At 39.1% G+C, this 64,365-nt stretch overlaps 3 protein-coding genes across 5 annotated transcripts in view; all 3 read right to left on the bottom strand.

Annotated features, from left to right (window-relative positions):
- The window catches only part of LOC146616449 (serine/threonine-protein kinase pim-1-like), a 4,935-nt gene extending 1,787 nt beyond the window's left edge, over positions 1-3,148 (bottom strand). The window contains exons 1-6 of one of the 2 annotated variants that reach the window (XM_085373864.1): positions 3,112-3,148; positions 884-1,126; positions 597-749; positions 381-475; positions 208-255; positions 1-104 (exon numbers count right to left, since the gene is read on the bottom strand). The exon at positions 1-104 is cut by the window's left edge and continues 115 nt beyond it. In XM_085373864.1, the coding sequence (XP_085229990.1) occupies positions 1-104; positions 208-255; positions 381-475; positions 597-749; positions 884-1,126; positions 3,112-3,148 (680 nt within the window). Of the gene's footprint in view, positions 105-207; positions 256-380; positions 476-596; positions 750-883; positions 1,127-1,529; positions 1,591-3,111 lie in introns of those variants that run through there. The other variant, XM_085373862.1, reaches the window with a different exon arrangement.
- A 2,945-nt stretch (positions 3,149-6,093) lies between these two features.
- Positions 6,094-9,470, bottom strand: LOC146616450 (serine/threonine-protein kinase pim-1-like). The gene is made up of 9 exons (XM_085373865.1): positions 9,410-9,470; positions 8,764-9,006; positions 8,477-8,629; positions 8,261-8,355; positions 8,088-8,135; positions 7,766-7,984; positions 6,532-6,712; positions 6,275-6,445; positions 6,094-6,185 (listed from the first exon to the last, which is right to left on the bottom strand). The coding sequence occupies exons 1-9, from the start codon at positions 9,468-9,470 to the stop codon at positions 6,094-6,096; spliced, it is 1,263 nt and encodes a 420-aa protein (XP_085229991.1).
- Positions 9,471-50,029: 40,559 nt separating this feature from the next.
- Positions 50,030-60,592, bottom strand: gmppaa (GDP-mannose pyrophosphorylase Aa). 2 transcript variants are annotated; one of them, XM_085374134.1, is made up of 13 exons: positions 60,466-60,592; positions 58,398-58,495; positions 58,072-58,175; positions 57,595-57,787; positions 57,363-57,422; positions 57,146-57,276; positions 56,985-56,999; positions 53,742-53,876; positions 53,321-53,418; positions 53,182-53,228; positions 52,890-52,982; positions 50,971-51,139; positions 50,030-50,615 (listed from the first exon to the last, which is right to left on the bottom strand). In XM_085374134.1, the coding sequence occupies exons 1-13, from the start codon at positions 60,530-60,532 to the stop codon at positions 50,515-50,517; spliced, it is 1,311 nt and encodes a 436-aa protein (XP_085230260.1). In that variant the 5' UTR covers positions 60,533-60,592; the 3' UTR covers positions 50,030-50,514. The 2 variants fall into 2 exon arrangements, with proteins under 2 accessions (XP_085230260.1, XP_085230261.1); XM_085374135.1 differs by lacking the exon at positions 56,985-56,999.
- Positions 60,593-64,365: the final 3,773 nt, after the last annotated feature.

The following is a 64,365-nucleotide window of genomic DNA, read 5'->3' on the forward strand; positions in this document are numbered from 1 at the left end:
TCCAACAGAGACACTGGGGCTGATGTTTCCACTGATCCATCTGCTTCAGCTGCAAGCTTCAGCATGATGGCAACTTCCACTGACACATTCTTCCCGTTATCATCCTGAAATATTTCAACAAAGTGGATGATGAGGCACAGACGTTCCACAGGTGAACGCTGCATGCAATCCACTAATGTAAAAGCAATTCAAGTCTTGCATATTTACCTTCACTTTGCAGTACACTTTCCCCTTTGGGATGTGTTTGATGGCCACCTAAAAGACACAGGGCATTGATGAGCATTTCCTCAGTATGACATAATTAAAGGTGTAAAACAGCTTACGATATTATCCCTTATCTGCGTTACTGCCTGTCTTACTACCACCATCTGAACACTTACTGGTAAATGATCCTTTATGCGGTAGCCAGCAAACACTGCTCCACACCCTCCTTCTCCAAGCCGGTGCTCCTCCACGTATCTCGCTTGGAAGTCACCTAAACAGACAAACACAAATTGGGTTTTACTACAGCTGTCACACAAATTACTCTCTGCTGTACCCTAAATGTTCATTTTGCTCTTCACCTGAATATAAAAGCCAAGCTGCTTGCTACTTACGTTTCTGTTCAGCCACTGACTTTTTGGCAACAGTTTTGGTTTTGTCCTGGTCCACTTTCTTTTTCTTAGGTGGGTCCCTGGTGTCTCCCGCAGCTTTCCTTTTGCCAGCCTTTTTGTTTTTACTGCAGCTCTCTGAAATCTCTATGCTGCAGTCTGCAGATGTGGAAAACACCAAAAGCACGTCAGCTTATTAGATAATAGACACAAATATCTCCCAAACACTAATATCTTCAAACTAGCAACCAGATGTACACTTAATCTACCCCTCACTCAACTAATTAGCCTACCTTTACCAGTGTCCAACCAGGAAGATGCCTGCCCCTTGTCACCGCTCACATGGTCAAGAAGTTTACGCTTCTTTGCTGTGTTGGCTGTCCCCGCTTCATCTTGTTGGACCTTTCGCTTGACTCCCCTGACCACATGAGCATCTGAGCTGGTGGAAGGACCAGCCTGCTCAGTGACCCTCCTTCTTTTTATGGGGGTCGTTTTTTCAGGACTGGCCTTTCTTTTAGCCATCCTGCTCTTACAATCTATAAACAACAACAACACATTAGTGAAAAAGAGCGCTCGACATCAGGACTAGAAGGATTTTGATGTCACTGAATTTTTAATTAGTATTGCTTACAATATAATAACAAGTTTATCCTTTTGATAAAAAACACACCAACACGAGTCCATCTACTAAGTCTAGATACTGATGACACTTGTTGCTCTGTTTTCACTGCTCAGTCCAAGAATAAACTTGTCACATTATTTTACCAAAAGACAAAGTGCCCCAGTAACCTTTCTTTGATTAGACATGTTGCACTTAGGTTAGTTTCAATCAAAACCAGGATTTAAATCCTCTAAAAATGAATCGTTTTATACACAGAGCCTCAACATTGTTAGAAATGTCGATTCTGTTATTTGGGGGATTTTTTTTTTTTTACTTACTTTGATCTCCTGGATCTTTCTTATCTGCCTCAGTCGTAACTTTTCTTGTTTCCTTTTTCATCTGAATTTTTTGAGAACTTTTAAAATAGAAAATGTCACCTTAATGAGTGAATAGTCCTTCAAATGTCTGGATGCTTGACTTTTCTAACTAAGCTGTATAAGTCAGTTCTGTAAGTGAGCTTTAAAAGTAAACTCCGGAGACTATGGCAACACAACATTAGAACCTTGCCTTTTAGTGACATCACTAAAAGGCAGTGTCCCAAGTAGTTTAAAGAAAAACACTCTGGCAGACAAAGCCATAATATTTCATATAATTCAGTAATTTCACATTAAACTTTCTTTCATTATCCTTTCATTATTTGTTTAACCCTTTAAGACCTACCATAGAACCAAGTTCGCCAGAGCTTACTTTATATTTTTACATGCTGTAGTGCCATTTTTGGGAGCATTTCAAGTTGCTATACATCAATACAACTGTTATAGCCCATATTTTAATAATATGTATGCATTAAGTCCATAGTAACTACATTAATTGCAAAAAAGTGCAACAAACTACAAAAAAAATTGAAAATCGTTTTTGGTTTTTTTTAAATATATTTCTACTTGGAGAAATTTAAGAGGCTTATCCCTCAAAACTTTAAATACAAAAAAGTTGCAAAAAATAGTTTACAACAACAGGAAATTTATTTTGAGTGTCTTCATAGTTTTATTTTTGAGATACACCAATTTTTACATACTGCAGGAATAACGAAAAACAATCCTATGATGCAAATTTGCAAAGAAAACAGCATGTGCATCAAAATAAACTATTTTAAGCAGTGCAATTCGAGTTCTAAGCATCCCAGAAACTATTCAGAAAAGCATAAAGTCAAACATGACTTATAAAAACACCAGTATAGGCTCTTAAGGCCTACAAGTAAAAAACTACATTTTCCGCGAAAATGACGTCACTTCCGGTTTCGGGCAGGAAATGGTGGACATGCGATCGTTCGCGCTGACGTCTGTTTCAATGTGGGAAGTGTTACGAACAGCTGATCGGATCGGCAAAGCGTGTTTCTGGAATATTATGTTTTTGTTCCCGCAAGCGCTTTTATGCAATTTTTGCAAAGCTATATGTGTAAGGAAACCATGACCTAGGACAAGCCGATGGCATAAGATTTAAGTACAACTCTGGTTTCATATGCAAAAAAAATTATTGCGCTAGCTTACGCGGTTCCCGGTTCTACAGGGATTTAAAAATAGTTACGCAAAACAGAGCGTGCCTGCTCCGACCGGCTTTAAAGGGTTAAACATGTAACAATCGAATTGCATCTTTCCATTGCCAGCCATCTCATTTTGTACAAATCCAGCCAACTCTTCCAAGTTTGTGTATTTTTTAAACCCTTACAAGAATTGAAATGTGTCCCAAATATCTGTATCCCATCAGAGGCAAGTTTCCTAAAGGAGAGGTAGTAGCTGCTCCACCATAGGACCAGTAGGACCTCCAGCACACAATGAACACTTAATTAACATTAACACATTTATTAAAACACAATTTTAAGCAATAACCCTTTTCTTTTAGTGTGTTTCAATTTGTTCCTACCGCGCCATTGGAACGGTGTACTATCCAGTAACAGCATCCAGCTGGCAGAAGCATACACCTGCAGCAAGGAGAATCTACCAGGCAGGATAGCGCAGCGGAGTCATCAGATGAAGTGGTTCATCCAGCAGGAACAGGATACCAAAAGGGGAGAGAAAAAACACAGAAAGCATAGTCATGACTAACTCAGTGTCACTAACAGCTCATCTAGCAGTCTTAACATCATAAGGATACAGGCTGGTCCATATAAAAAATATTAACAGAAAAAAGATGTACTTACCTGGATGATTGAGCATGTATCAAGACAATGAGTCATTTACTTTAGTAAAACTGTAATGCAACAAGCACAAAAAATGGGCTGTAAAAAAAAGAAAAAATATCTGAACAATAGCACCGACTTTTAAATAGCAATCAAGCCCAATAAACAGTTTCTTTTGTTAAAAGAGGGGCCTAATGTCCTCCACAGTTATGTGAGATGATAAAGCCATACAGAAAATGATTACTTCAAGATATAGCTGCTAAAAGTCATTCTACTACCGAATTATGTGTATGTATCCTCTCTTGATTTATTTCCAAAGTTTACTCACTTGATTTGGATTACTGAATGGAACCTAATCATTTTATTAATCTATACACACAGAAATAGCCACACAAACTAAATTAGTTGGTCAAATTTTATTCAGACACTTGTTGAAATAATCACACAATGTAGTCCTTCTAATGACAGCAACATACTGTTGTTAGGAGGTGGTGGGATTGTCACATGCAGTGAGCTAGCATGATTTACTTAAAGCTGATGTGATTCCCAGATTGGATGAACTATTTGCATTTTCCTCATCATTATTTTTATTTTTGTTTTCTGATTGCTGATTGGTAGTGGTTGCCAGAATTATGCTTTCGCTTAAAATACAGTGTTAGCTACTAGTGCCTCAATTTCTTGGTTGTCTAAGAAATTCATCCTATCAGAGCCTTCAAAAACAAAAAATAAAAACAAAAAATATACTTTACAAAACATAATTCCAATTAAAATAGTTAGCTGGGTAAAATGCCACATGTTTTATGTCATGGTACAGTTAGTGCGATTCTTGATTCTTATGATAAAATGTAATTATATTTTAATCCCACAAATCTCTTTTTTCTTTTTATGAGAGCTCACACACTTAAAGGATATGCCAAAGTCACACATTTTACAACAGCAACCTCATTTTATAAATGCAATACACTAAAAAACAAGGGGAATAAAAGCAAAACATTAACGGTGTGTTCACACTGAACGCGATAGACGCGAACGAAAACGCCCCAAACGCCCCTAATTTGACGCGTGCACATTCGCACCTCAACGCGTGACCAAGAAAAATCCATCGCGCCTCAAAATTGCATATTTTGACGTGCGTGAACCGGAAATGTGGGAGGAAGTTGTGCCAGACCGGTATCTTTGTCAGCTGTCGAGCTAGCGTTTGAAGAGAGAGTCTCCCTTCTCTATTTACTGTGCAGAGCAGAGCAGCGGCGTTAAGGACGTCCTCGCCGTACCTGGGTCCATCAGGTCCTCCAGACGCGTGAGCAGTTTGGTGAGTTTCAACACTTGCTCCAGGAGCTGCGCCTGGATGACGGCCGATTTCAGCGATATCGCCGTCTTCCCCTCGCCCAGTTTGAGGACCTGCTGTCCCGCGTTGGTCCAAGAATCGCCCGCCTAGACACCGACTACAGGCGCTCAATCCCACCTGCAGAGCGCCTGTCCGTCTGCCTGAGGTTAGTAAAAGTGTTTAATACGGTAGTCCTTTATTGATACCTGTGCTAATATGCTAAACTATCGTTTATAGACCGCTAACATGGATGTGCTATGCCATCAATGAATGCCGTTGGTGTTTACTGATAGCAAACTGTGGTACGGAGACAACTGTTTATAATATTTCTAGTGATACTCGAAATGTCTCATCAAGTCCTGATTTAATTCAATTTATGCTGTTATCAGTGTTTGCAACGATAGCATGGCTGTGGTGCCATATGTATGCTCTCGGTGTTTGCTGATATCAAACTGGTATTAGGACCAATGTAGGTTAATCTTTGTAGTGATACTCACTCCTTTTTATTTAGACCTGGTTTAATTCTGGTATAGTTGAGTATTTGTATATAATCCCTGCAGCTGTCAGACTCTATAACAGGGGTCACCAGCCTTTATAAAAACAGAGTTAGATAAAACTGTGAACAGTTTGGTTCATCTTTAGTTAGATGGTTCTATCTTGATAAGCTATGTCTTCTCACAGATTCATTTTTCAAAAATATTAATGATTTAAGCAAGGAAAGGGCTACATGTCAGCATACAACTCTTTATTTCTATTAATGTCTTACTTCATTCCTACCTGATTGACATGTTTAGGAATTATGAGTGATTGGCTCACTGTAGTTGTAAAAGTTGCTACCAATCAAATTATGATATGTTAAAGTTAAAACAAAACACAACTGTTTAGTGTCATTTTTGTTGTAATTGATGTCTGGTTTGTTCTGTTCCCTAGTGATGGGTAGGGATGGGTACCAGTATCGCACCGGTTCTGACCCTTGAAATAGTAATAACACAGTATCCTCAGCAAAGATGAATTAAACAAGTTTTATTTTAATGGAAGTTTACTTCAAGTCTTCAGATTTTTACTGTCTTTTATTTGATTACTTTAAAGTATATGATTACATTAGAGTAATTAAATAAAGACAGTTTTGATGGAGCTCCTGACCCAGCCCAAGCTCTCTATGAAGACGAGGAAAAACTCCCCTGGGGGGGCCAGATTGACGGGAAGAAACCTCGGGAAAGCCCATTCAAAGAGAGATCCCCTTTCCTGGGATGGCTGGGGGGGTTACAGGAATTCCAAAACACTGAAATTTAAAGTGGGCCAATTAAAAAAATTATTTCCTGAAAAAAAGCAAGGTAATTCATACATCACACATAAATGATAACGTCTGAATTGTGTGTGTTTGTGTGTGTGTGTGATATGCTTATCTCAGCCACGTGTGATGCTGTAGCTCCTCCAGCGTCGGCCGCGTCTCCGGGACTTTGGTTAAACACGCGTCCAAGAAATCCCGGCAGTCTGGAAAGAAAGGAAAGAGAAAAAACATGAAGATGATAGTTCCAGTGGTCCAAGCCATCAGTCAGTCTTGAAGTGTGACGTTTTCTTACTTTTGGACAGATGTCTTTTGAATTTCAGGCGCTTTTTGAGGAAGCTCGTGGTGTTAAAGTCTCCCGCATGAAGCGCTTCGTACAGAACCACTCCCATTTGCCATACCGTGGTGGGTCCACACCTGTAGCAACTGCGCCCGTACCACTCGGGAGGGGAGTAAATTTCTGTACCTAATAAACAGACACAATTGCAATTTCTTCTAAAACAAAAGGCGAAAATTGTGACATCTGTGAAGAGCAAGAGCAGAATATGTTACCATAGAAGACGCGGTACTGCGACTGCTCCTTAACAAAGCAGCTCAGTCCAAAGTCGATGATACGAACACGCGGTACATCTGAGCCGGTCTCAATTAGAATGTTCTCACTCTTGATGTCCCGGTGAAAGATGTGTTTATCCTCCAGGTGCTTCGCAGCATCAACCAGCTGCTTCAGAATGACCTGGAAATAGAGCAGGGCGATATGACCAAAAATATTTATCAAGATATACATTTGAAAAGTTGCGATAACGATATAACTGACGATATAATTGACACTAGACAAAATACTTTACAACTCCACAACTATTAGTGCAAAAAACCCCATCAATGTATTTTCACTTAAACAAGCAGCTGTTTTTTTATGTCCATTAAAGTTATATAAAAATGTAACAGTGCAAATTCCTTGCTGACAGTTTAACCAAAAGGCATTTCCAGTGGAAATTGGCCGACATATCCTCAGCATAACCATGTATAATATCCACAAAACTTAAAAAGAGGTTATACACACACAATACGGTAATATAATGTTGAGGTGCAGTACGTATCACTCCGCGAGGCGCCTGCCTACGATAGCCGTAATGCTCCGACAATCCATCGAGCGGTGCTGCTTTGTAGCTTAGCAAAGTCGCCGTGTACATAAAATCGTTTTGAGGTCAGTAAACACAACCAGAATTCATACATAAGTCACACGGGATTATAAGGGGCACTGTCGAGTTTCAGAAAAATCAAAGGATTGATTTTAAGTGTGCCGTATTTTCCAAACAACACGGTAATAACGACGCCCCGCTAGCATTCGCTCCCAAAAATTGTGCTTTGTTGTGTATCTGACGGACGAAAGCTAAACCAGTTCCACACCACTAAAGTTGCAGCATTTTTACAAACCAGTTCTGGTTCATCCGTTTCATTCAACGATCCACTTTCGCTCTTCTCATTGTGCGTCATCGTTTTGAGGTCAGTAAACACAACCAGAATTCATGCGGCGTCACCGCCATGTGCGTATGTAAACAAAGGCACTGCGCATGCGCGTTTTACCCATATTCTATCGCGATATTTCATTTTCCTATCGTTGCCCAAAATTACCCCGGTATTACCGTGAATGGTATGATATAGCCCAGCCCTACCTGGAAACGATGAAAAAGACAATAATCAATCAATGGGTTAATGTTTCTCTAACACTCTGTGCTTTGATTGAATGATGTACAGTCTAAGACTCTTCTAAAGCAAGTCAACTTGCCTTGGCCTTGTCCTCTGGCAAAAATCCTCCATTTTCTTCTATATATTTATCCAGGTCCACAGCGGGGACAGGTCTCTCCATCACCAGGATCAGCTCTCTGCCAAAGTCAAACCACTCCAACAGAGACACTGGGGCTGATGTTTCCACTGATCCATCTGCTTCAGCTGCAAGCTTCAGCATGATGGCAACTTCCACTGACACATTCTTCCCTTTATCATCCTGAAATATTTCAACAAAGTGGATGATGAGGCACAGACGTTCCACAGGTGAACGCTGCATGCAATCCACTAATGTAAAAGCAATTCAAGTCTTGCATATTTACCTTCACTTTGCAGTACACTTTCCCCTTTGGGATGTGTTTGATGGCCACCTAAAAGACACAGGGCATTGATGAGCATTTCCTCAGTATGACATAATTAAAGGTGTAAAACAGCTTACGATATTATCCCTTATCTGCGTTACTGCCTGTCTTACTACCACCATCTGAACACTTACTGGTAAATGATCCTTTATGCGGTAGCCAGCAAACACTGCTCCACACCCTCCTTCTCCAAGCCGGTGCTCCTCCACGTATCTCGCTTGGAAGTCACCTAAACAGACAAACACAAATTGGGTTTTACTACAGCTGTCACACAAATTACTCTCTGCTGTACCCTAAATGTTCATTTTGCTCTTCACCTGAATATAAAAGCCAAGCTGCTTGCTACTTACGTTTCTGTTCAGCCACTGACTTTTTGGCAACAGTTTTGGTTTTGTCCTGGTCCACTTTCTTTTTCTTAGGTGGGTCCCTGGTGTCTCCCGCAGCTTTCCTTTTGCCAGCCTTTTTGTTTTTACTGCAGCTCTCTGAAATCTCTATGCTGCAGTCTGCAGATGTGGAAAACACCAAAAGCACGTCAGCTTATTAGATAATAGACACAAATATCTCCCAAACACTAATATCTTCAAACTAGCAACCAGATGTACACTTAATCTACCCCTCACTCAACTAATTAGCCTACCTTTACCAGTGTCCAACCAGGAAGATGCCTGCCCCTTGTCACCGCTCACATGGTCAAGAAGTTTACGCTTCTTTGCTGTGTTGGCTGTCCCCGCTTCATCTTGTTGGACCTTTCGCTTGACTCCCCTGACCACATGAGCATCTGAGCTGGTGGAAGGACCAGCCTGCTCAGTGACCCTCCTTCTTTTTATGGGGGTCGTTTTTTCAGGACTGGCCTTTCTTTTAGCCATCCTGCTCTTACAATCTATAAACAACAACAACACATTAGTGAAAAAGAGCGCTCGACATCAGGACTAGAAGGATTTTGATGTCACTGAATTTTTAATTAGTATTGCTTACAATATAATAACAAGTTTATCCTTTTGATAAAAAACACACCAACACGAGTCCATCTACTAAGTCTAGATACTGATGACACTTGTTGCTCTGTTTTCACTGCTCAGTCCAAGAATAAACTTGTCACATTATTTTACCAAAAGACAAAGTGCCCCAGTAACCTTTCTTTGATTAGACATGTTGCACTTAGGTTAGTTTCAATCAAAACCAGGATTTAAATCCTCTAAAAATGAATCGTTTTATACACAGAGCCTCAACATTGTTAGAAATGTCGATTCTGTTATTTGGGGGATTTTTTTTTTTTTACTTACTTTGATCTCCTGGATCTTTCTTATCTGCCTCAGTCGTAACTTTTCTTGTTTCCTTTTTCATCTGAATTTTTTGAGAACTTTTAAAATAGAAAATGTCACCTTAATGAGTGAATAGTCCTTCAAATGTCTGGATGCTTGACTTTTCTAACTAAGCTGTATAAGTCAGTTCTGTAAGTGAGCTTTAAAAGTAAACTCCGGAGACTATGGCAACACAACATTAGAACCTTGCCTTTTAGTGACATCACTAAAAGGCAGTGTCCCAAGTAGTTTAAAGAAAAACACTCTGGCAGACAAAGCCATAATATTTCATATAATTCAGTAATTTCACATTAAACTTTCTTTCATTATCCTTTCATTATTTGTTTAACCCTTTAAGACCTACCATAGAACCAAGTTCGCCAGAGCTTACTTTATATTTTTACATGCTGTAGTGCCATTTTTGGGAGCATTTCAAGTTGCTATACATCAATACAACTGTTATCAATCAATCAATCAATCAATCAATCAATCTTTATTTATAAAGCACTTTTCATACAAAAAAAAAATGTAGCACAAAGTGCTTTACATAGTTAAAAGCAGCCCACCCCACCCTCTAACTCACTCCCCGCACTCTCATTAACATATATGATGTGAATACACACATATCTTCCCCCCCCCACACACACACACACACACACGCGCACGCACACACACACACACACGCGCACACTTAAAGAGTAAAAATTGGGCTGGGCTCGCATGAGCCAAGTGAGGAAACATTATAACAGGGAGCCGTCTGCACCGGGAGCCGGTCACAGACCGCAGCCTCCTGTCATGGTCCTGGGTCGTGTGACCCAGCCCAGTCAACACACATATGTGGGGCCCAAATAGGGAGCAGCAGGGCTAATATTTGGGGCCCACTTGGGAAACCCAACTGGGGTCCAGCTAATTTTGTCCTCAGTTTCCATGGTGGCCCCAAATATGTTTTCCTAGATGGGTTTATGCTGGGTCCCAGATAAGCCCCAAATCAGGCCCAGTCAAAAAAAATATGTGGGGCCCAGATGGGTAGAAGCAGATCTGATATTTGGGGCCACCTAGGACCCAGCTAATTTTGTCCTCAGTTTCCATGGTGGCCCCAAATGTGTTTGCCCAGATGGATTATTGATGGGACCCGGATGGGCCCCAAATCAGGCCCAGCCAACAAATGAGTATGGGGCCCAGATGGGTAGAAGCGGGTCTGATGGTTGGGGCCCACTTGGGTTACCCACCTGGCACCCAGCTACTTTTGTCCTCAGTTTCCATGATGGCCCCAAATGTGTTTTCCCAGATGGGTTAATGATGGGTCCCAAATCAGCCCCAGACAATAAATGAGTATGGGGCCCAGATGGATAGAAGCAGGTCTGATACTTGGGGCCCACTTGGGTTACCAACCTGAGACCCAGCTATTTTTGTCCTCAGTTTCCATGGTGGCCCCAAGTGTGTTTGCCCAGATGGAATTTTGGATAATGTAAGTAAGCTATAATTTAAATCACCTGTACAACAAAGCCAGTTTATCTTTTTTATTAATACTGATTACTATGAAATTTTAAAACAGTATGCTTTTTTATATAATACATTTTTTGTTTGGAGAACATGTTGACAAAAATGTCCACAGTATACACAAAACAATAACAAATAAATGTTATACCGTTTAAAGGAAAAACAAATGCAGCAAACCACAGCTTCTCACTCATTCACCAATCCATTGGTCCTGAAAGAAATAAAATAAAATAAAAAATTAGTGCATTTTCACAAACAAAATCAGATTTGCGATAGTACTGAAGTTGTTTTGGAGGTTGTGCTGTTCAAGTTGTTTGACCTCCTACATTGAACTCTTTGAAGACCATGAGTATTCATGGAAACAGAAAAGCTATTTACAAAATGATTTACCAAGTAGGCACTCAAAAATTAAATTAATGTGAAACATTTTACCTTAAAACATTTAAGACAAATGTTTAAAAGATGTCTACATAGTTACAATGATAACTGGTGTTGTGGGCTGTCTCAGTGATTGGCACAGAGCTTAGAACAGGCAAGTGGTTAACCAGTTTTTTGCATGGTACAGCACCTCATAATGAACACAAAACAAAATAGTAAAATGTAACAAGGGCTACATCTACCAAGGAGAAAACAGATTCCACTTCTTGAGGTGTGTGCCAGGCGGGCGCCAATAATTTTCATGTAGGGCTGCCACGATTTGTCGACTAGTCACGATTACGTCGACTATCAAAATCGTCGACGACTGATTTAATAGTCGACGCGTCGTTTGAAGCTTTGTAAGATCACAAAAGACGCAGGAATAAGTGGCAGGATTTAAGAGTGTAATAACGGACTGAAACAGAAGATGGCAGCATTGCATGTACAAGGATGCCAGCTACCGTTAAACCCCGAAGAAGAAGAAGCAGCTGTGTCCCAGAATTCATAGCGCGGCCCAGCGCAGTTTCCAACAATGGCGGCAGCTAGTTAGTTTTAATGTTACTCTTATTATTCTTTCTGGGTCACAAAATAAACGTTTAACATATTTTCAGGCGAGAATGTAGCTGTGTAAACCTCAAATATCTGCTCAGTTTATCAGGACACCACATATTTTCGAAAGCGCTCCGACGTTTTCGGAGACATCTGTTACCCACTAGCTCGTTAGCGAGCCGGGGGCTAGGCTCACTAGCGCCGTGAGAACACCGGACTCCCCGCAAATCGTTTTCAAACCCACCGCCGTCTTTCGCTACTCAGGTTAAATATATATGAGTCACTTAGATAACTTAAAATGTTATTGTTTGGCTTTTTTTTTTTTAGTATTTTATTTGTTCCTGAGTAAATCAGTTTGTCTGAGATTAAAGTTATAGCTTTTACACAGCTGAATAAACGTCAAGCAGACAACTGATTATCAGAAGTGTGAGATGCTCCAGAATATACTCCGGTGTCCTGTTATATTTTAGATAGCAAGGAGTTTATTAAACTTCACCGAAACAATCTGCAAATTTAATTAAAATTGAATAAACTATCATCTTGTCTTTATTTTTAGTTAGCACAGACCATAAACACTTAAAGCTGTAAGCTAATGATAGTTATATAAGAGCAGATGCTGCTGGTGCAATAAGCTGTAGTTTTACGTCCAATGGATGATGATCTGATTAGTCGACTAATCGCAAAAATAATCGGTGACTAGTCGACTATCAAAATAATCGTTTGTGGCAGCCCTATTTTCATGTAAATCAAAAATAGGGCCATCAGATAAATCAGTGTGTTACTAATTACACTGGAAAAAATAGAGGCTGGCTCTGGAGTTCCTGGAGCTTATTCACATTCTGTGAGCAACCAAAAAACTGTTTAGTGAGAGACTTCTTCAAGTATGCTACAAGCCAGAAAGAAACGTGGTCATTCCTGCCAGCAGCCACCAACCTCCAGAACAACATGAGCTGATGGTTTCATCTCCACAATTTGTACAGTCTATCTAAACCACGTGTCAAAGTCAAGGCCTGCGGGCCACATCCGGCCCGGCATACATTTATATCCGGCCCGCAAGATCATTTTATATAGATGTACTATTATTGTTATGCATGGCCCGGCGATATGAGGCGCTAATAATATACAAACTACAGATCCCATAATGCACCGCTGAAGCCTCCTTGCTGACCGCTAGGCTAACTGGGAACATTCCCGCGTCAATCAAGTCAAACTTCTGTTATTGCGAAGCTAGCCGCTCACAATGGTGGAGAGAAAAGTTGTTTCTGAATGACTGCAGCTGTAGTGAGCATCCGTTATTCAAACATCAACAAAATATCTTACAACTAATGAACTTACCATATAGCACTTCAAAAACTTTAAGCCCTCGAAATTCCCGCTTTCCATGGCACCCAACGAAGTTATATTGCCTGGAAAGAGCATTGTCCATAATGAAGGCCATCATTCTTCTTGTGGCTTCATCAACAGTGCTCCCTCTGATCTCTGCCACAACAGCAACCTTAGGACACGCAAGGACAATAATTTTACTGACAGTAGTACCATCAGTCACACCTAAAAGAAAGCAAGCACAGCTACACAGTAATTAGGCTCTATAATATTGATGCTAATTGACTGAGAAAGAGTTAGGTGTCAAAGTCAAACACTGTCTGATGTGAATGCAAAGAGCTAAATGATTCACCAAAAGTAATTTCTTAAGTTTTGGGTTTGGCATGGCACAACTTATAACTAGGTAATGTTTGGAGAAGTTATTTTATTAACAAAAATAGCAACTTTTGTTCAGCTCTCCTCCCACTCCTTCATTGCACTGACCATGTTCGAACAAACAGCAACTTTCCTTGATCATAACTGCTAGCATGAAACACAGACTGATTGAGGCATTAATCATTGAATATTGTTATTACATCATTATTATTTACCACTTCTTTTAGGAAGACAGGGTCTGCCAGTTTTTGCTCCAGTGCTGCCACATCTGCTACTGTCCGGATGGGAAATACAGCACCCTCGGGTAATACTGCAGCAACTGGTCCATCACGTTGTGTAAGGAGAGACTGTAGCATTCGACTGTGGACCCTCTGAGTGTCCTTAATGTCTTCCAGGAGGGTTAGAACACGTACAAACATGCTCGTATTGGTGGCTTGTAGAAGTTGTCTTGGAACTGGTTGTGAAACCACAGATGAAGGAGTTGAGGGTTGTAGCGGCTGAACAAATGGATGAGTGATGTTCAGGAAGTGAGTTTCACTTGAATGTCTATTCTCCATTGCTGATGGTGGTGAGGTCTCTGGCTGTTCCGCAGTGTTGTCCCAATCCTCATCAGAGCTCGACGGGATCACTGGCCTTAAAACAAACAAACAAACAAAATACAACAAACATACACACACAAATAAATAATAATCCAAACACATAATTTAGGGTACTGGTTAGTCCTACAAACTAAAAACATTAATGTATATAATGGCATCAAAAAAAAGTCTAAAACAGATTTTTAAAAGTCAACAAATTATAAAGCGCTATTTTGAAATCATATCTTTTTTTTTTCTTTTTTTTTTTTTTTCTTTTTTTTCTAAATGACATCAGAAACAGCAGTATGCGACATTACGTGATGGCAGAGCTTCAGTTCATCCTTTGTCTTTTTTTTTTTTTTTTTTTTTTTTTTAAATAAATAGGACAGGGGGAATGAATGAGAGAAAGAGGGGGAGAGAAAGAAAGAAAACCAAAGGGGAGAAGAGACGGTGAGAAGGGGGGGGAAGAGAGAGAAAAAAAAAAAAGAACTCCTGGGTCACCTGTATGGAGAAAAAAAACAAACAAACAAAAAAAACAAACAGAGGAGACAGCAAACAACAAAGAGCAACATAATAATAGAGAAAACAAAGCACCATCACAATAAACTAGCTAGTCATAGATATCAATATTTACTAAATAATAAACGATATTGTGCAGCACGCAAGATAGACAGCGCACAGTGTGCTTTGAGGCAGCAGCAAAGAAAGCTTTAGTCCGCGTCTGTGAATACCCATGTGTGCATACCTGTGTGGATCAGCATGCTTGCATTCCAAAGGTTTCTCCATGTAATGATCTGCTAGGGAGTGTGGGGGGGCCACAGCCCCGTCCTCCAGGGTGTGAAGCGGGTATGGAGGAGATCAAAACTCCAGACATCCAGAGGCCCCCAGAACACAAGAGACCATGGAAGACCAACAGAGGGGCAGCCGCGCCACTGTTCCAGTAAGAGCTGAGGAGAGTCCCAGATGAGGGCTCGCCCAGCAGCCGCGGAGCAGAAGTCAGGGGGAGTTGCAGTGACGCGCCCGTGAGCTCCGCCGGCCCCCAGCTGTGCCTGAGTGACCGAGCCCCAGGCCGAGAGGCCGGGGGCACCCCACCTCCAAAGGGGCCCGAGCGATTTTGAAATCATATCTGAACCTGATGAGCAGCAAGGCAAGTGTCTGCTAAAGAAACTGTCAGGTTTTTTTTTTCTTATAATCTCAATAATTTTTTGCTTTTAAGGTGTTTTCAACACAATTACCTCCTTTTCCGCTTCCCTTTCCCAATCTGCTTCCAGAATCCAAATAAATTCCACCAAGGAAGGTTTCTAATGGGAAGCAGGAAATGCTGTCTAAAGGGCCAAACTTCCGTACATCTTGAGCTAGGTGTATTAAAGAATGTATATTATAACCAACAAAGTCAAGACCATAAATCAAAGCAAAATCTTTCACAAACTGCTTCAAAACATCCTCTGCATAATCACAGTCAGTTATCAATATACAAATCAGGACTTAGATGAATTCTTGTAGATACAGATAACAGTATAAAGTATCTATACATTTGGCTTGGTATATTATTCAGTAGAACTGGGCTTGTGTAAAGCAAAACTTGTCTCAATTCAGTTGCTTTCTACGTGCTAATTTCAATGAGAGACCTTGGTTTCCTTGCAAAACTTTAAGGAAGATATTGCCTGACAGAAACCATGAATGCTGAAATCAGTTAGAATTTGCGTAGACTGTCTGCATTTTCGGGGACTTTTTAACCAAAGATAAATAAGCTTGCGCATTACCCCCATATCCCACACCCAGCTCGTTCAAAGTGACACCCCAACCTGGTGCTCTTTGTTGGCCATAGCACAAAGTTTCATCAGTCCTTTAGTCAACAGAAATTTCATGATAACATAATCTTTAGCATGTTCATCGCAATCGTAGTGCTCTTCCTCAAGTGTTTTATTCTCAAAAGAATCAGAGTACAATATTAAGTCCTGATGATGCTCTGACTCATTTTACTGTGAAACGAAACTAAAATGTTCAACAACTTTCTGAGCTCTTTGTCCTCTGAGATTGCTCCATTGCTTTCTGAAAGACAGCTCACAGATTCTGAAGCTCCAGGTTTCATCACTCTCCAATCAAAATTCAAAATTAACTGAACCAGCAGCAAAAGAAGATCCAAACTACGCTTCACATTTGATAAATACTGTCATTAATTCCCTCTTCCTGTCTTGTTTCCACCACGATTGAAAAAAACAAACAAAAAAAAAAACAAAAAACATCATACTTCTTGCACATCTCTCTCGTAGTATACTTCAAGAAAAGTTTCCCCATCTGAAATATGTTTTCCACATTATTCCCTTGCTTATTATACATCAGTGTACAGTTGTGCTTAGCGCTGTTGTCAGTTGTTTTTTGTGCCAAATTGCAAAAAACTCACCTTGTTCACTAATAAAACCTCTAAAAAAAATTTCTGTAACTTTGCTCTGCTTTACTTCAGCAGCATCAGGTAATGTTCATATATTGATTCATGGTTTTCTTCAGTTTTTGTTCAACTGCAGAATATTTCTAAGGCTATCTGATTTAAAAAGCCACTCTAGGAAAATCTCCTTTTTTCTGTGTTTTATCCTCAGTTACTTTGGCATAAAGACATCTGCTGTGATGCTTACACCAGCCTTAAAAGCTGTTGTATTACAATAAAAGACCCTGACATCACTTTATAAAGTAACAATTCTAATTGTTACAAACTCAAAAAAAGATTCCTACAAGTATATTTCTGGCATGCATCAAATTTTAAATAGAAATGAATTTTGAAATATACACTGCTTCTTATGTCAAAGTCTGTAAAAAGAAAGAAAGAAAGAAATCACACATAACCCTTGCTACTATTCACTCCACTGTCCAACAGCAAAATCAAACCAATATACAGATATTAATAACATATTATTGTAATAGTGTGACTATGCAATTTATAAGTAGCCATAGTCATAATCAAAACAACAAACATCTCAAGTTTTGAGATAATTGCTAACCCTCCTGGCCAATAACCACACAAGCTGTCCATGCAGGAAGGCTGATAAAGGAGCATGCACAAAATTCAAACAAATTTAAGCCATAATGAAACAAATTAAAATAACAGCGCGCATGCACAAATAAGGCATCAGACAAACACTTAAAGATCACAGATCTTTAGGACCACATCCAAAGAGCAATTGCTTTTTTTTTTTTATAAATAAATAAATGTGTAGATTCTAGCCAAATATACATTACAAAAAGGAAAAAAGGAGGGCCACAGCAATCATAGTAAAAGGAGTTGGCACTGTGGCCCTAACAAGACCGACCAGTTCTGCTTAAATAATCAGTTTCCCTCATGTACAGAGCTTGCACAACAGTAAGAGGCAGATTCTTGAGTCAGTACAGTATTTCTGATGAAGTTCTCACTAAAACAACTACACATATAAAGTTGCATACTAAAGTGTGTATAAAAAAAAAACCCCAAACAAATCAAGAATACCTATATTTTCTTTTTTGCTTTTTCTGGAAAAATGAGAACAATGGCAAGAAAAATGATGATTATGTCTTCTACAGAAATAGAGTGCTCACTGATCTGCCTCTCTGACTGCTGTGCATGCTCCTGACACAGGGGCAAAAGCTGGGGACTAGTTGCTCATGACCATGGCCTACCCTCCTCACTTAGCCGTGAGGAATGAAGCTAATAAAGACAACACCAAAGCAATTTTGGTTGCTCTGATAGTGAAAATACCCTCCCATATTCCTCCTAAAAAACTAGAACTTTGTTAAATTGGTCTAATACAGTCCTTTATTAATACTAATCATAGAGAAAAACCAAGATAATGTTTAAGTACAACTTGATGTTAAGTACACGCAGTAATTAATTTTGGTGCTAGTTAAGCAGTATACAGGACACCAGAAAATGCTTTCAAACTGAAAATTGGCTAAATCCAACATTACCTAAAAATTTAAACTAGCTTAGCCTTGCCTGAGTGCTAGGAAAAAGTTCGCCAGCACTTGTGCCATACATTACTTTGCAGCATCATAACTTTGTAAACATTTCATTTATACTTAGGGATTCAAATTAAGTCAAAAAGTTCTTACCGTTAGTGCAGAAAATAAGTCCGTAGCTCAAAGATGAACTTAATCCAAAAATTGCCAGCTTAACTGTCAGCTTTGTCCAAGGGCGCGAAATGAAGAATGTTCCAGAATGGGGGGACGAGTTTGAGAAAACCTCGTGATATTTCATGAAATAACGCGAGATTTCGAAAAGCACTCCTACATGGAGTGAAATTTTTTTCCCACTCAAATGTAAAACCATTTGTTTTATTTTATTAAGCGTCTTACAATTTTAAGTCACATCTGTTCTTTGTGTTTCACTTATATTAATATATTTTATATGTATATTTTGTTATTAATTAAATATACATATGCTGCCTCTGGCATAATTTATTATCAGTTATTTCATCTTAATTCATGTTTATACTTACACATGACTAATAATTATACTTAACTAAGATCGTTAAACTCAGTTGCCTGTTCATGCAACTTCCCATATGTTACCCATATGGTGCCCATAGAACATAGCCCATCTGGGCTGGCTCAAGTGGGTCCTACTTGGCTAACCCAGGTGGGTCCCAGATTGGATGCCCATTGTAAGCCCATCCCCACTTGGAACCCCCATAGCCCATGTGGGGCCCACATACTGGTGTTTACTGGGAGTGTGTTATGCTTAACCTATTTTGATGTTTATTGTTTGCTTAGGTTCTTTAAGGTAGTCCAGTCCTTTTTGTAATTATGTTACCCTTGCATTACGTCTCCCTTGCCCTTCGTGTGGTTATGTCTGTGTGTCTTGTACTGTCAAGTTCATGCTGTCAGTTATGTCACCTCCCCCTGTACTACGTCTCCCCGGTTCATGTCTCATGTTTCCTGTTTTACTTTGAAGGCCTGCATTCACTGTCTGTGTATTCAGCTCACTCCTCCTGTCCTGTCGTTAAGTTCATGTATGTCAGCTGCGTTCCCATGTGTGGCCACTTCCCCTGATCATCCCTCATGTGTATTTAGTCTCTGTGTTTCTTACAGTCTGTGTCGCGTCATCTGTGTTCCCACCCTCCGTGTTTCCATGCCTGGTCTGTTGTCTTCCAAGCCATTGCCATTTGTTTGGAAGTTGTGTTTTGATCGTGTCCTGTGGATTTTTGAAATTTGGCCATCAATTTCTGGAGCAAAGACTACTCACATTGTTGGAACTTTTGGTACAACCCTGTCTGGATTACGACTTTGATACAGGATATTGGACTGGACTAACTGAGTTAACGAGGTAATTGCAGGCTAGCCAACGCGTTACCAGGCTAACAGCTGACTGAGGAATCAGCTGACTGAACCTGCTACCAGGGTAACCAGATAAAATGGGGCCGAAGAGGACACCGACAGCTGAGGAAGTCGAGGACATTAAAGTCCCTTGACTTCATAATGGAGGAAATTTCTACTATCAGGTTGCAGCAGAAAAATATCATTGAAATTGTGGAGGAGGTAAAGCTCCTCCGCATCCAAAATGCCGAAAAAGATAAAAAGATTGCATACCTGGAAAGTAAGGTCGCTGACCTGGAACAATACTCCAGGATAAACGACGTCATCATCACTGGGCTCCATATTAAACCCCGGTCATACGCTCAGGCGGTGACCGCTGACAGCAACGAGGAACCTGGAGAGCTTGACATTAGCTCCACGGAACAACAGGTGGCTGCTTTCCTGCGGTCCAAAGGGATTGTCCTGGACTGTAACTCTGTCGAAGCATGCCACCCTCTTCCCAGGAGGAACGGCAACATACCGGCTATTATATTAAGGTTTGTAAATCGAAAGCACAAGATTACGCTGCTGAAACAAGGAAGAAAATTAAAAGGATCTAATGTCTTTATCAATGAACATCTAACCAAACACAACGCTGAAATAGCCAAAAAAGCGCGACACCTTAAGAAGCTGGGAAAAATCCAAGGCACTTGGACGACGAACTGCAAAATATTCATTAAACTAAACGGATCACCAGAGGAAGCCAAAGTTCTGACCATTAAAAATATGGCGGATCTCGAAAAATATCAGTGAGCAACACGATCTGGACGGCAAACAAGGTAACAGACAACCACACACTCACTTATGACACACACTGGAAGGAAGAACTCAGATACATCTGGAAGAATCAGCTGCATCAGTCAGACAGTTGCAGAATATGATCAATTGGAACTGAAAACATTTAACTATATGGATCACAATACACACGACTTGGAATATGAAATAGATCCAGACAACAACTTTTTCTCATCTAACAATTGCTGCTACTATACAAATAAAGACTACAATCAGAGGATTAAAACTGAGAATAAATTATCAATTATCCACTTTAACTGTAGAAGTCTCTATGCTAATTTTAGTCATATCAAAGAATATCTTAACCAGTTTTCACATCCATTTAGTGTCATTGCCTTATCAGAAACTTGGATCAATATGGAAAAAGGAACAGACTTTGAACTGGAGGGTTATGAATTCACATTTATAACTAGGTGAAACAAAGGAGGAGGAGTGGCCTTGTATGTGGACAAATCCTTGAAATTTAATGTGGTGGAAAAGATGACGATGGTGATTGATAATGTATTACAGTTGAAATTTGTAAAGAAAAAAGTAAAAATGTAATCATTAGCTGTATATACAGAGCTCCAGGTAGTAGTATTGAGACATTCAAAGACTGGATAGAAGAAACATTTATTGAAATAGCTCGCAAAAAAGTCTTCATTTGTGGAGACTTCAATATTGATTTGCTAAACCCAAATAAACATAAAACCACTGAGGAATTTATAAACACAATGCACTGTATGAATCTATTCCCTAAAATTACTAGACCTACCAGGATTACATCACATTGTGCAACTCTCATAGACAACATTTTTGCAAATGACATTGAAAATAAGACTAAGTCGACTCCTGATTAACGACATAAGTGACCATCTTCCAATTTTTACAATCTATGATAGGAATTACAAGATCAATAAAATGGACAGTAAAAAAGAGTACAGACGAGTAAGAACAGAAGAAAGAATGAATGCATTTAAAAAAGATTTATTGAAGGAAAACTGGGGTGAAGTATATCAGGAACAGGACGTTAATAGTGCTTATAATAAATTCCTTAGAATATTTACATTGCTGTACAATACCAACTGTCCAATAAAGCAATATAGTAGGAAACAGAAATATATGGACTGTCCATGGATAACAAAAGGTCTGCAAAATGCATGTATAAAGAAAAATGCTCTATACAGAGAGTTCTTAAGAACGAGAACTAAAGATGCTGAAATCAGATACAAAAGATATAAAAATAGGTTAACTAATATACTTAGATTTAGTAAAAAGGAATACTATAAGAAGCAATTAGATATAAATAGAAATAATAATAAAAGATTATGGGAAATCCTGAACAGTGTTATAAAATGTGGGACTGGACAAAAGAACTATCCCAAGTATTTCATTTGTAATGACCATGAAGAATACAATATGGATGTTGTGGCAAATAGTCTCAATGAATTCTTTGTAACTGCTGGACCAAATTTAGCAAGAACAATCACTCATCCTGGGAAAGCACAGGAAAAACCCGATACACTGATTGACAGAAATCCATATTCTATGTTTCTCACAGCCGTTGATGAAAATGAAGTTCTTGAAATTGTCAAAAAATGTAAAAATCACAAATCTTTGGATTGTAATGATATTGATATGATAGTGGTTAAAAGAGTCATTGAGGCTATTATAAAACCATTTACATACATCTGTAATTTATCATTTCAAACTGGTCGATTTCCAGACAGAATGAAAATAGCAAAAGTTATACCTCTATACAAATCTGGAAACAAACACCATTTCACAAACTACAGGCCTGTCTCTTTACTACCTCAATTCTCAAAAGTTCTTGAAAAACTGTTTAAAAACAGACTGGAAAAATTTATAGATAAACATAAACTACTCACTGAGAGTCAGTACGGATTCAGATCAAGCAGATCAACATCATCGGCACTATTAGATTCAATAGAATACGTCACAAATTCCATAGACAAAAAGCAATATGTGGCTGGGTTATTCATAGACTTGACAAAGGCATTTGACACTATAGATCATGATATATTAATAAGAAAACTGGAACGTTATGGTGTCAGAGGGGTAGTTTTAGATTGGGTCTGGAGTTATTTAAGTGACAGAAAGCAGTTTGTGAAAATAAATGGTGGTTGCTCCTTATGTATGGACATTGCTTGTGGTGTACCCCAAGGGTCAGTTTTGGGTCCAAAATTCTTCAACTTGTACATTAACGACATCTGTAAAGTGTCCAAAGTATTAAAAATGGTTCTCTTTGCTGACGATACAAACATTTTTTGCTCTGGTGATGATCTGCAGAATTTATTGGAGGATATGACTAATGAAATAAGTAAAGTGAAGTTCTGGCTTGATAAAAACAAATTATCATTAAATTTGAATAAATCTAAACTTATGTTATTTGGAAATAGTAGTTTAAATACAAATGCAAAGATTCAAATAAATGGTGTTGATATTGAAAGAGTCAGTGAAAATAAATTTCTGGGGGTAATAATAGATGAAAAACTTAACTGGAGAGCTCACGTAAGATATATTCATTCCAAAGTATCACGAAGCATTGCAGTACTAAACAAGGCAAAACAGGTATTCGACAGAACATCACTTCATATTCTCTACTGTTCACTGGTTTCACCATACTTAAGCTATTGTGCAGAGGTCTGGGGCAATAACTATAAAACCACATTACATTCACTTTTTACTCTTCAAAAGAAAGCAATTCAAATCATCCACAATGCAGGTTATAGGGAACATACAAACTCACTATTTTTGCAGTCTGAAATATTGAAAATTGACGATATAGTGAAATTCCAAACAGCACAAATTCTATTCAAAGCAAAAAATAAAGAACTGCCAGGTAATATCCAGAGTATGGTGGGGGGGTTTTTTTTTTTTGTTTTTTTTTTTTTTTTTTGAAAGAAGGAAGTTATAATTTAAGGGGTTTTTGTAACTTCAAAACAATGAAGGTACGTACTACAAGAAAAGGCTTTTGTGTTTCTGTTCAAGGAGTGAAACTATGGAACAAACTGAATATGGAATTAAAGCAATGTCCAAACATAAAACTGTTCAAAAAGAGTTATAAAAATATGATCTTCTCGATCTATAAAGAAAAGGAAAATATTTAAATTAAGTGAATGTCTCTATTTAAAAACAAACAAACAAAAAATTCATGATGTGATATTATAGTATATAGTATATCAGAAATCTGTTCACTATTTTTATTACAAATTATATCAGTAAGGAAGCTGACTAAATATTCACTGATAATTTATGGGACAGGGGTGGGATTAAATAAGTGTATACTTCTTCCCACTCCCTTTCAACATGTAAATTAATCAGAATGTTTTTTTGTATGTAATTTGTATAGTATATTTTTTTTCTCTCATTTCTTTTCTAAATGTACTTGTATATTGTTCACATGTTGAAATAAATTACCAATCAATCAATAGCCTCACCATAGTTTGTTCCCAGTTTAGGTTTTTGTTTAGCCACGCCATCCCTGCTGTATTTGCACACCTTGTTTTCAGCCATATTAAAGGCTCGCCTTCTGTTAAAGCTCACTCCCGTCTGTTCACTTGTGTACGCACCTGGGTCCATTACACGCATTCTCCACTCGGTCCGTCACAGCGGACTGTGACACCTCCAGGCTGGGCACACAGCAGGAGGGAGGCCAAGGAGCCCCCCAGCCAGGCTGAGAGGACCCCCAGAGACCCAGCAGCCACAGTCGATCACAGCCCCAGTGCAGAGAGCGCCCTCTGAGGAAACACTGGAGATATGACACAATAGGATATATACAGGGTAAAATGATAAAATAAGAACAGGATACAATATAAATATAAATAGAGTAAGAAGGTTAAAAAATGAATAAGAATAAAATCAATAAATATTAGGTAAAGTCTAAATTAATAATAGAATAACAGGATAGAATAAATAAGCATAAAATAAATAAACGCTAAGTAAAAGCTAAATTAAAAAGGTGGGTCTTGAGCCTGTTCTTAAAAACATGTACGTTCTCTGCGGCCCTGAGCTCCTCCGGCAGGCTGTTCCACAGACGAGGACCATACCACTGAAAAGCTGCCTCTCCGTGAGTATGTGTCCTGACTTTAGGGACAATCAAAAGGCCAGCACCAGAGGACCTCAGGGTCCGCGAGGGTTCGTATGGTAAAAGCAGATCTGAGAGATAAGAAGGCCCAAGACCATTAAGACATTTAAAAACCAATAAAAGAACTTTAAAATCGATCCTGAAACACACGGGGAGCCAATGCAGCGATTCTAAAACCGGTGTAATGTGGGCCCGCCCTCTGGTCTTCGTCAGCACACGAGCTGCCGAGTTTTGCAAAAGTTGTAAAGTTGAAATATTCTTCTTAGGAAGACCAGAGAGCAGGGCATTACAGTAATCAATGCGACTGGTAATAAAAGCATGCATCAGCATCTCAGTGTTGGCCCGAGAGAGAATAGGGCGGACTCTGGCTATATTTTTTTAGATGATAAAATCCAATTTTGGTTACATGTTTAACATGTGGGATAAAACCAAGCTCAGTCAAAAATAACACCCAGGTTTTTCACTTGTAGCGAAGGACATCGTGAAAATGCCTGTAATTTAGACAAGAGTTTCTCTCTCTGAGCCTCGGGACCGACGATTAAAACTTCAGTTTTGTCCTGGTTAAGCTGTAAAAAGTTTTCTGCCATCCAAGATCGTATATCTAAGATACAGTTAAAAAGGGCATCCATTGGTCTGGTGTCATCAGGAGACACGGAGATGTACAGCTGCGTGTCATCAGCGTAACTGTGGAAGTTCACTCCATGCCTCCTGATGACACTGCCGAGAGGGAGCATATACAAATTAAAAAGTACAGGGCCTAAAACCGACCCTTGAGGCACACCACATGTCATTCTATGGATCTTAGAGGAGCATGTATCCATACTCACCATAAAAGTTCTGTTAGAGAGATAGGAAGTGAACCAGTTATGTACAGCACCAGAGAGGCCCACCATGTGTTTCAGTCTGTTTAAAAGAATAGCGTGGTCTACTGTATCAAAGGCTGCGCTTAGATCCAGTAGCACCAGGACTGAGAGCTTTTGGGAGTCCCAGTTACATCTAAGATCATTTAAAACCTTTAGGAGAGCCATCTCTGTGCTGTGGTTCACCCTAAATCCAGACTGGAATATCTCCAGGATCTGTCTATCATTGAGAAAATCAGTAATCTGAGTAAAAACAAGTTTTTCTAAGATTTTACTTAAAAATGGTAAGTTGGATACAGGTCTGTAGTTATTAAAATCATTACAATCCAAATTGCTCTTCTTCAGAAGGGGCCTCACCAACGCCGTTTTAAAGGCAGCAGGGAAGACACCCAACTGAAGAGAGCAATTCATCATGTATAAAAGCTCAGCCTCAAAAAATCCATAAAGTGTTTTAAAGAGTGAAGAAGGGATTGGATCTAAAAGACATGTGGTGGGTCTCACTGTGGAGAAAACTTTCTGAAGGTTCTCAGCATTAACCAGGACAAAGCTGTCCAGTGTCTCCTCAGGTACAATCGAGCCATCAGATGTGTTTACAAACATATCGCGATTAGATAAAATATCAGATCTGATGGCGCTGATTTTTCCCCTGAAGTGGTCTGCAAACTGCTCGCAGAGTGAGTCTGTGGGGGTTCTTTAGGAGCTGTTAAAATCAGGGTTAAATAAATGATCTATGGTGGAAAAGAGGACCTTGGGATTATTTTTGTTATTACTGATTATTTTGGCGAAGTATGAATTTCTTGAGTTCCTTAATGTATTATTGTACATTTTAAGTTGCTCGCAAAATATTTGATGGTTGATAGTATTTTTATTTTTCCTCCACCTCCTTTCTGCTGCCCTGCAATTTCTTTTGAGTTTTTTGACTTCTTCGTTTCTCCAGGGTGATACGTGTTTTACGTTAATCTTTTTGGTGGTGAGTGGAGCAACGGAGTCAAGGCTTTTCTTCAGTTTGCTGTTGAAATGATTAAAAATCAGATCGCAGGGTGCAGGTAAAATCACAGGGGGGCATTCGTCTAAAACCCTGGTAAAATTTGCAGCCACTTCAGAGGTTAGATAGCGCCTCCTCACAGTTCGCACCGAGGTCTCCCGCTGAATAAAACCGGTGATGTTAAAAAACACACAGTAGTGGTCAGAGACAGCCAAGTCAACAACAGAGGACACGCTGGTGGACAGCCCATGGGTGATGACCAGGTCCAGAGTGTGTCCTCTGTTGTGAGTCGGCTGCGTGATGTGCTGGGTAAAATCCAAACAGTGAAGAATGTTTAAGAATTCTTTTGCTGCAGGGTCAGAAGGATTATCTATGTGCAGGTTAAAATCACCGGTTAAAATTATCATATTATAGTTTGAATGTATGTTTGTTAAAAATTCTGAGAATTCCTTGACAAAAGCAGCGCTGTCTTTAGGTGGTCTATAAATTGTGACAGATAAAACTGGAGGGCTGCTGAAAACAATAGCATGGAATTCAAAAGTGGTAAAATGATCAAATAAAATTTGTTTGGAGGAGAGTGTGTTGTTGGTTAAAGATGCAGTCTCACCACCTCTCTTACCACTTCTAATAGAAAAAGAGAAATTAAAATTTGGTGGGGAGGCCTCAGTGAGAACAACTGGTGCATCCGAGCCCAGCCATGTTTCAGTTAAAAATAAACAGTCAAGTTTATTATCTAAAATTAAATCATTAATAATAAAAGACTTGTTCGACAGAGAGCGTACATTTAAAAGTGCCATGCTGATTGAGACTGGTGGATTTTTGACAATAGAGTTGGATGGATGTTGATATTTTTGAAGAGGCCGGAGGTTATTAATGTTTTTGGAGTTACTGGATTTATGATAATTCTGTTGCTCTCTGTTTGTGATTATGACGGGTATTGTGTTGACTGTGGGAGAGAGAGGTCCTAGTCCAGAGTTTTGTGTATTACTGTTAAAAGTGGAACAAATATAGGAGCTGGGACCAAGGGGACATCAGTCAGTGGCAGACGGATCAGCAGGTAATGTCAGTTTGGGGTAGTGACAGGGCGATGTGCGGGAGTGCTGTACGCCAAATGCCAAATTGGCGGACAGCAAACGGCGTCCCCAGGCGTTGAGGTGGAGCCCGTCTGCCCCAAAAAGATGCCTCCTCTCCCAGAAGGCATCAAAGTTGTTAATAAAACCCACGCCGTGGGAGACACAGGCGGAGGAAAGCCAGGTGTTAAGGCTGAGCAGCCGGCTGAAACGGCCTATCCCTCTGCCACAGGTGGGGGTGGGCCCGGAGATAAAAGCACTCACCTGCAACTGACCAAGGAGGCTGAAGAGTTGGAGGAAGTCCAACTTCAGCAGCTCAGATTGCTGTTTGGGGATGTCATTGGTGCCGATGTGGATGATGAGCCGGTTAACCTGTGGGTGGGATGCCAGAATGTTGGGAATTCTGTCCACTATGTCAACAACAGTGGCTCCCGGGAACGACAGCGTGAGCGCCCCCCTCATCCGCACGTTCCTGACGATGGAATCCCCGAGGACCAGCGTGGAGAGAGGAGGTGCCACCGGGGGCTGTTGGCCATCTGAGACGCCCGCGCCGCGACACCGGGGGTGTTCAGATGGAAATGCGCCAGCCGGACTGCGTGAGTGACTCCCAGGTAGCCGCGCCGTGGGTCCTCTTCTCCGAGGAGCCGGGGTAAAGCACAGCTCTCCGCGGTGAGTTTGCACCACAGCGTCGGGTTGCCCGCCGCGACTCCGGGGGCGTAGTGGTGGAGATGGCGCAGACCTCAGCGACACAGCGGGATGGCGAGGGCTAGCGGTCAGAGGAGGAAAGTCCACAGGATCCAGGACATTGAATTTATTCTCCAGTACTACCGCGCCGGAGGGGTGAGGGTGCGAGAGACGGATCCTCCTGCCCCCTCTGCAGCCACCACGCGTCTCAGCCACGGTCCATGGCGCTGGTTGGAGTGGAGTGGAGCTGACCAGAGCCTTGTGTCTGGCCCCTAGCTGAAACCAGGAGTTCTCGTCCTTGGCAGAAGCACCAGCGACGCAAGTTGAGAGCCTGTGTTGACTGTTGGCGGGATCTTGGGACACAGCAGCTGGATGGTGCACTGTGTCGGCTAGCTCAGCGCTAGTAGCGGTGGTTTGAGCTTTGCCAAGGAGGATCGTGTCAAGTTCGCATTCAGCCCCCTGGATTTGGTATAGCGTGGATATCCTTTGTTCCAGCTCGATCACTTTTTGGCTCAGGTTGATGCAGCTTTCACAGCTGGATGTTGAGGTAAGTGGTGCCATTCCGGAATCTCGTACCGGCGACAGCGTCAAAAACAAAAATAGAAACTGCCACTTTAGCCTACGTTAGCTAAAAAGTCAGTCGTGACGCAGCAAAAAAAGCGTTTCAGATCAGTATCCAGCAAAAGTCGAGTCAAAGAGTCCAGGAGTGTCCAGGAGTGTCGAGCACGACAACAGGACGCCCATATTTTAATAATATGTATGCATTAAGTCCATAGTAACTACATTAATTGCAAAAAAGTGCAACAAACTACAAAAAAAATTGAAAATCGTTTTTGGGTTTTTTTTTTTAAATATATTTCTACTTGGAGAAATTTAAGAGGCTTATCCCTCAAAACTATAAATACAAAAAAGTTGCAAAAAATAGTTTACAACAACAGGAAATTTATTTTGAGTGTCTTAGTTTTATTTTTGAGATACACCAATTTTTATATACTGTAGGAATAACGACAAACAATCCTATGATGCAAATTTGCAAAGAAAACAGCATGTGCATCAAAATAAACTATTTTAAGCAGTGCAATTCGAGTTCTAAGCATCCCAGCAACTATTCAGAAAAGCATAAAGTCAAACATGACTTATAAAAACACCAGTATAGGCTCTTAAGGCCTACAAGTAAAAAAACTACATTTTCCGCGAAAATGACGTCTCTTCCGGTTTCGGGCAGAAAATGGTGGACATGCAATCGTTCGCACTGACGTCTGTTTCAATGTGGGAAGTGTTACGAACAGCTGATCAGATCGGCAAAGCGTGTTTCTAGAATATTATGTTTTTGTTCCCGCAAGCTCTTTTCATGCAATTTTTGCAAAGCTTTATGTGGAAGGAAACCGTGACTTAGGACAAGCTGATGGCATAAGATGTACGTACAACTCTGGTTTCATATGCAAAAAAAATTATTGCGCTAGCTTACGCGGTTCCCGGTTCTACAGGGATTTAAAAATAGTTACGCAAAACAGAGCGTGCCTGCTCCGACCGGCTTTAAAGGGTTAAACATGTAACAATCGAATTGCATCTTTCCATTGCCAGCCATCTCATTTTGTACAAATCCAGCCAACTCTTCCAAGTTTGTGTATTTTTTAAACCCTTACAAGAATTGAAATGTGTCCCAAATATCTGTATCCCATCAGAGGCAAGTTTCTTAAAGGAGAGGTAGTAGCTGCTCCACCGTAGGACCTCCAGCACACAATGAACACTTAATTAACATTAACACATTTATTAAAACACAATTTTAAACAATAACCCTTTTCTTTTAGTGTGTTTCAATTTGTTCCTACCGCGCCATTGGAACGGTGTACTATCCAGTAACAGCATCCAGCTGGCAGAAGCATACACCCGCAGCAAGGAGAATCTACCAGGCAGGATAGCGCAGCGGAGTCATCAGATGAGGATTATCATGAAGTGGTTCATCCAGCAGGAACAGGATACCAAAAGGGGAGAGAAAAAACACAGAAAGCATAGTCATGACTAACTCAGTGTCACTAACAGCTCATCTAGCAGTCTTAACATCATAAGGATACAGGCTGGTCCATATAAAAAATATTAACAGAAAAAATAAATGCTGTTAACCAAATTTTCTTAGGCAAAAACACATAATCTTGATATTTGACCTTGTATCAGCCGCCATATTGGAAAGGTAGCCAGGTTTCCTTAGCTGCTAGCTTGCTAACAGTCTGCTATCCAGCCCGGTAATAACTTCATTAACATTTTTTACAACATTTAGCTTTCTTCCTTAACAAAAACATCGCAGTTGTGGATTTGAATCTCGCTGCAGCATAATAAGACCCAGAACATTCAATTTGAACATGTGCTGCAAGCGAACTCCCCAGAGGAGTTCATGCAATGGCCAATGCCTGTCGGATTCGGCTCATGACTTCTCTGTCTAACAACACATTAAAACATCAGTTTCAAGTACAAATGTTTCATAAACTTATCTACAGCGACTCATATTAAATGTACCCAAGTTTCCAGCTGGCAGTGGGCACAAGAACGACACTCCTCATCAGATCAAGGGAGGAAAAGAAAATTCTAGAGCTGGGCTGGGTGGCTGCTATGCTCACGGCATTGTGGCACGTTCAATGACTGCCAAATAATCAGAAATCTCATATTTAATTAATGACTATCAATTGAAACATATTTACTATACCTCAAAAAAGTATGAGTGTACCAATTTTAATTGCCCATTGCAAATATGGTAAGTCATGAGGGTGCTAACCATGCTCTATGACTGTATGACTGACAGTTTTGCTATGCACCAAAATGTCAGTTATGTTTAATGCTATAAATAATAACTTTACTTATATTTTAAGATAGGTATGTTAAGATGTGGGAATGTTAAAGCATGAATATTAGCTGTTGTAATTAGTATATTTTAATGAGTCGGTTTTTTGCACTGCAGGAGTCACTTGGCTGAGTGACAAAAAGGTTCTTCCCACTGAAAACGCTATGTCCAGATGAACAAAATCCACTTTTGGGGATGTACTTACCTGGATGATTGAGCATGTATCAAGACAATGAGTCATTTACTTTAGTAAAACTGTAATGCAACAAGCACAAAAAATGGGCTGGAAAAAAAAAAAAAAAAAAAAATATCCGAACTATAGCACCGACTTTTAAATAGCAATCAAGCCCAATAAACAGTTTCTTTTGTTAAAAGAGGGGCCTAATGTCCTCCACAGTTATGTGAGATGATAAAGCCATACAGAAAATGATTACTTCAAGATATAGCTGCTAAAAGTCGTTCTACTACCGAATTATGTGTATGTATCCTCTCTTGATTTATTTCCAAAGTTTACTCACTTGATTTGGATTACTGAATGGAACCTAATCATTTTATTAATCTATACACACAGAAATAGCCACACAAACTAAATTAGTTGGTCAAATTTTATTCAGACACTTGTTGAAATAATCACACAATGTAGTCCTTCTAATGACAGCAACATACTGTTGTTAGGAGGTGGTGGGATTGTCACATGCAGTGAGCTAGCATGATTTACTTAAAGCTGATGTGATTCCCAGATTGGATGAACTATTTGCATTTTCCTCATCATTATTTTTATTTTTGTTTTCTGATTGCTGATTGGTAGTGGTTGCCAGAATTATGCTTTCGCTTAAAATACAGTGTTAGCTACTAGTGCCTCAATTTCTTGGTTGTCTAAGAAATTCATCCTATCAGAGCCTTCAAAAACAAAAAATAAAAACAAAAAATATATTTTACAAAACATAATTCCAATTAAAATAGTTAGCTGGGTAAAATGCCACATGTTTTATGTCATGGTACAGTTAGTGCGATTCTTGATTCTTATGATAAAATGTAATTATATTTTAATCCCACAAATCTCTTTTTTCTTTTTATGAGAGCTCACACACTTAAAGGATATCCCAAAGTCACACATTTTACAACAGCAACCTCATTTTATAAATGCAATACACTAAAAAACAAGGGGAATAAAAGCAAAACATTAAGAGCTTTTTACAGAATAAATTGCATGACTGCAGTGAGAAAGCAGTAACATCACGACAATGTCAGTAGGGACTGGGGAGAGGGTTTTAGGAAGGATTCGAGTGCCAGGTCTTACAACTGCAGCACAGATCATAATAAAATTGCTATTTGCTTGGGTATTACCTTCATGAATGACATCCATATTAATAGGAAGCAAATTCTGCATCTTCAAGTTAGGATTTTAAGGGGGATAAGGGGCGGGGACACCAACTGATGTGCAACTTCTACTAAAGCTTTAGCATAGGAGTAATACTAATGATTCTTGACGCCAGCGAGGCTGACAAAGTGGTGAATTTCCTATTACTGACATCATTTAGAAACTAGGGTTTGACTCCTGCGTGAGACCGTAATTTTCTTTACTTTTCTTTATTTATGTAATTTTTGTTTTCACTGGCAATTTAGTGTTAGGTTAGGACAAAAAACAAATTAGGAAGGTTAAAGACAGAACATTACTAGATTGTGGTTTTAATTAAAATGTAACCTTTGACAATGCTGAACACATGAGAAGCTATTAGGCATATCACCCAATTTGTAATATTCCTAAACATTTCTTAAGGCAGACAAGACACTCCTGCTCACTCCTCCCCACCCCCAACAACAGCATCCAATACACACTCAACACAAGGCTCCAGCCTGTCTCTCTCAACCACCCAGGTTAGGAGGGAACTGAGGAGGATTAATGGCAAGAAGGCAGCGGGCCCAGATGGCATCAGCTCGAGGGTCGTCAGGTCCTGCGCGGACCAACTGTGTGGGGTGATGGAGCACCTCTTCAACCTGAGCCTGAGGTTGGGAAGAGTCCCACAGCTCTGGAAAACCTCCTGTGTTGTACCAGTGCCAAAGACTTCACGCCCCAAGGACCTCAACAGCTACAGGCCGGTGGCTCTGACATCCCACCTGATGAAGACTTTGGAGCGGTTGGTCCTGGCTCAGCTTCGGCGCCTAACAAGCTCATCACTGGACCCACTTCAGTTTGCCTACCAGCCTGGCATTGGAGCGGATGATGCCGTCATTCACCTCCTACATCGTTCCCTCGCTCACCTGGAGACCGCTGGAAGCACTGTGAGAATCATGTTCTTTGATTTCTCCAGTGCCTTCAACACCATTCTTCCCTCGGTTCTGAAGGACAAGCTGGAGAACTCTGGAGTGGACCATCACCTCACTACCTGGATTTTGGACTACCTCACCGACCGACCACAGTATGTGAGGACTCAGGGCTGTGTGTCGGACAGGGTCGTCTGCAGTACGGGGGCCCCACAGGGAACGGTTCTGGCTCCGTTCCTCTTCACCATCTACACTGCAGACTTCTCCCACAATTCCACCCAGTGCTTCCTGCAGAAGTTCTCTGATGACTCTGCAATAGTCGGCCTCATCACTGATGGGGACGACAAGGAGTACAGAGGACTGACTCAAGACTTTGTGGACTGGTGCCAGCTGAACTACCTCCATATCAACGCCAGTAAAACCAAGGAGCTGGTGGTAGACTTCCGCAGGCACAAGCATTCTCCACTGCAACCACTGAACATCCAAGGTATGGACATTGAGGCTGTGGACAGCTACAGGTACCTTGGTGTTCATCTGAACAACAGACTGGACTGGACTCATAACTCAGACGCCCTCTACAGGAAAGGGCAGAGCAGGTTGTACCTGCTGCGGAGACTCAGGTCGTTTGGGGTGGAGGGCCCACTCCTGAAGACCTTCTATGACTCTGTGGTGGCTTCTGCTATCTTTTATGGTGTGGTCTGCTGGGGCGGCAGCATCTCTGCTGGGGACAGGAAGAGACTGAACAGGGTGATCCGAAGGGCCAGCTCTGTTCTAGGATGCCCTCTGGACCCAGTGGAGGTGGTGAGTGACAGGAGAATGGCGGCTAAGCTGTCATCCCTGTTGGACAACGTCTCCCACCCCATGCAGCAGACTGTGACAGCACTGAGCAGCTCCTTCAGTGGGAGACTGCGGCACCCACGGTGTGGGACGGAGAGATTTCGCAGGTCTTTCCTCCCCACTGCTGTCAGACTCCACAACAAAGACTTTAACTGAACAAACACACACATCCACACATGTGCAATAACACTAAGTGCAATAATCCTTTCTGGCATCGTTGTATTTTTACTCAGTTGTATATAGCATTCGTATTCTATTTTTATCTTATTGTATATTTTTATTCTATTTTATTCTACTGTATATAGTATATTTTATTCTATTCTGTACAGCTGTGTACTGTATTCTTATTGTATTCTAATTTTTGCGTCATAACTTTTGCACTGTCCACTTCCTGCTGTGACAAAACAAATTTCCCACGTGTGGGACTAATAAAGGTTATCTTATCTTATTTTATGCTGGCTGGGTCAGTGTCATTTTTGTTGTAATTGATGTCTGGTTTGTTCTGTTCCCTAGTGATGGGTAGGGATGGGTACCAGTATCTGACATAAACAGTAGTAACCAGACCGAAAAGCAGCGCTCATTTCCGTGCTTTTTTTTTTCTTCCTGAAATGTCATACACTTTGGATTCTAGCCAATCATTTTACCTTTGCAAGGATAGTAGGCGGGCCCAGGTACGTACGTTCTTTTAGAGCAGAGCTACAGATTGAAAATGCCCAAGGCAAAGCGGTCAAAGTCTGGCTGTACTTCACAGCAAAAGATGCAAACTCAGCAGCCTGCAACAAGTGCTTTAAGGTGATACTGTGCAAAGGAGGTAACTCCTCGAATCTGATGAAACACCTGGCGACGTACAGCATTTTGTTAAAAGTCGAGAAATGCGCCGTATTTGATAGCTTGCTGCGAGACCTCACACCGGGCACATCTACTGCGGGTGGGTTGTGTTCTCCATTCTTTAAGCACCGTTTCAAAAGTACCAGTTTGGTACTGGTATCTGATAAAACCTAAACGGTACCCATCCCTAGTGATGGGTTCATGCTACTTATCTCTCTGCTTTAGGCTTTCCACACATGCGTGTGGAAGGATTGGGAGTTCTCAAAACAGACTCATGCTGTCAAATATAATTAAGCTTTTGCAACTGGAAATAATCATTTCTTTGAATAAAGTGGTCCTGAATGAGCTGTGATTGTTTACCTGAATAAGAGTGAGCAAAACATAAAAGGAGGAGGCAGGAATACAAATGGCAAAGAGATGTTCATTACAAATGTAACTGAAATGTCACAAAGGATCGTAACCCGAGAGGAAATACATTTCCATTCAAACATGATTAAAAAACGTGGTTTCGTTGTGCGGGAACATTTTTTTTCATTTGGAAACAAACTTGTGTGGATAGATTTTACTTGTACTGACTGACAGATGTATTCAATTTCCCCAGCATTGTTTAGTGCTAATTGTCAGCTTTTGAGTAGATGCGTTTGCCCCTCAGGACACCGTCAAACTGACTGTTCTCAAAAGTCATTAATATACGTGCCAGTACTGACTCACTATTCAATATTCAACAAAGACATCATGCAAATATCAGAACTGTGGTGGTAAGAGAAGGCTGTGGTGATTTTCTTCATTGACCTTGAAAGCCAGCAGCGGTTTCTCGGCATTGCAAAATGTATGGCTATGTATAGCTATATAGCGATGTATTTAGTTTACTCAGTGCTGAGTGTTTTTCATGATTCTTCACAGAACTGATGTATTTGCCTGAGCTTGCTTTTTCAGATGTTCCTTTTTTAATGATACAGTAATCATGCCGTCATTCAATTCACTTCATTTAAACTGTATTTATGTCTTTACTTCTCAAAAACAGTCAAACTAAAGGTGACTATTCCTCATCAAAAGGAATTAAACAGAAGCTATAATTATGCACCAATATTCTTTAAAGAAAAAAAATCGTTTCTATTCTATCCTTAAACGACGTCCATCAACAGACGATCACAGTTCTCTAGAAAATAACCTTAGCAATGACCCGAATCCAATCCACTGGAAGACATAATTGTTTCTGTTGTCAAAAACTTAAATGCGCAATTGATTTTGTTTCTTATTTAGAAAGTTTTAACTGAATAAAATTTTATAGCTCAGAGTTCTGACCAATATCTAAGTACATTTCCACTTCTTTGATATGACTAAGGCCTTTACTGTGAAACAAACATGAATTATGGACTTAAAAAGCATATTATTAAGTTTAACTGCACACTCTCATCTTATTATTGATCATCTTTAAGTTTCGAAAGCAACTAACAGCATTCTTGGAATTTTACCTGCTCTTATTTGTGCAGTCAGTGCGTTTGCTGTTGATTTAAAACTCGTCTAATTAATTATTCAAGGGTATTATTTTCTACAGTGAATCTATTTCCTGCATCAGCGATGCCAGTAATGGCTCCCAGAGGATTCTGGAGTGCCATACTTTCACCTCCTCTGCTTATAAGAAAGTGCCTTCATAATAGGGCTGCAAACAAATTCAACACACACACACACAAGCACACAAAAATCGATGTTTCAAGGACTTGCAGTGTTTAACAAAGTACTAAGTGAATCTCTGTTCTTGTTAAAGTGCAAGTTTTTTTTTTCCAGTATCCTCTATTCCGCTGAAGCTGTTTCAAAGATGTAATACCAGCTACAATGCAGCTGAATAGTTTAGGTGAACTTAAATAGAGTGTAAATTGAGTTTTGTGTGACTCATGCTATTGTAGCAGAAGTCTGAAATGCCTTCCAAGTCCCACTCTTTGTTCAGAGCCCTATTGTATTATTAAAGAAATACAAAGTTAATGACTTTAAATATACCTTTACAAGAAAAATAATCAAAGCTAACAGTGGCTAAAGTGGACACAGAGGACCAGCTGTTTCATCTGCCTGGTAATTGATGTTAATCTCAAGTATTACATAAACACACAGACATGTTACATATAATAAATAAATGTGAAGAGAAATGTGGGAGTAGTTATTTATAAAACCGCATTTCCATGGAGAAATAATGAAGATAATCTCCAAACGGGCTCTAGTCGTGACATAAATGATTCTCCCGTTGATTCGTTTAGATTAGTTAGAAATATTGGGGACATATGTGCTTCGAAGCCTGCGGTGAACTTTGCATGGTCTTTATGAAACGGAGCGATTGGAATTTTTAATTAAAGGTGTTAGAAATAAATGACCAGACACAAGGTGTTTTGAACAGGATGTGATGTGTCATATTTAAAAGAAGGGACCGTGGCTTTTCTTCTTCGCAACTTTTTAAAAATCTGCTTCTCTCATTTAAAAGATGGCTGATTAAACCTCTTATCTGTTCTGGTGTTATGTCATGGTAAATCATGTTCAGTTTAACAAACCTTAAACTCAAGTTTGCAAAAAAAACAACTTTTTCTGAAATAAGCCCACTGCACAAAAAAGCCATATAACCGTGATAAGCAGGACAACTCTTCAGATTATATTAGATTAGAGGAGATGAGTTACAGGGACAAAAAAAAGAAAAAAGCATTTTAGTACATGTACCAATATAATCTGAAGACACCAGAAAGGAACCCCCTAAAAGTATTATCAAGATATGTTGTCTCAAACTAAGGAATGTTTTGTGCCTTTAATGAACAATGTCCCCCAAATTACCACTCAGAGAGCCATTTAAACTTTGAGGCCAGTGGACAAAATAAACTACAATCATTTCTTCTAAAAATGTCCAACTGCACAGACTTCACTTCCAGAATAGTTTTTGACTGAAGGAAAAAAACGTCCAGATGAAAAAATGCTGACCACCAAGAGTTAATATCTCTATACAGAGTTTAAATAAGGAGGCATGAGGCAAGTTCCTCATCCAGAAGACCCGGTTAGCATGGGCCTGGTTAGGTGTAAACACTTACAGCTACTTGGTTAGGAAACAATCATGGTTCATGTTATACATAAACCATGTGATGAAAAATGAGCAGTGTCATTTCAATAAGCAGAGAACATTTGGAAGAACTGCATATGGTTTATTGAGATAGAAAAATTAATGAATTTATTTGGCAATTAGACTCTGATGACCCATCATGGCAGGACTAAGTGGTTATAGGATTTAGGACGGGACACCCCCAGAGTCTAAGTGCTGGTGGTGGTGAAGATGAAGAGTGAGGCTTGGATGGAGCGCTGAGTGACTCTGATGACAAGGAGACTGGGAGGAGGTGGGTTGCATGAATGAAAGTCTGAAAGGGAGAATGATGGAGAGGACCACACAGATTCACGGAACTGCTCTTCACTGGATCTTTGTGTTAACTAGTAGTTGAACAGTTCCTACCTAAAAAGTACCTAAAAAAGTGGCTAGTGTGTGCATAGCTGCACTTTGGCTGTGCATAATATTAAAGATCACAAGCAGAAATAGTCAAAGCCTGAGCAGCTGCAGGCAATACCAAAGAAATGCATACGATATTGTTTTACATCCCACTATTTGCTTAACAAGCATCACCACAATATTTGAATTAGTTCTGTTCATTTGTTACACATGCCATCTATTGTAGCCACTGTTGGAATAACAGGCTTAGATTAACCTTAAGACATGAACAAACAAAAAACCCTGATCGGTTTTATCAGCTATTTCCTCATCCTTACATATATGATGATAAATGATGGAAGAGACAGGCCAAAAAAACCTTTGTTGTTTTTTTAGAATTATGGCAAATACTACAAGTGTAGGCTGTCATCAACTGTCACCTGCAGCAATGTGTTAGTCGGGAATTAATAGAAAATGTTTTCAGGTAAAAGAATGACTCACCAGAGCGGCTGCTGGGCTGCCAAGCTGAACAACATTTTATCACAATCTGCTACTTACAGCTTTTATAATCTGTTCTTTATGATACTAACAGAGCTGAATGTTGCTGTGTGCAGTCAGTGTCCTGACTGCTCTGTACACCTTAGTGCTTTTGAATCAATGAACCTCTTAAAAAGAAAAAACATTACCAGTATGGATAATTACAAGGCTGCCAGCCTGACTTAGATTAGAAAAAGATTTCTCTAATTCTCTAATTCTAAGAATTTTTCAGTATGTTTTACAAGTTAAAGAACAGCAGTGGTGAAGGGATGTAGGCAGCATGCATCCAGGGTTTGATTCCTGGCTGTGTATAGCTGATCCAGCAAATGCTGTTTGGTAATTTTAAAGAACCTACAGAGTTAACTACCCTGAGAAAGTCCAGCTAGGAGTTCCAGTGCTGAGGGCGAGAGACTTAAAAGACCAAATCAGGTAAAAAAAAAAAAAAAGTGGAATAGTTACCTATAGGCAACCCTTGCCCAAGGATCTTCTGGTTGAGGCGTTACTCATTAGGGACCCATATATAAAGAGTATGTTTAATTAAACATGTTAAACAGGTTAAGTTCTTATTATACAGGACTTGCTGGTGGACCCATTCCATAGAATCACACCAGTAAGCGTGATGGTGACCTCCTTCTGCCCCATCAGTAGACAGCTATAAGCACAACCCACAAAAGGTCCAGTTGCAGAAAAGGGAAAAAAGTTCAATTAAACATAATGCAGTATAATGTAATGTTTGGAATCCAGTGAATCCAAATACATTTAGTTTGTGCCATGTGTATATTAGATAGGTTATATTTCTTCCACTTTAAGGATTCTGCATACAAGAGTTAATAGAAAAACAAATTCAGATTAATCTTAGTAATATAATGCCAACATTATTTGCCCTTCCATTGCCAATTTTCTGATATCCAGTTTACAATTTTCTCCTACAACATAAATATTTTTCTCTCTCAAAACTGACAGTAATTGTAGTAAAGAGAACAATTAATAGCAATGTCAGCTTTGCCACAAATAATGTCTTCCATAGATAAACCCCATTTCATTTAAATGAATGTGCCAAGTTAATCCACTGTCTTATTATTGTCTGCTGATAATTTTGAGTGTTTTATAAACAATGTTTTGTAAAGCCAGGAGCAGAACAGATTCTGCATGACTCTCCCCATCAGAATGACACTTAAAAAAATCATTAAGCCTCTGCATTTAATTTAGTGAGCAAACCTCTATTTCTATAATAACAAAAGGATTTCATAAACAGGAAGAGACAGATGAAGAGACTGGAGGGAAGGCCAGTAGTAAATCTATATTTCTACGTTCATATACAATAGAAAAGAGTCAGGAAAAGATGGGTAAAAAGAAAGATGAATGAGAAATGACTTTACACAAAGGATAAAAGCATTCGTTAATATAATTCTGTCCATTACTTCATTCAAAAGGATAACATTATAGAGACTCGTTGATGAAAGTGGCCAAGGAGCCTCACCTGCAAGATTTAAAGTCATTCTTCTTCTCTTAGGTATCGTTTCTCATTTGCATCACAGTAGGTAGATTTATATTAATGCATTTAAATGTTCCAGGAGATTCTTAGACATTTGGACCATATTAACACCTACTTTTAGGTTCATTCATGTATCTAAATCCAGTGGTGGGATCGCAGCTTTGATTTGAGACAAAGGTTTCATAGATCGGTTTTGTGATCTTTAAAAAAATATGATCTTTATTATTTTATATGTTTTTCCTGGACTTACAGGTGTAGGGAGAACACTAAAAGTAAATGCAACCCTCCACCTTGCTTACTTGGTCTCACAAAGTCAACCAAAGTCTACACAGCTTTGCTCAAACACTGTAATCATTGGGTGGTCACACACAGACACACACACACGAGAGACATGCCCGGCCTTAATGAATATCCACAGTGCCCTCTACTGGGGACAAAGAAACGCACCCTTTAACTTCATCTTTGAGAAGATTAATTTTGAACAGAAATCCCAGTTTAGGGAACAGGTGTTCACATCAATGACAGGAAGGACATTTTGTTACTACTTTTATTGTGTGTACATGTGTTTGTGTGTGTGCACTGATCGTTGCCTCAGCCACATTTCAAGAACTTGAGTTCTGGAGAGCTGTTGGGGGGGAAAACTATTTTACAGTTTTCAAATAGTATAATTTCTACAGAGACAACTTAAAAGTGAATGTAGATATAGCATTGTTTTAGCATATTTTAGTGCAAAAAACGTTTTTCAAATCTCTTTCTAGTCTCAGAGGTAGTCATATCTTATTCTATAACCACTTATAGGTTCATTTTCAGCTTATTTTGAACATAATGGAAGATCAAAGATAACATCTTTTGTTTAATCGCTCACTTCTACTAGTAGACAACTGCATGGAACACATTATTCCAACTGCACAACATGTGTTTCGCTCTAGTTTGGTAACCAGCTAACTCAGATGAAGGGAAGCTGATGTGTTACTGAACATAACTATACTTTGACAAGGCATCAATATACATAAGTCTATTTTAATGCAGGAGCTGTCTGACAGCTGCGGCCAGCACAGCAGAAGCAAATACCCCACCCCCAGGACAGGGTGTTTCTCAGATGCTTTAATCTTAGATGTACAGAATGTGCAAAATTATGATTTTATGGAAATGATGCAAATAATCACACTGCCATCCTCCATTAGTATGTGACAGCCTTACATTATGCAATGTTATGCATAGTGTTCTGTCCACCCACCACTATTGCAGTCAGAATGTAGAGTGATGGTGTGCATGTCTAATAAATATTGCAGGAGGATACATTTGGACCATCTACCAAACTGCATAAATCAAGAAGCTTTCCAGCCCCACATTATAAAGCCTTCTCTTGGCTGCATAGCTGCTTGGCCCTTCTACTCTCCAGCAACTGTCAGTGGTTACTCATAAGCATGTATGTATCTATGCTTTCATGTTTGCCTGCACTTGGATTAGTTTCTCAGCAAGACTACACATGTAGTCCTTTAACTTCACATAAACCGTGTACAGTTAATTAGTACTGAACTGAGTAGAACGGGGCTAGCAGTTTATACCAAATAACACCTGCCAGGTAAGACCTTCATTTATCAGTGTGGGATAAAGGTTTACTACGCCCTGTTTCTTAGAAAAACTGGGCTGGTTTGGCAGCTTTTTAATATGGGAAGCAACGACAGCAGGTATTGAAATCACTTTCAGTGAGAAAGGGCGAAGGTTTTAGGGATATGGCAGGTCAGGGTCCTGTGAGATTTGCAGCTTGTGTGCCACTAATCCACATCCTCAGGCACATCTCTGAGGTACCAAAATTCCACTTTTTAAGATGACAACCCAGATTTATCATCTTTACCCTCAAAGTCCTTTTGTGACTTTGAGTTCACAATTGGAAGAAAATGTCATTTTATACTGTTAATTATTAAATTTTATAGTGTACATTATGCTGCAAAATTTTTTTAAAGGGCATAAACAGAAAGGCTGGTGTTTGGGAGCCTTCCAGCTGATACTCAAGTAGCCATTTATTTGTCTTCAGTGAACATGACGAGTGGGCGAGCACATTACCTCGTGTGACCGTGGCTTTTGAAAAGTCCTTAGTGTGCAGTAATGCAGATTTGTATATAAGTGCAAACATAACGAAGCAAAGCAGAGACTGAATCAGGAACACTGCAGCTAGCCGGCTGGTGGGATATAAACATTCCAATGTTAGGGAATGGGATTTTACACTTGGATTAAAGAAAAGTCAGTCAGTCACTTTTTTGTGGTCAAACGTTCTTCTTCCTTCCTTCTTTCCTGCTATAGTGTAGTGTTACCTTCCTCAGTCTAGGGGTTGTGGGGAAGTAACAGTATAAGTGTCCAGGAGAAAGAGGCAGGGAGCTAGAACTGGGAACAAAACAGAGGATTATCATTAATAATGAAAGCCAAGTCAATATTACAACCAAGAACAGAAAGAAATGGTACAATAAAACTCAGAAGCTGGGAACAAGTCAATAAGTTTAAAGAAGAGGGAGGGAAAAAAGAGCACTCAACACAGACAGAGAAAAGACTTTTTTACCGTCTCCTCTTCCTCTGCTTAGCTACAAGAGCTGATTGCTGAGTGAAGCTTCAGGTGTGCACATTTCAGCTCCACAAGAAAGAGGCTGGTGTCTGTGACAAGAAGGAGAGAGCAAAACCACACACCCACACAAGTGAAACCACTGCAGGTCTGCTAGGGCCATAATATCAAACAAGAGGAAAATGTGTTAGTGATTGTTACCTCTACAGAACTTATAAAGTGAGAGAAAATATCTTCAGGAAGAGGCTTTGGCCTTTGTCTGTATGTAGATCTACTGCATAAGCTATTTGCAAGATTGTTTTTATGTTTGTTTGACGCCACATCACATCAGTATGCTACATAAAATAGATAATAAATAGAAAAAATAATAAAAATTCAAGATATTTTTTGAGCATGAATAGATAGCATGACTAGATAATGATTTTGTTGCCGCCTTGCTTGAAATATATTAGTCCAAGCTTGCCTGACCTAAAATTTATGTTAATTAAGGGAAAATTCACAACATCAGTAAGAACAGCTCAGTGTATTAGAAATCCATTGATATAGGGCAGCACAGTTCATAGGGACACATAAGGACATTCTACCAGAAACCTTTTCCAGTAATTAAATGATGTAATATTAGCAAACTTCTGCTTAAAGGAACAAAATAAGGGAGGGCGGACTTGGGGTGGACTAATTAACAGTACACCTTCCAGCAAAGTCAAACAGAAGACCACTGCTGTGGGACAAGGTGCCTCACTTACTTCACTGCTTCTAAGAAAAACAACTATTTCACTGAACTCATCCATTTTACCTTTACTGTATTTAGTGACTTTTTTCTCTCTGCTAAGAGCTCAGAGGTGTGGGTTTGTTTGGGTTTCTTTTTTTAAAGAAACCCAGAAGCTTAATGCTGAGCTGGAGCTCAGGAAGCACAAATGGCTGCTGATGAAATCAGTCACTGCCAAAGCTGTTGTAAAGTTGAAACTGAAACTTGGCCACATGTAGATGTGGATATTCCTTCAGAACTGAGGCAGGCAGCCTGTTATAGGTACGCTGCCAAAATAGCTGGAAGTTGTGGTATACACACAAATTCTGTGACATTATATTACAGTTTATTATTTTCTATCAAACGGATAAGAGAACATGAGTAAAAATAGAGAAAAAAAGGAAAGATGTTGGTTTTTTCTTGAGAGTAAGTGAATTTAAACAAGATTTGGGCAAAAGGGTTGCAGCAGCTGTCATCATGGAGAATGTAAGAGCAAGTGGAGGTGGAGAGAGTCCACTGACTTTATATGAGGGTCTTCTTATTTTCAGTCCTGCTGTCTGTGGCACCTTCACTGCAGACTCGGAAAGGTTTTGCTGGAAAGCTTTAAGGTATCACTGGGTCCCAATGGCTCATTTCTATCCCTACTGAAGGACACTCAGTCCAGCATAATTAACAACATGCAAATTGGGCATCACAACATTATAAAGGAGTCTATTTTATACAGGTATGTCCCAGACTATTTTAAACAGTATTCAGCTTCTTTGAAAGGAAACAGATTTAGACCCAACTCTTTCTCATAACTACTGTCCAATCTCCAAATTACCTCTACTTTCAAAAATTCTTTTTTTTACCAATTATCTCTTTTACCTTTTAGAGATAATCGAAGCCAACGACGTGGACACTTTAGAAAAAAACACCCCTTTTTACTTAGGGTTGTGGCATTTTAAAGAGTGCAGACTCAGGTAGTTTTACTGTTCTTATTTTACTAGAGCTGACTGCAGCATCTGACACAGCTGACCATACAATTCTCCTCAAAAGACTTAGAAATGAGGCTGATGTTAGTGGAAAGGTGCTGAAATTGTTCTCATCCTACATATCAAACAGAGTATTTACAGTTACTATTAACAATTTTACTTCATTAGCTGCTATCATGGCATTCGGGGGTCCCAGAGGGCTCAATCTTTTTACCTGTTTAGTTTAGTTTATGTGTGTTGCAACTTAGTCATGTGATCAGTAGCTGTACTCAGCAGCCAGTTTGTTAGGTGTGTCTTACTAGAACGAGGTTGGACCCCCTTTTGTCTTGAGAAATCTTCGTGGTATAGTTTCAGCAAGGTACTGGTAAGATTCCTTAAATACAAATTGTACTTCTTTGTTCCTTCTCTGTTATTCTACCTTATTATTTTCTATTCAGTTCATGTATTTTGAAACATTTGAATGCTTGGGAAGTTGTGGTTATGATAGTGTTTGCTTGCATGTGTGTTTGTGTATCATTTTGTCTGTAAACACGATTAAAATGTGGCTTACATCCACCACATTCTTGAAGGTCATCTTAATGATTCACTGGTAAAAATTGACAAAAAGCAAACAGTGCATTTAAAAAGAACAAAGAAAACAAAATAATTATATACACTAAATACACTATTCTCTTAAAAGTAAACATTGTTTTTTTACTATCTGTGGTCTGCAAACCTGATCAGTATTTGTTACTTTAGTGCTATTCCAGGACATTAGTACCCTTCTGGTTGTCCCAGCAGCTCTAAATGCAGGTCTACAACGGACTCCAACAGCTCATTTGGGCAATATTAATGTCACCCTGCATAAAAGCAGCCGTCTCAAGGCTGATATATATATATATATATAATGCATGTTCATAGACTGTCAACTTCTTAATCACAAAGTAATGAATACCATACTTTATCCTTCTTTTTCACTCTATAATTAACATAATGGCTGAAACCTGAAAGTCGGTATTAACAGCAGGGGAGCAATCACTGTTTATTTTCCACAACTAGACATGTTTAATCAACCACAGCTCTTGCCCTCTGTCGGCCAATGAAAGGATTGTTTAATTTAAGTTGCTTGACAACCAGAAGCTATGTCCATCTTTTATGTACAGTCTATTGTCTACTTCCACTTGTCAAATGAGTATCATTGTGGTTTTGCATTTGATTTGCTGTTGTCAATATCTCAGAATTTCTTTTATTCAATTATAAAGAGATCCTCAACAGTACTTTGAAGAAAGGTTAACTAATGCAGTGTCTGTGCATTGCAATAAAAGCGTTTCACAAAACTGTACTCTACAAGTTAAAAAAAAAAGGGGGGTGGGGAGTTTATGCAATTGCAATTTTATTTCATAAGATAAGATAAGATAAGATAACCTTTATTAGTCCCACACGTGGGAAATTTGTTTTGTCACAGCAGGAAGTGGACAGTGCAAAAGTTATGAGGCAAAAATTAGAATATTGTGGAATAGACATTGTGGTAAATCCTTTGCTGGAGAGACAGCAGCCAAGTTTATGAAAGTTCAGCCTGGTGAGAGAAGTGGAACTAAGACTGTTTCAATGTAGGGATTCAGACTTGGCTCAACCTCTCTGTATTAAACTTCACAAAGCATACAGAGAAAAGAAAAACACAAATGGAACTATAAACATCATCGAACTGCAGAGCAACTTTGCTGAATTTATGTTTTCAGAGCAGTATCTAAAAGCTACATTTAAAGTCCAGTTAAAGCTGTCAACTGGTGGAGTGGAATCACTGTGACAACCAGGCAGATTTTAAAAGAAAAATACTGTTATGTGGTGCCACAAAGGTATGAATCACAGCCGTATTAGTCAGACTGTCAACATTTGAGCAAAAATCTATAGAGGCTGTATTTATCTTGCTAAATCCTGACTCAGTGTGCCCTGCAGAGGCTGAAATGAGCAGCTTGTGTGTATTTGTTAAGGCACCTTCAAGGACACATCTTGAAAAATCATTCTGAAAAAATAAAGTAAGAATATGAAATGATCATTTCACTTGTTCAAGACTCTGTAAGTTGGATGTCATGCATATGGTATAATATTTTTATATTTTCATGTCCACATTCATTTTTGTTTTTGCAGTGTAAGGTATTTTATTAGTTTTTCTGCATTAAACAAGCTGTCCTCCTAAAGTGCAAAAGGGAAAATATGCCTAACACATAAAAGATAAGAGAGGATTTATAGTATATGTCTGGTTGTTCAACAGGAGAAGCAGCATTTTATTTATAAGAGGGAAAAAAAGATATCAAATCAGTTTCCGCAAGGGGTTGAAAACAAATGCTGTAAAATTTGTAACAAATGTAACTTTAAATCTTGAGGTTTGAGACAAGTTTATTGTCTGACTTTCTGTTATGTTTTGGTTTGTTTTACAATGCATTTTTCAAAGTCAAAAACGAAAGATTTCTACAACACAGCACATCTGCTGAGTAAGAACAAAAATGCCCTCTTTACACCTCTTCGGGGAACTGGTGGGCTTGGATGTTCTCAGAGCACAGTTTAGCAAAACATTAGCATTCACCGGCGATGCATGACAGCCAAATCCTTTTTTTCTTTACCGTATGAATTTGAGCACCGTGAGATGTCAGTTTCTATTTGACAGCTCATTTGTCAATCCTTTAGGCTTCTGTTAGGCATCTTCCTTTCAGTGTACTGACATGCAAACCCTTCACCTGTCCTCTCAAGTGGAAACATCCCTGGACCTTTGCCCAAAGTTGGTCTAGCTCCCACTGTTAGACCCCCTACACACATTCAGAGTATCTGAAAGCAAACAATGACCAGTGAAGCTGATTTCATTGTTTATTCTTTCATATCAGTGGACATTAAGTTTGTCCACTAAGGTTACGGGCCATCATCTCAGTTGGTAGTTTTGTTTTTTCAAAATCAAACCTTTGTAATGTGTATGTTGATGTTAATATTGATGTGTACGTGAAGAAACGTGCAGAATTTGACATGCATCGTTGCCATTGTCTTTGCATGCCTCCTTGCTACCAAGATTGGAAAAATACTACAGCTTGTGGGAATTATCTTTTTATTATTTTGGCTATTATTACTGTCATACATCATCACATATTACATATTATTAAAACCTGGGGCTTATGCTATCCATTTTAATTGCATCTGAAACTTGGGCTTGTTACATTAATAGAGGCTGAGCTACATTTTGCATCCCTGGGCCCTCTAGTTCCACTAAAAGGAAACTCTTTAATGCTTCAGCACATCAAGGTGTTTGTTGTTGTTTAGACAATTTCATGCTCCCAACTTTGTTGAAGTTTGGAGATGACCACTTGCTGTTCCAACATGTCTGCATATCAGTGCACAAAGTAAGGTCCACAAAGACATGTATGAGCAATTTCAGTGAGTCCTGATCTAAAGCTGCAAAGAGTTTGCTTAAGACACAAATAAACATTAATTTAAGTCCCAAAAAGTTGATTCTGTTCATCTGGACGTAGCATTTTCAGTGGGAGAAACGTTTCATCACTCACCCAAGTTAATTTAAGTCATATTATAATAATTAAATTCCTGCAAACCTTTACTGAATACAGCAGATCATGGTCTTTCAAGGAAGGGCTGCCCTGAAAAACTCGAAGATTCGACTCTCACTTTTTGAAGGGGTCACCGGAAATTAAATATGGTTCAAAGAGCTCAGCAGCGAGAAACATTCAGCATCGTAAGCACTGAAGCACACGCAGGACACACGCGAGTCTAGTCTCAAACTGGCAGGAAGTGAGGCACTGGAATTGGATGTCACCAGCCAGCAGATCAATGGCTGCTCAATGGATCTTGACAAGGAGACAAGCACTTCACTAACCTGGCCTCTAATAGAAACAGTCAGAACTGTGGAAGTTGTACACTCAAAGTCATTAGCTCCAAAAATGTATTATTTTAAAAAAAAATCTATTTGTTTAAAATTGATGTGTAAGCATCTAGTTAATTGTAATTGATCTACTTAGTGTCATCTGTTTAGATCAGAGTATCACCTTATATGAATACCTCACATGTCTGTAATAGACACAAGTCGTGATTCATGAATCAAATTCTGCATTTTAACCCACCAGTACAATACAGATTGGATCCATCCAGTGGAGACTTTCTAAAGGCTAATAGAGACACTTAAGCTTTCCTCATGCTTTATTTACTAAAGACACACTGTACTACCCAACTGTTAACCACAACATGTAGCACGAGAGTGGCTGGTCAGATTGTGGAAGCAGCTAGTAACAAGGGCTGGCATGAAAATGAAGAGGATGACCAAGTACGGTATATACAGCAGCTCCTCAGCAAACATTGTTCTCCTGATAATGAAATATTCATCTATCTATCTATCTATCTATCTATCTATATATTTATCTATCTCTATCTATTTATATTGATAGAAGGACAGTCTTTGAATCAGTATTCATTTCCAAGTGGAGGTTACAGTGGTGATGACAATAATTATAACATACAGGGAACAAAGACATAAGAGCAGAGGAGTTTAAATACCCACTTCTAAAAATCTATGTTGACTGAAAAAGGTGAGCACACACACTATGCTCTCTGACTCACCACACTGAAATGCTCTTCATTTAGCCCGAGCAGGGAGGATTTGTCACATGTCACCTCTGCTGCCTTTCCCACCTGATGGTTTCTGTCACTCTGTCCTGTATATTTTAGACATGTTTTAACACGGTTTCCCTGCTCACACACAAACCATTTCTCCCCAAAGGCAGAATGAAAAAAGAAAAGAAAAGCTGGACAAGCATGCTGTTAGATGTTTGGTAAGTAATACTGCAGTTTAGCCATACAAGTTCTACTACTTCTATAACTGCTAGTACTTCTCTGCATAAATAAATTGTAAATTTTTACTGTTATGGGAGTGGAAAACCTATTTGATCTAATGAATTTTAGGACTGCCTTTCATCCATGGGGAACATGGAGATTTGCCTCATCCCAGGCTACAGGGCCTCATTATAGTGTTTTTATCCTCTTGGTGGGATAATCATCAACCGGGCTGAGTCTTTTGAAGCTCTAAGGCACCTGAATTAACAGTGAAAAGCATGTAAAACCTGACACCAACCCACCATGACTAAAAAAAAAAAAAAGTATGCTCAAATGTGCAAAACAGATTTGATTAAAATATATTATAAAGAACTTCCAGTATCAGAGTTTAGACTTTCTCGATAGACACTCTCATTGTAATAATTAAAGCAAAAGTACCGAAGTGATCATGGGTGCCTAATAAGTAAATGTTAATGTGCTGTATACATAAACTGGAAGAGTTTCTTCAGTGATTGCACAATTTAAGTATCTCGTGTTGCTGGGAAAAGCACCCCACTCCCACAAAATTCACATTTCCAAAGGCAACATTGCTTGATTGCAATGTAAATCTCAAGTCTGCTGATTTATTTTGATGGCAGACAATTCTTTAGACTAACAATGAAGCTGCTAAAAGGTTTTAATCAGCGCTCCGGAAAAATAATCACTTCTTAAAATTAACCACAGTTGGTAGCCAGTGATTTTTATTTTCCAATAATTCCCCGTCTCATGTTGAAGTAACAGTTCACGTTTGTCAAGGATGCCCTTGAGAAACAGAATATGTGTTATCTATAAACTCTTTTTTTTATTATTTAATTTTTTACATCATATTAAATCCAACTACATACATTACATTAGTGTCTGCGGTAATTTTACAGTTCGGTAAATTTAATAAGTAAAAACAATATAAAACCTCTGGCATGACGGAACCTTTCAAGGTGAATCAACATGCATGATTAGCCTCTCTCTAATGTTGCTGACACTCAATGTTGCATAAAGGCTCGAGGACAAATATATATATATAAAAAAAAAAATCTATCTTTCAAAACTATGAAATGAATCTTCCATATATTCATTTCTGACATCTTATATACAGTAACTCAGAGACAGAGCCAGCAGTTGGGCAGCAGCATCCTTCATCAGTGACAATAAGTGGACAGAAGCGTGAGGAAGATTAACTAGAGAATAATTTGGTTTTTGAAGCCGCGGTTGAGGTCTTTATGTGGGAGGACAATTGAGTTCAGTATAATCACCTCAGAGGGGATCGTCACGTTACAACCTGAGGAGACAAAGCAAGGCAGTATTAAGTCTCTGCAAAGGACAAAGACAGTTTATTGCTGTGCTGACTCTCACATCACTCCCTAACATCATTTGTGTAGCTCTTTTTAGCCACAGTTTACTGAAATGTAAAAACAAGTGTGACAATTAGAGAATTTTAATTTGCATACCACCTCATTCAAAGTGCCTTACCTGTGATTTACAAGCTTATTCACAAATATCTTAAATAACTATTCAAATACATGCAGGAACTGGGCCTTAGGTATTGCTTTCTTTCCAATAACTTCATTTCTCAGAACAATATACCGAACACAATATTTGAACAGATATATAATTTCAAGTCAGAGCAGGCTTACCTAGAATTGTAATTGAGGGGGTGAGTTTTCCTTCTCTGAAGAGTGTCTCGCTGTCGATCTTTGCATAGGGATCATTTGGATTTGGGTCACTTGGGGTTCCCTCTACTCTTGCCCACTTGCCAATGGTACTATCCCATCCCACAATGCTGTTCAAAACACAGCAGTGATCCTTGTGGAAGAGGGGGAACGGAAGTTAGTGAAAAATCGGGAAGCCTTCAGCAGGTAATTGTTGTGTTTCAAGTCTCCACATCTGCTTTAATACAGGTGTTCCAAATTCTGGGGGAGACGGGGGGATATGAGGTCACGTATTCCAAGGATACCTGACCATAGTGTGTAACAATCAATTCAGTGATTCTATTGGCTCTCAGAGATAATATAGATAAGAATAGAGGGTGGAATATGCTCTTTTTCTTTTCCTATGTGGTCCCCATCTTACACTTGATTATTTTGCGGAACCCTTGGCTATAGGTCATTAGTCCCTGGAAGCCCTGAAACTCCACTTTAAGCATCACTCCTCCATTAGAGATTGTTCAAACATGAAGAGAGGAAAAAAGCAGTGAGTATTACAACAGGTAGTGATGATTTGTAAGTATTGCTTAAATTACAAATTGTTCTTCTAGGCAATGCACAATGAAAACCAATAAGTCACCAGCAGTATAAATTCATTTTAAAAGGCTGCCAGTCATCGCTGGAGGTGTGGGATTCAATTATTCCGGCCTCAAAATCGTTAAAAATGACATCTTTGTGTGAGGTGCATGCGACGATATTTCTAGTGTGACAGATGAGTAAAGATAAATTTCAGAGAGGTCACAGCTGAAGTGTGGATAAAATGTAAAGCTGATCACTTCAGATAAATTCACCTCCATGTCAATTAGTTTGATGTTTAGTATAATGCCAAGCAAGACATGTCTGATGAAGTGAAGCAAGTTGAGCAGGGAATTGGAAATTACATTGCTCAACTTTAAAGGAACGCTTTTAAATCAGAGTATCAAGTCAGTTAAACTTCTGGAATATTGATCTGGTCAGTTAAGTAGCAGAGAGGGTTGTTAATCAGTTTCAGGTGCTTTCGTCTTAATGAAATTAACAACAGGTGCACTAGAAAAGAAGCAGTGATGAAACAACATCCTTACTTCCTATTTTTTCACTGTAGTTTTGTATTCAGGTAGGGTCAGTGTCACCACTGGTAGCATGAGGCGATACCTGGACCCTACAGGGGCTGCATAGGTAGTCCAACTCCCCCAGGAAGTCACATGAAGACATGCAATTACTAAAAGGTTTGCTTTGTCTATGAGCAGGGCCTCAAGAGCATGGAGGAGATAGACAGTTACTCTAGGAGAGCTGAACAGGGTCGTAGAAGCTTCCTAATCCATCAGCAGCACCGGCATCTGCTCCTTTGTGCAAAGAGGAGAAGGTGCACAACAATGCATGGCCTCATGTGGCAGTTTGTATGCAGGCAATTCCTAAAGAATGAAGGAGGTCATACCACCGACTTGCCCCCATGATCGCCCAACCTAAATCCAATCATGTTTCGGTCCATTCGATGCCGCATTGCACCTCAGACTGTCCCGGAGCTCAGTGACGCTGAGGTCCAGATGTGGGAGGATATCCCCCTGGACACCATCTGCCTCATCATCAGGAACATGCGCCCATATTGCCAGACATGCATACAAGCACGCAGGGGCCACATAAACTACTGAGTACCATGTTGAGTTGCAATTAAATTTTGGCAAAATAGACTGTCACGTCATTTTTTCCACTTCTGACTTTCAGGTGTCTTTGAATACAACCCTCTGTAAGTTGATCACTTTCATTTCCAACCTGTCATCCTTTCATTCCTAACACGTTACCCAGTCCATATCAGTATCGATATCACGCATGATTTTTTTCTAACAGTGTACTTTATATTCAGAGGCAGTCACCTGTAAATTTGCACCATGGAGGATGATAGATTCTCGAACTCTGACACCAGCGCCGATAGTCACTCCAGTGCCGATGGAAACGTTGGGACCCAACTGCAAAGAGAAAATAAATTACTGCGTGAGATAATATCTGTACCATTTCAACTAGTAACACCAAATTAACTTATCAGACCATCTAAAAGCACATTCTTCTCTTTTTTAGAGTTAAATGCAGTACAAAATTTTTAATATGAGGCTCTGCTGTTAACAGGACATGCCATTTCTATTTAAAGCGTATAAGGAAAACCCTTACCACAGCTGTGGGATCAATATTAGCTGTAGGATGAATATAGACATTACCTGGAGAAAGGAAAAGAAAGCAAGTCTAAATAGATTTGTTTGTGTTATTATGAGGAAGGAAAAAAAAGATACAGGAAGTTAATAAATTGTACCAGTTATTTTGGGGCCTCCCTCCTTATTTGACGCCAGTCTTTCAGGATGAGTTGTGTGATACTGGTTGAGGTACAATCGACTGGCATAAATTGCAGACCTGAGGGGGGAAAAAAGTCAAAGAAATAAAATAAATAAATGAGTATAAATCAAGAGTCTCTTCATTTAAGGTGGTAATTTACATTTTTGTACAGCTTATAGCATAATCACACTGCACAAAGACTTCCTTGGTGAGTCTACATGGACTGTATAAACAACTATAAAAACTCACTCTCTGTGTCAAAGAAATAAGTTGTACTTCAACAAGGTTTGGAGCCTATATGCATGCAAGTCCAGTGTCTCCCATATTCTTTGACATTCAGGGTTGCAGTATCAAATTTATGCTCTCTTGAATGCGACACCATTTATGACACATTCACTCACCCTGCAGATTTAATCTGGCTCCAGAAGCTGAGGGTTTTATATACGTAGAGTTTTCCCTGTCCTGCCAGGGCAGTGAAAATGTCCTGCTCCAGCCTGATGGCCTCAGCTCGGTGCCAGCCGTTGGTTGGCTCCTCTCTGCCAGAAATAGATCATCAGTCGCACAGAGTTACAAATCCCATTTTTTAAAATATTGTGCACAAAGCTTGAGGCTGGAATTAAATTCAAGACAGAATCGGCATAAACTACCCTCAACTGAACGAAACTTTATTTTTCGAGTGTCAGCTGAAACCGTATATTTTCTGAATTTTGGAAAAAATGAGGTGACAAGTTTTCCAGAATTCATAACCTAAAGCTGTGGCCAAGCCTTGCCTGCTCACCAAGACGAAAACTGATGACTTGCATGCCAATGTTGCAGCGCAGACCAAGCACACCTATTTATAACCAGAGTTGGTCGTTAATGATCAGGTTCAGCTTTCTCTCCAAACATCAAATAAACAATTCACATATACAAAATGTGAAGTTTTATCACGTTCCTTTTTCTTGCCAAAGGTGAATAAAGAAATGAGAATTACATCCCGTTTTCCCCTTTCACTCCTCCTGTTCTTGAGTAGCTATTGAGATTCTTCAAATATTTAGTTGTGTACAAAAAAAACCAAAGAAAAAAACAACAACAACCCAGCGGTTCCCATTACCTCTAAAGTCTCTTAAGAAAACATGAATTTATTGCCCTACTATCCAGCCTGCAGAGTCAAATGAGAACACCGAGTTAAAATGCATCACTGTTATCTTTGATGGTGTCAGTGCTGGGCTGAAACCAAAGCTGATTACCTAGTTGTGATCCAAAACTTAAGTAGAAGAGACTATGTGTTCCATACTAATCAGGGTCTCTGGCATAGTGTATTGTGAGAGCCCTGAGATGAAACAGAGTGTTAAATATTGATGAAAAGAATATTTTAAAGGATTGCACCCATAATCGAAGTTTTACCAAGAAGGAGGGGGTGTGGTTAGAGGCGAAGCGGTCCCCAAGAGACTGCAGTAAAAGCCTTCTTATTTCTATCAAGTATCTCTGATGTGTTCAACAATTTTGCTGATTCAGTGCCCAGCTTGATTTAAGTGCTATTGATGTTAGCAGGTGAATTATGCAAAGCGCGGTTTGACCTGTTGTAATATATTTCAAGTGTCCTTGGTGTGGTATTTGTTAGGTCAGCTACTGTACAGTGAAAACAAACTGAAAAAGTATCAAAGATTGTATTAAAAAAAAAAAAACAAACATATATTGATCCCATGTTTTATTGTAGCTTCTGTGAAATAGCAGGGTACACTCAGTCCACATGCATATTATTATATTATAAAAAGCAAGTCTTCTAGTGAAGCGATGAGCAAAGCGAGACATCTGTATCAGTTTGACATGAAGCTTCACTATCTCGATTATAGTTTTTTTCTAGCTTATTCAGCAGAAACTATAGAGACAACTAAATGTGTTGAGCCTCTTTAAAAAAATAAATAAATAAACCGATCATTTCAAAATGCAGTTCCTCAGAAGAGCAGGTTACAATAGCGTAGATGTTTCTTTAAACCTACGCATATGGATGTGAATTGCATTTTGTCTATACTCTATAAATTTGCAACTACTCCTGGAAAAGGTAAGAGGACTGAATAACCATTCTTATTAAATATGAACATTATCCTCCATTACAGATGCTTTATGTAGTGCTCTACACTATAGGGGTTAGCGATGTTTCATAAAAGCAGGCAATGGTACCTCTTGATCTGAGGCTAGTTAAGCTTCTTTAATCTCTAGGACATACTGAAGTCAGCAGCAGCAAAATCTTGGCTCCTGTTAATCTTGCTCTTGCCAAGAGCTTCAGTTTACTGTGTTTACTGGTTCATTCACTGCCTGCTAGTCCTTCAACATGACTGACTAGAGGTCAAAGACAGTAGGGAAAAATATGGGCAGAACAGAAGCTAGATGAATTTACTATCCTATCTAGAGGCGAAATGTGGTATTACACAGGCCAGACTAAAAGCCTATTTATACCTGCCCTTGTCACCATCCTGAAAAGCGACATCACAACTGCCAGCCTGAGTCATTTCAGTTTTTTGTGCCCCTTTTGACTTTTTGTAACTCTGGCACAGTTGGATTGAAGACACCAGTGTTCGATCAGTGATGTATCAGTATATATCAGGTGCTCAGGGATTCCCAGATTATACAAGGGGAGATGCTGCAAAAGGAGATAAGACTTTATGAAGAAAACTTTGTGTTGCTTTTTTTTCTGGTTTCAATTTTTTCTACTCTTATAGCAGTGCTGATGCAGAGGTTTTATCTGAGTGGTGACACGCATATTTCAGCAGAAGAATGCAGCAAGTCTGGCATGCGCTCAGTGTCAGTATAAAGGCTCGTTTATACTCCGCTGCAGACACCGACATGGACAGCAGGAGATCTGACAGCTGAGCAGTGATTCCTGTTATACCTCTTTGAAGCCTGCAGCGCATGAGTAGTTGGCGTACTATAATGTAAAATCTCCGTGGATGACTTGGCATGGTCGTGAACAACAGGCAGACACACAGAAGGCCGCACAGACCCATCGTGCTCACTGTCTAATGACAAAATCTGCACGACTCTGACCTGAGCATGCCCTAGCAGACTTGCAGAAGTGGAAAGTATACTCAAGGTGGGGATGGCGCTGTGGTGACGTTACAGTTGTCATGTGACAAAACGACTGCAACGACGATAAGCAAACAATAATCTGGTTGGCATTCTAACATTACTAGATGTCTTTTAAATACAATGCAGAGACATCTTTGACATAACATTATAGCTGTTGATACGTTTAGTTAATTTTCAACATCTTGAGCTGTTTCACAAAGCATAATTTTATTTATTTCTTAAAATAGTCCAGCTAGGACGTCATTAGTAAAACCTGGGTACACCAACAGAACAATGGTAAACTGAGTTTAAATTATGGCTTGTGTACAGACTGAAAAGTACTAAGTGACATTTTTTCACCTAGAAATCCAAAGAGCTGTTTTACCAGTTTCCAGTCTTTGTGTTAAGCTAAACAAAACTGAACTGAATGTAAACAGTGCTCAAAATGTCAGACCATGAAATCTAAGAAACAAAAAAATATTGTTTCCATGTCACTGTGCACAGAAAAGTGATACAAGTAGCATTCACAAGGAATTCTCACCCCATACACTAAGTGCTCTAAAACCACACCATGCAACCTAATCATACCCACTTACCCATCATAGGGATATCTGATGATTGTATGAAGAGACAGAAAACATGGCAGGGAGGAGAAAGGAAGGAAAAAAGACAAATGAAGAGAAACAAAGAAATGGAGTAAATGGTATTCACACACATTCCCACGCACATACCAACAAGTGGGACAGCTACAACTCACAGTAACATGTCCTGCTGGTTCTTCTGGAAGACTGCGCCAATATGTTGGAAGATGTCTGGGTTAAAGAGGTATATACCACAGTTGATGATGTCACTCACAAATGTGCTTGGCTTTTCCACATAATGCAAGACCTACATATCAAAAAAGAAAGATTAATCATAATTTTAAGTTTCAGCAGTACAGAGTAACTGTCTAGGAAGACCAAATGGTTAAATACCTCGTTCGATTCTTCGTTTTCCACAATACAGCCATAATTCATGGATTGCTTTCTGTTTGCCTAATTAGAGAAAATGTCAATATAATTTAGCATAATCTCAAATTCTATAAAGAGAAAAGATCTAATATAACCATTTTAATTGTAGTCAAAAAGTCAAAGAAAAACCAACCAAGTAAATCTAGTTTTACTTTCACGACAGTTCACGTCCCAGAAACTAATTATAATGTTTTACCGTTGTCCCAAGGATAACAAAGCTGTTTGGTTCTCCGTGTTCTTTCTGAAAGCTGAGCATCTCTGTAAGAGGAAATGCTGAACAAACATCAGCATTCAGTACAAAGAAAGCCTCTGGACTGCCAGAGACAATCTGATCTCTGAAGTGATAGATGCCCCCTCCAGTGCCCAGGGCTGCATACTCCTGCAAGTACCTGTGGTGAGGAGTTAAGAAGAGTGAAATATCTACAGGTATTTAGCAATGGGCGTGCACAGTAGCAAGTAAAGCATTACATTTGCCACAAAAAAGAATAACTAAAGACAAACAGAATCAAAATGGTGTTCTGGTTTGTGTCGTATACAAAATGTATTTCTAAATCTTGACACTGAACTATCACATCCTCCTAATTCTCACAAGCTCGTGTCGCTGCTATCGATATACCCAGGAAATGTAAACATTTTTCTATAAAAAAGCAAAGCCAACAGCTCCACTGTTTACCTGATTGAAATTTTGAACTCCTGCTGTGCATTTAACAGAAATCTATTCAGTTCTTCATTTGGCTGATAAAAACCAATGAGCAAAATCTCCTTCATGTTTGGAACCTATATATAAAAAAAGAAAACAAAAAGGATCAGCATTAGAGTGATTGTGGGTGCTGTCTGTCACAAAACACAGGCCAAGAAATTCCCAACACCAACTACTAATGAGGCGACAGTTGCTTTAGTATTTTAAGAATTACTAAGCTCTTACAAAAAAGAAAAAAAACAAACAAGAGCCAACATTTCAAAACTAGTGACAATCCGATACTTTAAAATGAAACTTACCTTGGCACATGCTTCAATGTGGTGCTGAAGCATGGGAACACCAGCTACTGGAAACAGGGGTTTGGGCACTTCAAATGACAGTGGCCTGAATCTTGTGCCTGAAAAACAGTGTTTGAATATTTTAAGAAAAATAATAATAACAACTTTATTTGTATAGCACTTTTCAAAACAAAGGATTACATGTGCGTAACAGTTCAAATTAAACTCGCACATAGCAGATAGATATACAAGTTAACATTAAGACAAACAGACACAATCAACCTAACATGATTAGACATTCATTCAAACATACACACATACACACAATTTTACTATAGTTGAAAATAAAGAGGAAAAGATTAAGGGAAAGGTAACCTTTAAAAATTACTTTTAAGCTAATTTTAGAGTCATAGAGTCAGCAAACCTGATTGACTGAGGAAGGCAGTTGCACAGTTTAGGCAAAACAACCTCAAAAGCACAGTCACCTCTAGTTTTAAAGTCAGAGTGGCGGACAGGTTTTCTAACTCCAACTGAATAGCAGGTTTCATTTTTGTACCAGTTCTGAAGTGAATTAAAAAGACAAACAAGTGTCTTTTGAGATGCAAGCATTCACTGAGGTAGGAGGGGCTCTTGAGGTTGTTGGGCTTGACAGAAAAGTACAATTATGTGTCATCTGCATAAAAAATGATAGGAGAATCCATTTAAACTATTAAGCAGAAGCACATGTAACATATAGAAAGAAAACAGAAATTGTCCAAGAACTGAGCCCTGAGGGGTTCAGAGGTGGACATACATTGACTAATATGAATTCTGAGGTATCTGTTCAATAAGTATGAAGAAAACCATTTGAAAGCAGTACCAGTGATGCCAGCCTGTTTTGTAGTCTATTAATAAGAGTAGCACGAACAAAGGCTGCAGATAAGTCAAGCAAGACTAAAATAGAATGTTCACCCTTCTCTTAGTGCATAAGAATGCCATTGGCAATCTCCAATAAAGCTGTTTCAGAGCTGTGGTTTTGTTGGTAACCCGACTGGAATTTATTTAACTTATTTTAAGATGTTCTTCCTTCAACAATCTAAAGACACTAACGAGCAAGAACTTCCTCAAGGCTTTTAGAAATAAACAGGAGTTTGGAAATTGGCTTGTAATTATATGAAACAGTGGGATCTAAGGATATTTTTTCAGCAGCGGAAAGACACTTGCTGTTTTAATGCTCAGGGTCTCACTTGTGTCATCACTATATAACAAGGAGTTTATGCATGAGAAGATCTGCATTTACTAATCTGCCTACAGTTCTGAGTGCTTGGGTTGGTAGTCTATTCTTTACATCACTTTCACCTTCACCATGCTCTCACACTCAATTCTGTCATCATCACTCTGTTCTTGCCTGCCTTCTGCGAGCTTCTGTTCTGTGTGCTTTACATATCAGTCCTCTTCTATAATTTTGTCTTTCAATCTTTCATGATTTATTTTTTTTATGTATTATTTTATTTATTTTATTATTTGTTTTGGGCTGTTCCTCCAAAGCATGCCATCTTCTGTTTGAAAATGGAAAAATCTGAGCAAATCATATCACGAGGGCTCAGTCGTTAAAAAGATAAGAATACAAAGCAGACACAGTAAAGGGTACTGTATGTATGTAGCTGGTTTCTCCTAAGTATAAAATAAAAGACAGACGATCTTGCCGAGCTATAGAGCCTTTCATTACACACCCATTAACTTTATTATTAAACTTTACTTAAAAAAAAATAAAAAATAGAATAAGTAATCTAAAATACTTTTCTATAAATAACTGTCACGCTTGCTGAGAGGGAATGACATTAATGCATCAGTAGTGGAAGGCAAGCTAAAGTTTTGGGGGGTTTTCCAAAAAAAATCTGTGCTCAGGTTGGACTATAGTTTACAAGACGTGGTGATAAAATATTAGGGTATAAAAGCTATATGGGTAAGATTTTACTTCTTGTTCGTGGGACACGTTGTGACACGTCAGTGATAAAAACAACTTCAGCCAGCCTGTTAGCATTAGCAGCCTAGCCTTGCTTTAAACACACGTTAATGACTTTGAAAACACGCCAAGGAAAAGAGTTACCTTTCTGGGGGCCTCCGATTAAAATGACCGACTTCAACATCTTGACAGAAACGCTGCTTGGTGACATGCAAGACCTGGCTGGAAACTATCTGCAGCAGTAAGCAACAGCTGTGAGAGCATTTCCGCACTCACTTCCTGATTGTGACGTTAACGAGATTATCGTGAAATCACGGACCAGAGTGTTCGGAGTGAAACGGAGTCAAGCGCCTGAAAGCTTTGGACTACAAATGCTCTTTTTGAAATCACCAGAATATGCCTTTGTGTACGTGCGACAATATTTCAAGATTATGTTTAACTGCATCAATTATGATGTTATTAATTTATAGTATGCTAAATATTATAAATACTAAAAATATATCAATTATAATATCACTGCAAACTCTTATATAAATTATATCCAGGCTCAGTAAACCTTGTGTACCTTATGTGTCTCCTATACATCAAACTAAACATCTGAACTTTTTTTTTCCTTAAAACTCCTTCTTTGTGCTTTAATATTGTTGCATTATTTGTTTGTTTGTATATTTATTTTATGTAGCATACTTCTTCTAGGTGCTTCCTTTAGAGGTAGTCACAGTGGATCTTCCTCCATCTCACTTTATCTCGAGCATTCAGTTTTATCACACCAAATCTTTGCATGTCCTTCAGTACATCCATGAACCTTTTCTATGGTCTTCCTTTTTTCCTCCTGCCTGGCAGCACAATTTAAAACACTCATTGTCCAATATATATCCCCTGTCCCTCCTCTACCCATGTCCAAACCACTTCAGTCTTGTGTCTCTTAACTTTGTCTCCAGACCACTCAGCCCAAGCTGTCTCTCTGATGTGTTCATGTCTAATGTATTTCATTGTGGTCACTCCCAGTGAAAACATTGCATCTGTAAGTGTTCCACCTTCAGTTCCACCTCTTGTCAAGCCAAACATGATAACATTTTTTAATTTTTTTATATATACACCTAAGTGCTTTCGATCTAACTTTCACATTCCAACTTGGTATTCAGTATCTTGCCCATGGATACTTTGGCATGCAGACTGGATCAGCCACCCTTCAAGCAGCCACCCTTTGATCAAGTCATTGAACTACCAACCTCCTGATTAGTAGATAACATGTTCTACGTCCTGAGCTAAACCCCATACTAAATATACAAAATTTAGTCTTGAAAGACTTTGCAACCGTGTTGTGAAAACATTCTAAATGACCTTTTTTTTAGTGAGAAAATAAGAGTATGAAGACCTGGGTCTGACATATCTTTGATTACTGCAGTAGACAGCCCAAGCATATCTAGACTAGACTACCACAATATTAACTGATTATACTTAATCCTAAACCTGTAATGTGCCACAGTTTGCCATTTCTCACTTGCACTGTATTATAGCGCTTATTTTAGTTCTAATAAATCCAGTTCTACCTTTGTAAAAAACAAACAAACAAAAACAAACAGGGTATAAAATCTGATTATTACAAAAAACAGGATTGTAATCCTACAGCTTGCTGTAATATATTCTTACTGATCATCTATTCCTTTTTTAGAACATCTCTTGCATCCACACAAAGTAGGTTATTCCCTTATTTCAGCTGAGGGAAGTTCTAGCAGTGGGGAAAATATCTCAGCTGTCAGTTTTGAATGCTTGCAAAGACAACACTTACACAGCTCTAATAGAAGAGTTTACTTTCATACTTACTCATTAAAACATAACCTGAAGTAAAACAGTCTCCCATGTGGTAGTATTCATAACTCAAACATATGCAAATAAGGTGCGAGTCTGCATCAACACAGAAATCTGAAGCGCTTTCAAACCCCCTCAAAAGTTTAAAGATTTATTTCTTTTTCATTTTGGCCCTCTGCACATAGACAGAAACAGCGTTATACTTCCTTTGTATAAAAAAAAAGACACAAAGAAGGAAAACAAAATGTGCAAAAGAGGACTTTTCTCCACTGTATTGTCACACATTTTATGCTATCAAATGTTCTTATAAAATCCTAATCTAGTTAAATTCCAGCAAGATTAGATCATAAAAACTGTACGTCAAAGATTCTTTTTAGCTCAGCTGCTGTAACGCGTCTGTTTTTGTAGACGTTTTTAAAATAAGTCCAAATTAACATCAGTTTTAGGCTAATTTGTTGTTACAAACAACATGAGCATGCATTGCAAAGATGCTTTGCAATCCTTGCAATGATTAATGTCTTAGACCCGATTCACTATTTAAATGTGAACTTCAGTGGCATGAAAATACTGAATCTATGGAGAAGAGCTGGCAGAACTGGAAAAAACTCACTTTATCGATGGGCACAGTCACGTGACTTTCCACTCAGTCGTTGGCAGACTTTAAAATGCCAAAGACTGTGAGGAGTGAGCATGTGACCAGACTGTGGGTGTAGCTGCTCAAGTATTAACATGAAATATCTATGAATATGGGAGTAAAACAATGGGACGATTCCTGCCATGATCATGACCAATAAGGATCATTGCAGTCTAATGGGATACAAGTGGTATGCAACATATAAAGGCAAAGCAATACTTTCAAACTTTCACATCATTTGGCACTTCATGAAGTTCATGAACATGTTAAAGACTGATAAATATGATTTAAATTGATTACTGTTCAAGACATCAGAGGCAAACATATTATGAGACTGGAAGAAGTATGCATGAAGGTTATACTGTGAACATGGACAAGTGCCTATAAAAATGACAAAAAAGTGTCCTTGAGCACAATTTTGGTAAAGACCCATTAGATGATTATTGTGGGTAAGTTTGATTAAATTCTGATCAATACTATAGAAGTAGTAATTATTGTGACTTGTGGAAGGACAGTCCATTGGCAAGATGAGCTAATAGCAGAGCGATGACAGTTTGAATACGAGAGAGACGCGATAAAGTGGAAGCTTAATAAGTTTGGGTCTGTTTTCTGAACAGGAAGCAATCCAAAAAAGCAACAATTTAACAGAAGCTGAGAGTAGTCACATCATGAAAATCATCCGATACAGTTAAAACGAACGAACGAACAAACAAGAAAAGAAAAGATAAATTTTGCATTCCAAAGGTTTTAATTGGTCAAATACACCAAAACAAAAAAAAAATATTTCTTTTGCCACAGTCACATTATAAATGCAGTCTTAATTCAATCGTCCCTTCAACATGAATTCAGTCATGTCTCACTACAGTTAAGTACCAGTTAGATCCTTCACATATTTTGTAGTTCACATTCAGGGAGTGAACAATTTAAAATGATAACAAGAAGTTCACAAAAAATTATTTGCTCACAGGCACAAAAGAGATCTGTTCAAGAAAATATACATTTTTGTGTTTGGCCCACTTGTTTACGTTCTTTACATCAACTATAACATGAACTATAATGTACGAATTCTTAAGGAAAAACAAACCAAAAAAAATAAAAAATAAAAAACTAACAGTACAAGTAGCTAGGGCTGTTCGATATAACGATATATATCAGATGACGATATAAAAACCTCTATCGTTTCATTTTACGCTATTGTTTGTTTCGTGGTGTTGCAAAATAAGCTGTTTACAGCAATATTTTTTCATCGTTTTGATGGTCACTGCAGTGGCTATATTAATTTATTAAAGTTCTCTCTTTCTCTTATATTTAATATAACCACACTACGGATGGACAAGCGACTGTTTTTATGCGTTGTGGTTAGCAACAACGACGGTAACACCATCGCGTGTCCGCTTGTTTATGTTCCACATAAACCTTTCACAATAAAGCTCAAAATCCTGTTGAGACTTTTCAAAATAAACTGAATCACGTGAAAGAGCAGATTATTTACGGATGAGAAGTAAAAAAGAGCCGCCAGGTGCTAAAAAATAAACCTTGGACTCAAACGTTAGAACAGGCTTTTCCCCGCAGCACGCCGTGTAATAAATATTCACAAA

The sequence above is a fragment of the Diplotaxodon limnothrissa genome, linkage group LG16, assembly GCF_057381915.1.
Source record: "Diplotaxodon limnothrissa isolate DT_005_m linkage group LG16, D_limnothrissa_male_GT1.1, whole genome shotgun sequence".
In the NCBI taxonomy this organism is placed as follows: Eukaryota; Metazoa; Chordata; class Actinopteri; order Cichliformes; family Cichlidae; genus Diplotaxodon; species Diplotaxodon limnothrissa.

What these genes read in the sequence shown, in the direction of transcription:
- LOC146616450 (XM_085373865.1), bottom strand. Translation starts at nt 9,470, where the DNA reads ATGAAAAAGGAAACAAGAAAAGTTACGACTGAGGCAGATAAGAAAGAT. An exon ending in GAAAGATCCAGGAGATCAAA is followed by an intron (nt 9,007 to 9,409) that starts GTAAGTAAAAAA and finishes TGTTGTTTATAG; the next exon opens with ATTGTAAGAGCAGGATGGCT. An exon ending in AAGTGTACTGCAAAGTGAAG is followed by an intron (nt 7,985 to 8,087) that starts GTAAATATGCAA and finishes GAAATATTTCAG; the next exon opens with GATGATAAAGGGAAGAATGT.
- gmppaa (XM_085374134.1), bottom strand. Translation starts at nt 60,532, where the DNA reads ATGTCACCAAGCAGCGTTTCTGTCAAGATGTTGAAGTCGGTCATTTTA. An exon ending in AATCGGAGGCCCCCAGAAAG is followed by an intron (nt 58,496 to 60,465) that starts GTAACTCTTTTC and finishes ACTGTTTTTCAG; the next exon opens with GCACAAGATTCAGGCCACTG. An exon ending in TTGTTATCCTTGGGACAACG is followed by an intron (nt 57,423 to 57,594) that starts GTAAAACATTAT and finishes TTCTCTAATTAG; the next exon opens with GCAAACAGAAAGCAATCCAT.